The sequence below is a fragment of the Bidens hawaiensis genome, unplaced genomic scaffold (genome assembly GCF_021521415.1).
Source record: "Bidens hawaiensis isolate Kalapana, Puna unplaced genomic scaffold, B.hawaiensis_p1.1 tig00013374_1, whole genome shotgun sequence".
Classification (NCBI taxonomy): domain Eukaryota; kingdom Viridiplantae; phylum Streptophyta; class Magnoliopsida; order Asterales; family Asteraceae; genus Bidens; species Bidens hawaiensis.
In genome coordinates, this window is record NW_027504996.1 from 160 (window position 1) to 72,248 (window position 72,089).

At 39.0% G+C, this 72,089-nt stretch overlaps 5 protein-coding genes and 1 pseudogene across 6 annotated transcripts; 2 read left to right on the top strand and 4 right to left on the bottom strand.

Moving 5' to 3' along the window:
• Positions 1-5,825: 5,825 nt before the first annotated feature.
• On the bottom strand, positions 5,826-7,761 carry LOC143609758 (uncharacterized). The gene is made up of 2 exons (XM_077084424.1): positions 7,081-7,761; positions 5,826-6,330 (listed from the first exon to the last, which is right to left on the bottom strand). The coding sequence occupies exon 1, from the start codon at positions 7,632-7,634 to the stop codon at positions 7,101-7,103; it is 534 nt and encodes a 177-aa protein (XP_076940539.1). The 5' UTR covers positions 7,635-7,761; the 3' UTR covers positions 5,826-6,330; positions 7,081-7,100.
• Positions 7,762-11,811: 4,050 nt separating this feature from the next.
• LOC143609761 (uncharacterized) lies at positions 11,812-13,910 on the top strand. The gene is made up of 2 exons (XM_077084427.1): positions 11,812-12,703; positions 12,787-13,910. The coding sequence occupies exons 1-2, from the start codon at positions 11,812-11,814 to the stop codon at positions 13,908-13,910; spliced, it is 2,016 nt and encodes a 671-aa protein (XP_076940542.1).
• Positions 13,911-19,076: 5,166 nt separating this feature from the next.
• Positions 19,077-28,871, top strand: LOC143609759 (F-box protein At3g12350-like). Its single transcript, XM_077084425.1, has 2 exons — positions 19,077-19,978; positions 28,224-28,871. The coding sequence occupies exons 1-2, from the start codon at positions 19,118-19,120 to the stop codon at positions 28,671-28,673; spliced, it is 1,311 nt and encodes a 436-aa protein (XP_076940540.1). The 5' UTR covers positions 19,077-19,117; the 3' UTR covers positions 28,674-28,871.
• A 763-nt stretch (positions 28,872-29,634) lies between these two features.
• Positions 29,635-30,807, bottom strand: LOC143609760 (LIM domain-containing protein WLIM1-like). The gene is made up of 5 exons (XM_077084426.1): positions 30,571-30,807; positions 30,362-30,458; positions 30,218-30,258; positions 30,025-30,114; positions 29,635-29,937 (listed from the first exon to the last, which is right to left on the bottom strand). The coding sequence occupies exons 1-5, from the start codon at positions 30,703-30,705 to the stop codon at positions 29,737-29,739; spliced, it is 564 nt and encodes a 187-aa protein (XP_076940541.1). The 5' UTR covers positions 30,706-30,807; the 3' UTR covers positions 29,635-29,736.
• A 2,781-nt stretch (positions 30,808-33,588) lies between these two features.
• LOC143609756 (SCY1-like protein 2 A) lies at positions 33,589-39,157 on the bottom strand. Its single transcript, XM_077084423.1, has 14 exons — positions 38,655-39,157; positions 37,968-38,068; positions 37,764-37,878; positions 37,500-37,682; positions 37,285-37,411; positions 37,131-37,192; positions 36,950-37,036; positions 36,769-36,855; positions 36,511-36,624; positions 35,153-35,281; positions 34,989-35,051; positions 34,744-34,905; positions 34,533-34,651; positions 33,589-34,460 (listed from the first exon to the last, which is right to left on the bottom strand). Exons 1-14 carry the CDS (start codon positions 39,138-39,140, stop codon positions 33,773-33,775), a joined length of 2,523 nt encoding a protein of 840 aa, XP_076940538.1. The 5' UTR covers positions 39,141-39,157; the 3' UTR covers positions 33,589-33,772.
• A 2,219-nt stretch (positions 39,158-41,376) lies between these two features.
• On the bottom strand, positions 41,377-49,282 carry LOC143609757 (uncharacterized; annotated as a pseudogene). Its single transcript, XR_013149474.1, has 7 exons — positions 49,165-49,282; positions 48,229-48,476; positions 47,959-48,138; positions 47,719-47,866; positions 47,501-47,640; positions 47,161-47,196; positions 41,377-42,292 (listed from the first exon to the last, which is right to left on the bottom strand). The product of XR_013149474.1 is annotated as an uncharacterized LOC143609757 (transcript).
• Between the last annotated feature and the right edge of the window lie 22,807 nt (positions 49,283-72,089).

The window sequence follows — 72,089 nt, forward strand, 5'->3', positions numbered from 1 at the left end:
ACCTCCCCTTGGTTGATTTATGTAGGTTATAATTACACATTCCATTAACATATGATTTCTTTAACTAATTTGATATCATAAGCAAAGCCATTTTCGGATTACCAAGGTTTAGAAAAATACATCATAACTTATATCTCATCATTTCTAAGTACAATATAAGGATCCATGTTTCGATAATGTATCAAAGTATTTCTATCTTTCAAGAACATGAATCGATCATGAACGATTGCCAATTGAATTGACAACCACCAATTTTGAATTAGTGATTTAAGATGGTGAAACATTTCTCATCAAAAGATAATTGTAATATAACCATGTACTTTACTAGACTACACCACATGTTTTATATAATTATCAAGTAAAACAAAGCTTCTTCATAGATTTTAGATGGTAAAAGGAGTTTAGCTCATAATGAGCATGATGATAAACATTAAGATGAATGATAATAACAAATACATTATTAAACTTGGAATAATCTAACCAAATGTAGATGAATCTTCCTTCTTAATGATGATGATGATGGATGATGGTGATGACCTCCAAGCCTTTAAACTCTTCACTAGATCTTCAAAGTGAGTGTTAGTGTGTGTTTTTATAAGAGAGAACCGAATAGATTTCTTTTCAAGGCACACCCTTCAAATGGCACAAGAGCCACTATTTATAGGCAATCTGGAGTGTGAAGCACGGCCCCGTGCTTGATGAGCACGGCCCCGTACATTTTTATGACATGTGCCAGATTTGTTTTGTCTTTTCTGTGACGTGGCCACGGCCCCGTGCTTGATGAGCACGACCTCGTGCTTTTTAATGACATGTGCTAATTCTTTTTGTCGTTTTTGGAAGGTAAGCACGGCCCCGTGCTTCCTGAGGCACGCCCCCGTGCTTTTTACTGACATGTGCTAATTCTTTTTGTCGTTTCTGAAAGGTAAGCACAGCCCCGTGCTTCCTGAGGCACGCCCCGTGTTTCCCAAAAGCACAGCCCCGTGTTTCCAAAAGCACAGCCCCATGTTTCCTGAAAGCACAGCCCCATGTTTCCTGAAGCACAGCCCCATGTTTTGCTGTTTTCTTTGGTTTTTCTTTGGCTTTTCATTCGTTTCTTCATTTGAGGCTTGGATTCACCTGAAAATACATTTTAACATGATAAGTAGTTATTTTAACTATATTATACGATAGAAGTTGCAGTTTTTAGGGATTATTTGATGCTAAAAAGATGTATATTTTTATATACATCATAGCATCCTAAATATTCTTATATTAAATAAAGAGAGTTGCGTTAAATTGTCATGTGTTAAATAATTAATTAGTGTAATATAAAGAAGAATCTTGGATTTGGATTAAAGGGTAATGGGCCTTAGGTCCATGGGCTTTAAGGGATATAAATATCCCCTTAAACCATCCCACAACCCTAATCCTCATTCCATCTTCCATATTTCTCTACACACTCAAAAACACACACATCCTACACCCCGTATACGGCCGAGAGAGAGACGAGCGAGATCCGAGAGCGAGTAACGTCGGTTGTGATTAGATCTTTGTTATTCGAGTATTATACAAGATCTAGAGTTCCTAAACAAGCTAATCAAGATCAAACGAACACGTAAAGGTATGTCTTTCACCATAAAGTTTACGTTTTCATAAACGTTTAACCTTGAAACTTAGAACGAGAATAGATCGAGTATAAAGGAAACGTAAAGTTGTAAACTTGATGCTAAAACGAACCTAATAAATCCGCAAACCTAGTTGGAACGTTTTAGCTTAAAAGATCGGACTTTACAAATCGTTTGGGTCAAGCTTGGGCCATAATCAGTCTAGGGAACGGGTGGAATTAAGGCCGAACCATAATAAGCGAACAAGGGTTGCAAAACGCGTGTTTCGGATTGGTAAAACGAACTCCGGCAACATCAGCTCGCTGCAGTGAGCTTGCTGTATAACTTCGCCGAAAGTATAAGTTCGCTTGTGGTATAACTTCGCTTGCGGTGTAAGTTCGCAACTAAGTAACTTCGCTAGAATCCAAGTTCGCTTTTGATTAACTACACTGAACATTAAGTTCGCCAATGTTAACTTCGCTGAACATTAAGTTCGCCAATGTTAACTTCGCTGAACATTAAGTTCGCATGTATACAAGTTCGCCCAGCTTAACCCCAGCCAGGGGCTCTGCCCCTTGGACCTCGCTAGGGGCTGCAGCCCCTAGAACCCCGCTGCCAGGGGCGCTGCCCCCGGACCCCCGTTCGTTGAGGGTTATAATTGAACTTGGAAAAACAATATAGATAGCGATAGATGATTGATACGTGTAATTATTATACAGTTAGTCGTGCGCAGCTCAAGAAAGGGGTTACGATTAACGGTGAACGTAACCGCATTCAGGTGAGTTTCTAGCCCCATTTCCTTGTTATGTTTTCGGGGCTGTGTGCATACTCGATGTGATAGTTAATACGCTTACCTTAAATGATAAGTGTATGCCATGTATGATTTATGTGATAGATATTATGTTATGATTGTGAATGAAAGCTTGTCAATACGTGAACGATCTTCGGATATTGCACGTGTTGACAAGGGAGGTATGTACATTGTGAATGAAAGCTTGTCAAGATGTGAACGATCTTCGAATATTGCACGTGTGGACAAGGGAGGTATGTATATGAAAGATGAATGTGTATGATATAAATATATGAACGATATATGAGTATGTAATAATGATTAAAGAAAGTATATGTATGAGTATGTAAAGATAGTATGAACGAAGAAGAAGAAAGAGCGATCAAACCTTAATAATATCTGAGATAGAGAAGACGGGATCAGACCCTTATAATATCTGAGATAGAGAAGTAAAAAGGGATCAGACCCTAATAATATCTGAGACAGACAAGAAAGGGATCAGACCCTAAATAATATCTGAGATAGACAAAGAAAAGAGGGATCAGACCTTAATAATATCTGAGATAGAAAATGAAGGGATCAGACCCTAATAATATATGAGATAGAATGGACAGTAAATATAAAGTATGAACTTAATAAAGTATGTACGTATGTATGAAAGTATGAAATAAAAGTAAATTAGTAAAGTAATTATTATGTATCTTTGGATGCATGGTTGAAGGTAAGTGAATGTATTGTATGATGTATGATTAACTAGAACTCACTCAGCGTAACTGACTTTTAGTATGCACGCAGGTGAGTAGGATGCGACAGCTGGCGTGAGTGGAACACATGGCAGAAGAATAAAAGCCTGACATCTGAAGACCCTTTTATGTTTTATAAGTTATGTTTTAATTTCGAAAGACAAGAAGAATGTTTTAATACATGTTTATGATTTGATATGTAATGTTTTATGAAAGTTTTATATTCCGTGTAAAGTTTTTAATTAACTCTGATTTTAGAACTGCGTTTATGAGTAAATCCAACACCAAAGTAGGGCTACCGGCAACGGGACCTTACATAATATTATTTAGTCTTGTTTAAGTTACACATTTTTAATTTCAATAATTAGGTTGTGTAAAGTTTAGATGTATTTACAGTAAAAAAAAATAACAAAGAAATCATTTGGTTGAAAAAGAATATGCAATGAAAAAGATGTGAGGAATTGGATAGGCAAGCGATATTTCTACACCAGGGTGGTTAGCTGGACATCATTTGAAAACTATACGACTTATATAGGGTTTGCTTTACTTAGTTTGTGTTAGTATGTGTGTATGTGCCTCACATAGGCTAGAGATGAGCTTGGTACCAGCTTGGTATCAGTACCAGTATCATAGACAAAAATTCAGTAAATACATGTATCAAATTGTACCGATCCCGAAATATCAAATAATTGATAGTGAATCGATACCCGGTGGTACCCTTTCAATATGCTACAGTATCGGTACCATTTTCTCATCCCTAGTATAGGCACATTTTCCTTTTTGTTTATTTTTCTATTAAATTGTTTACTTAATAAAAAATTGTAAATAAAAAAACCCATATTTAAGAAATAACATCTCATATATTATAAAATAAAAACACGCCTATTTAAAAGTACATATTTTGCTTCATATTAATTGAACATACGAACAACAGAAACTTTTCGAGGCACCAGTTTTAAAGAGTGACTTTTACAAGTACTCAATACACTCATGTTGTCTGTAGGTTGTTCAGTTATTATAACTACGTATGATGTACCTCTTAAATTTTGTGTTTTTTTAATTAATAGTTTAATTAGTTAAACATAAGATCTTATAAAAAATTAAAACAAAAATCAAAAGAAAATTATGCTTATATAGATATGTGTTCCGTTTAAGCCATACGAGGCGTATCGACCTAACGAGGTATATTGTTTCTATACGATTTGTATAAGACCTATAAAACTGGTATATGCTTATACAAGTAGTATGGCATGCAAAAAAAAGTTATGACTTTAATTTCTCCGTATATACGTCAGACACACATTATATTTAGTATTTGTATAGGTTTTACCAGGGTCGGCCCTTGAGGGTGGCAGAGTGGTCGACGACCACAAATTCGACACCTCGCTAGACCCAAAATTTTATTTTTTTAAATGATGTATTTTTATTAAATACAATATGTATATTTAATGTTTAAATTGAATTATATAATCACTAGCTTGGTCTAGGGACAAAGTGATATTACTTTCAACCAAAAAGTTATGGGTTTTAGTCTCATATGAGACATGTTTAATCCAATTTTTATACAAAAGTTTTTTACACAACTCAACCATGTAAACCCATATAAAAATTAAATTGTTTAAACCTAACAACATACTTTTTTTACTTAAAGTAAAAAAAAATTCGTCTTTGACCCAAAATATTTTTTGCTTTTTCGGAGCCGGCCATGGGTTTTACTCACATCATAGGGTTTTGTCTGTATTTAACATCTGATACAAAAGCAACAAAAAAATTTGACAAGAGATAAACCCCTTTAAGGTAATGACATAAGTAACCAACATCTGATATACCAATTAATCGTACGAGGGGGGAACGACAAAAGAGCCTTGGTTTGAAAATAAAATTAGAAAGTGTATATATTTTATATAAAAAAGAAAAAAAAAAGGATGGTTAAAAAGCTGTTTATTTTACAGATATGAATGAAACCAATTTCAAATGAAAAAGTATGCTCTTAATCCACCCATCATATTATATGTATGAGGTTTTATAGTATAAAGAATGGTTTATGATGTTTTGAGTGGATTTTTTTTTAAAATTTTTTAGTAAATTTGAAAAGTTTATGTAGCATCTTATAAGTTTTTACATACTTTTTAAAAGTAACTTTGAGTAGATAAAAGAGAAAAGTTATTTAATTAGTCAAAGTGAATTTTGATGTAATTTTGAATTTTAAAATAAGAAAAGAGATAAAAATGCTCTTACAGGTAAAACTAAGAAAAGAACCTCTTTACAAAAATAATAACAATAATAATAATAATTGAAAACTAAGAAAAGAAACTCTTTTATCAAAATAATACTTAACAATAATAATAATAACTGAAAACTAAGAAAATAATCTCTTTAAATAATAACAATAATAATAATTGGCATGCATCGAGTATATATACCTGTTAAGGTGTTAAAACTACACAGTTGAGATTTTCAAATACATCTTTTATTATTTCAAATATTCTTTAATATATTTTTATTACCTAACAAAAATAATAAAAAATATATATTCAAAAACAAGAAAAACAGTGAGCTAGTACCATTAATGTTTACAGGCGTGGTTCACATAAATAGGTATCATGTTTCTGGTAGTCAGGTCGGTTATCACCTAATACTATGCCATCCCAATCCACGTAATAATTAAAGCCAATCTTATAATCGAAAACCAATGTGATTACCCACCCAGAATGTTTTGGGTTTGGCCGTCAAGTTTTGGCCACATAGCCTCACTGGGCATGGAACAGCGTTATATCGGCTAAGCCGAAAGGCGTGAAAGGGGCAAGGGTGAGAGTGCTCACATGCACTAGGGGATTGTTTGGTTTGTTTTCAATTTTTTTTAATAATAATTATATGTAACCAATCATTTCATTGTACCTCATCTCAAGCCATATTTCATATTCTACCTCACCATAACACATCTAATTTGGTATGAAATGTGTCTACTAGACAAATTGATATCTCACACTTGACACATTCCAGCTGAACTCAAAAGATTTGACATGTGTTTAGATCCATCACATTACATGAGGCGTGATTACATGACACTCTCATTCATTCATTCATAAAAAACTAAAGATAAGAGTTGATTTCCTATTCAATTTGTTCAAATATTAATAATTCTCCTGCAATACCAAAATCAGTATCTTCTAGAATTCAAAATCTTCTACTCCCCCCTGCACAAGAAGCATACCTGAATACAATTCAAATATAAAATGACACTAACTTTATGAATGCAATTACACTTTGTGTGTAACATTGACCGGAACCTTTATAAGAATAAAGAGATACACATGCCAATTATGATATCATGATCATGCCAATTATGATAGCCCTGCTTGCGGTGCGCACATATGATGTATATATGTGTGAACCCTCGGGTGGGCAAAAGTGAAATTGCACTAATTTTGACGTTATTTTACTAATCTCGTGAAAATAACGTTAAAAGTGACGGACGGTTAATCATGCATCATGTAGTGGCGTTGATAGCTGAAAGATAAGGGTACATGCACCGATCAGCCGGTGTCCCGATGATTGAGTGCTATGTGCCTTATGTCCAAGGCTTGATGCAAAACCACTATCGAGCCGGGGGTCTCACCGGAAGCAGCCTCTCTATCCCTATGGGGTAGAGGTAAGGCTGCCTACATCTTACCCTCCTCAGACCCTACCATAGCTTTGCTATTGGTGGGATATACTGAGTACGATGATGATGATGATGATGATCATGTTAGAAACAAAACAAACAGCCTTATTCAATTTACAAAAAAACTTATTTCCTGAAGCCAAAACAATTAGAGTTTTATATCCGCACATGTTTATGGATGATAAATCAATTGGAATTTTGTGCAGGTTGTCAATGTATAATTGTATATACTATATACAAACAACCATAGAAGATCAATTTAACAATAGGACCAAATATGCATATAGTTTCAAGATTTACCAGATAGTTATTCAGTGATATCAATTTGGTGCAGACGCGCCCTTTTTAACCCACACAGCGGTCACTTGCGGCCTCTTTACCGGAAACGGAGGCCGCGCAGGTCGGTTTTTATTGTATCCTCCAGAACCATATCTTCCATTGGTACTCCGACTCACATTACTGACATTTACTTCTTTCTCAACAGCAGCAGCAACACCATCACCACCGGAACCATCATTGCCCACATTCTGAGCCAACGGTGCCGTTTTGCCTTTCGGTTCCGATACCTCCTGCTTCCGACTCCAGTGTCCGTGTTGTTTTTTCTCTGGCACCGGCTCTGGTGAGCTACCTCCAGTTTGTTTTTGATCAGTGTTGAGCCTAGGGTTTCGATTCCGGTGTCCGCCGTTGTCACGGTGCTGTTTCTTCTCTGGTACCGGTTCCGGTTTCAGTTCTGGTTCCGACTCCGGTGTGCTGCCAACTGATTGATTCTGTACGGTAGCAGACCTAGGGTTCCGATTCCGCCTTCCGCCGTTGTCACGGTGTTGTTGTTGTTTCTTCTCCGGCAACGGTTCCATTTCCGGCTCCGGTGTGCTATCTACGGTGACAAACCTAGGGTTCCGATTCCCGCCGTTGTGACGATGCTGTTTCTTCTCCGGCACCGGTTCCGGCGAGCCACCTCTGGTTTCCTCTTGTTCATCGACAAACCTATTTAGTCCTCCGGTTACACTTTTTTACTTTACTTTAATTTAAATAATTAATATATTAAATATAATCTTTCTTTTTTGCTTTCATTGACTTCATTAAACATATTTAGTCCTTATGTCATATCATATATTTTGTCATTTTATTAACCCTGTTCATTTTTAGGTTCAACTTGTGTTAAATCATCAATTCATCATAGCCAGGGCATTAGTAACCTCTTCTTCTTCATTCTTATTTTTATAATTACACTAATTTTAATATTATAATTATTTCTTTTATTTAATTAAATAATATACTTTTATACTTTTATCATTAAAGTTTTATCTTTACTATACTCACAACCAATTCAACAAATATTAAAAAATAAATATTGACAAACTTTGTTTCCATAAATTTACAAAAATTACTACATTTTCTCTCTCCACCATATAATTTACGCTCACAACTACTCAAAACCTCACTTAATAATTTATAAACTTCACTCACTTAATTTTGAGGGATTGTATGAGAATGCTCTTACACTATCTAACGTCAATTATCGCACGAGACGTATAACTTTGTTACTAACGAACATTTGTTAGCCGTAATTTGGTTTGGGCTGGTCCATCAAGCCTATGGTGGATCGATAACTTGGGGACCAAGTCGAGTACATTACTTAATTAATTGTTTAAATATGTTTTTACTAATTAGTATTTGAGAATGATAAAGAGTTTGTATTCTAGTTTAATTTGGTTTTCATGTTTAAATTAGTATATATACCCGAGCTCATGGGTTATATCATGGTATTGTAAACTTTCAAGCTAATGAGAATTACAAGAATCGACCTTAGGATCTAAAATATTGTTTGGGTTTTCGGTTCTGGTTACCATACTTCAAAATTGTCGCCTCAATTAGTCTCTACGTTATACATGATCCAACCTGTATGATATTGGGTATGTTGTTAGGCAGGCTATGTTGAAGACAGAATCAGTAAAAATTGCTAAGCATGAAAAAACTTATGCCGAGAATCAACACGCCTTCATTCCTTTTGCTTTTGATACATTTGGGTCCCCTGCCCCGTAGTTTTGACTATTTGTCCCTCTGTTAGAGGTGTTCCAGAAATGTTTGCGATCGAGTAAATAGCTCTACGAACGAATGGATTGGATCGAGTTGGAAAATGGAAAGATTTGTACAAGTTATACGTTTCGTCACCACAAAGCAAATCTATAAAAAAAAATTAAAAAGGTACCAAAGTTGAAGTATTCAGTTGCAACAAATTTAATAACGATACTAAAGTTGTGTAATTGTACAAATCACATGTATGGAAATGACAACTCTAAATATTTGCTATCAGAATTTTACATATGAATGTCTAAATGGATTAAATTTCCTCTTCTTGTTAGTTATCGTTTTCTTCTAGTGTTTTGCTAGCTTTCACTTTAGAAGCTGTTAATAAAAAAACTAACATATGATAAACAATAAGTTTACATATCTCAACCAGGGATGGATTAACCTCAAACTAACCCCTGGTGGGCTTAGCTTAACGTTTCCAGATGGTGTGCTACTGCAACGATAGGGAACTCCGATAACCTTAATCCTGCAAAACCGAACACCGTGAGCTCGTTACGAGAAGGGGAGTAAGGGAAGTCTTCTCGTAATCACCCTCCGGCGTGAGAATCAGTACCTTAAGTATTAGGAATTCTTAGAGAGAATCAGAGGGAAATGGGGATCCTTTTACCGTTGGTTCTCGTCTAGTATTTATAGCCGAATGATAAGAGAAGGATTGGGTCAGATATCCTACTCAACAGAACCTGTTGTACTCATGATTGTGCATGATGGTGGCTCTTGATTGGTTGGACAGTCTGGCGCATATGGATCCTTGTCGTGTGCAGGTTTCGCGTTGGCCTTTTCCCATTGGTCCATCGTGCTATCGTGGATATTATAGGAATTCTAAACTGTGATTGGTTAGGTTGTGCTTTATCACGACAAGTCTTCCGCCATGCTTCTTTGGTCACAAATGATCAAGTGTTTCTTCTGCTAAGGGTTTACACCTTACTCTGCGGCAAGTATTTGCGGGGGAAATCTGGGACATCGCGGAAGATCTACTTCATGTGTGATCGGTTGCCTAGTACCTTACCTCCACATCATACTTGTGTTGTATTAAAAATGTTATACGTATGTCAAGTATGAAAATTGATGTCGTATTGTTCAGAAAATTCTATTAAAAAATACAAGTATGTTTTGTAGGTTTTACCAATTCAAAAAGTTCTCATTAAGATTAAACTATTCTCAAAGCAAATCTATAATTTTTTTTTTTAAAAAGTTGAAAATATAATAATGAGGAATATAGCTTGTTTCTTAGTGCATAGTTATTCTTAATACCTTTCTTGTAACCAAATATATTCTTACTAATCCCTATATATGGTGCATTTCTATTGTATGCCAAAACATCAATTATTTTAATTTTATATCCAATATTTTTGTTGAGGAAGAAGTTTCATTTGCATTCATCACGTAAGTCCAATTTTCTTCCATATTTTAGGATCTTATATATGCTTAAAATATAAGATAGAAATTGTCATAAATATATGTTTTCGAACTCTATGTTAGGTGATTAAAGTGATATGTGCGTATATTCTGGTAGTGAATTAGTGATTATCATACGGTGTTCAAGATACAATTCCATATTGTTTCAGTTTTTGCATTTTGTTTTAAAAAATTAAAGCCATTTCCTAGATTATTTTATTTCTAGCTATGATAATTCAAAAATTATGCCTCACTTAAGATGAACAAAAATGTTTATATATCATTTCCTGTGTTATCTTTTCTTCTCATTGGAAGTGACTGTGTATAATTGCACTACTAAAAACTCTCCTATTACATAGCTTGACTAATTGAATAATAAAATTTCAAATAGTTAGTAATAAGATTTAAAAATAACAAAGTGATCATGTATTGAGATAATATACGATTGAAATTACATATAACTTTCAAACTAATAATTTAATATATCGAAGTCAAATAGCTGATATTGTATTTAATATATTACACCGTTAACAATGCAAGGCGTTAAAAGCAACTACAAACATGCCTCGTCAACATTTGTTGCTTTCTTTGCCATGTCATCAAATGCATGGAGCAAATGCCTTCCTTCGGATATAGTATTATGTTTTCTTACTGTAGTTACAAAATGGTGACATAAGAGAATTGAGAAAAAGAATATTCGGCTCACAGAATTACGGCATGTGAAGCGATAGGGCCGTCCAAACCGCTCCCTACTTGAACTCGCTTGAAAAATGCTAACTCGTTTTTTGCTCGATTGTAAACGAGCCGTTCTCCTCGTTTCAGCTTATAAACGAGCCAAGCAAACATCAAAGGTCTGCTCGGTTTGGTGCAACTCGAATACGTTTAATTTATTTTATGAATAGCTATATATATATGAACAAATATATAAATACATAGACTACACACATAAAATATAAGTATACAAGTTTTAAACCCTTATAAAATTTTTCTATTTCGTTAATTTTATAGAACATTACATGTTCATTATATCTCACTTTAAACTTCTTTCTCCTAAAAAAATTACAACCTATTACACGTTTGTTTAAGAACTACTGATTTGTTTACAAAATATATTATTTAGAACATTCAAACATGCTTCTTATTGAAAATTTTAGAGTGAAAAAAGAAATAAATAATGCTCGATATCGCTCGATGTTCGATCGAAAAATGCTCGATTTGATTTTGGCTCGGTTCGAATTTCAGCCGTTAGGTTCGTCTGTAAACGAGCCAAGCAACGAGCAAGCTTTCGCTAGGTTCGGCTCGGCTCGTGAATAGCCCTATGACGCGACCACTTCCTTATTTATTAGGTATAGAAGTGAAAATTTTAAGTCTTTCGACGATTAAATGATGAAGATGGCAAATAAATGTGCCTTATAATACTGTTGATGACATTGCTTAAATTGAGATTCTAACAAGTAGCTACAATGCCTTTTGAAATCTTATTGCAAAACAAAAATTGTGGTTAAATGACTTTCTTTAACATGTATTTTGTTGAATGTAGTTGCAATGGAGCAACTCCAACATTTTAGTCATGAGCATCTCCTTAGCCTTGTCGAATTACAGTCTGTCCATAATAATGAAGAGTGTCTCCTTAGCCTTGTCGAATTGCAACCTGACCATATTAGTGAAATCTCTAACAACGAAGATGAAGACGGTGATGAAGATGACTTTGTTGTGGAAAATCGTCATGTTGGCACATGCAAAATGTGCAAGGAAGAAATTTATTCATTTCATCTATGCTACTACTCCTGTAAAGTGTGTGACTACTCACTGCACAAATTTTGTGCACAGCTGCCCATAATCCAACAAAATCATCCATTACATCCCGGCCACAATCTTACGTTGTCCGAGGGATTTCAGTATCACGTTCACGTTCCCACATTTAGTGATGATGCTGGATGGACATGCGTCATTTGCAAACGTAGAAGCAGGCTCTATAATTACTATTGCTTTGTATGCGATTTCAAAGTGGACATAATATGCGCCACTATGTCCGAACAAAAGATGAACCACCCAAGTCACCCTCACCAATTGCAGCGAACTTTCAGCCGGGCGATGTCTCTCTGTTGTGCTTGTGGTAAGGAACATAGTGGAACCTTCTATAATTGTACCACTTGTTCTTGGTTCGGGATCCAATTGGATTGTGCTTTGCTTCCATCCAAGTTATCTATTCAAAAATATACAAACGATAGTTTCAGTCATACTCACTTACTTAACATTGCTTATTCGTTTCCTTTAATTGAGAAAAAGGCTAAGTTCTATCCCCGTTGTAGAGTTTGTGAAGATGGTTTCAGTACCTACCAGTGGCACTACAGATGCAATAAATGTCGATATTACGTCCATTTTGATTGTGCAACTTCAAGGAGAGAGGCATTTATGTCTATTTTGATGCGTGCAAGTGAGTAATACAACTTTCCTTTCTTTTAATACTATATATTATGCTTGACAGTTTAGCTTTAACTTTAATGTGTCATTGATTAGGCCTTGGTAAAACTTCAAAAAACTTTAAAGACGATGATTATCCTAATCTAATCCATTGTCCACTTCCTGATGAAAGTTTCAACCTTTTGAAGCACCTATTTTTCAATAAAGATGAATTTATTACTAAAGGAAAGATTGACGATACCGAAACGTTCATACATTCCTGTCACCAGCATCCGCTAATTCTTACTGACACACTCCTTCATGAATCAGTTTCTGTTCATGATCCCATGAAAAGAGTGGAACTGTTGTGTGATGGATGTGTGAGACCAATTACAGATTTGCCATTTTACAAGTGTTCCGAACATCATTGTGGTTTTGTGCTTCATGAGTGGTGCAGCAGACTACCCTCTGAAATACTAGATCACCATGACCATCCAGAGCATAAGCTTGTTCTCTTGCCAAAGATCCCTAAAAACTCCTTAGGTGTGTTTACTTGTAAAATTTGTTTGTTAGGTTGCAATGGTTTCTCGTATGGGTGTGTGCAATGTGATTATTATCTGCACATCAACTGTGGGTTCATACCTGATGTAATCACACATGAAGCTCACCCTAACCACCTTTTGCTAAGATTTAAAGCTTCAGCTGATTCAAGGAGGTTTTGTAAGGCGTGTAGGTATTCGATGAGAAAAGAATTGGGGTTTTATTGTCCCACTTGTAATTTCTATATACATACATATTGTGCTTTGTTATTACCTAGAACGATTCAGCACAAGCACGATAAACATCCATTGATTCTAAGATATTATCCAGCTGAGAATTATAGTGGCGAATACTTTTGTGAAATTTGTGAGGAAGAATTTGACCCAGAAAGATGGTTCTATCATTGCAACATGTGCGCCTCGTCTATGCACACTGCTTGTGCTCCCCTAAAACTTCACTTTGAGCATTCAACATATACCAGGTATGCTTATTCTCTCTTTGTACATCTCAATGTCAAGTTTGGAGGAACATTCGAGATCGATGATCGTCCACATCCTGTCACCTTTGCACAAGGGGTTAATGGCCAATACATTGTGTGTGATAAACAATTGCGGTATTGTCAGATCTATAAGTGCTTCAGCTGCAAGTTTGCACGTCATATTTTTTGCGTGAGAGCGAATCCTGTCATCCGTAATGTTTAATTCCCCCAATCTGATCGCATTACCATAGTTATTCCAAGTGTTGTGTTTCTAGTCTACTTGTACTTTACATGTACGTTTTAGTGTGTGTTTTTAATGAAATTCTCTATATTTTTTCTAATATTCACAAATTGAATTTACATGGAAATTAAAGATGTTATAATTAGAAACAGAAACCAAAACATTGGCAGAATGCACACCAGATAAGCCAAATGAATACTTTATCACTATCGATGAATTAATAATTTTCTTGTGAAGTTATGGTATATGAATAAATATCCTAAAAATGTTACTCAGACATCACGTGTCAACACCTTAAATCACCAACGTTTTCAAAGATAATATCTTTTGTTTGGTTTATTTCATACATAACTAATCTATTTGTCTGCATAACAAGAATAACTTACTAACTAGGATGCAAGCGAGCCAAGCCACTCGAGATTCACACGGAAAGTTTGAATATAAGCTTGTCGAGAGATACACTTATAGAGCTCGAACCATTCCTTTCCTTCAATTCCAAAACTTTAGCGGTTTGCCATGGATTTCTTCTCCATACAATATCCCACACAAAAGAACCATTAATTAATACAGCTTCTATTATTTTGGTGCAAATCCTCTATTACCAATCTCCATAATTTACTTGCTTCCAATTAGGTAACATAGACATATTAGCCACTGGGTGTTCTTCGGGTTCGTTTTTCAGATTTCGGGTTTTTTGGGTCGGGTTCTTCGGGTTTCAAAGTTTTAAATCTTGACTCGAAACCCAACCCAAATCTCTCACAGGTTTTTCAGGTTCGAGTTTTTTCGAGTTGGGTTAATCGGGTTTCAAGTATCCTAGAAAACAAAACAAAAAAAACTAAAAACTACAATACTAAAATTAAAACAACATATTATTCTTTGCTCGTAAGTTAATAATCATATAATAAACCAACATAACTTGATAAAACAATCCAAAAGAAAAGTAAAACTAACTCGAACCATAATCGTCTTCAATCGGGCGTGATTTGGTTTTTCGATTACTGTTGCTATTAGTAATAAACGGAAAACATAAATTAACAATAAACAATCGATCTTTAATAGTTGTAATGACAACAATCGACTAGGATCATATTCTGATAACATTAATGACTAAAACTAAGCCTATTATACCTAAAAATATATTTAATTTCAAAATTAAAAAAGTTTAATCGGGTTGACCCGAAACTTATAAATCAAACCTGAGAACCAACCCGAATACTTTGATTCGGGTTCGGGTACGTGTTTTTTCGGATAAAAGTGACAGCCATAACCACTCTTAACGAGGCCACTCCATTCCAGCCCAATTATTTTGCTATAATGACTTTTTTCAACGCCACCCATGTATTTTTGACTTTTCTTCATTTTAAACCCCATAAAAATCTTTTTCTGAACCGCTTACTCGAATCGAAACCGGTCAAAACCCAAACTAAAACCGATAATAACCTGGTTAAAAAACCGGTTTCAACCCGAACCGAAACCAATCATAAACCATTTTAACTTTTATTGATAAAACCAAACCGGTTTCAACCCGAACCTATTTTAAGTTTTAAACCAGCTTGTGCATCTCTACATACAACACCATTTCACATTTCACATCCAACATGATCCAATCCATGTAATTAAGTGAATATTTTTAATGCATAAACTAAACCTTAAACGTAAGTACATTACCAAATATCCTGAGAATTTAGTCTAGTGGTAAAAGGCATGCTCTCCTTGAGTAGAGATGCATGTTCGATTGCTACTTGGGTGTAAGGCCTCGAACACGGTGACCCTACTTTAACGTCGGATTTACTCATAAACACAGTTCTTCAAATCAGAGTTTATTAAAACTTTTCGCGGAATATAAAACATCAATCATTTGTTACAAAACATTAAATCTTTTCTTTGATACCATGACGCAAAAAACTTTATATTTAAAACATCTTTACTTCTTTCTTCAGATGCCAGCCGTTCAATCCATGCCGTGTGTCATCCTCATGCTAACTCTGTAATCAGCTCACCTGCGTGCATACTAAAAGTCAGCTACGCTGAGTGAGTTCTAGTTAATCAAGCAACTTATCATACAACCACTACATGCATCATATACGTATCCGCAGACACGTAGTCCACTATCTAACCTGCTTACATTACCACTTAGCCTCTTATTTACGCCTACCACTTTGCCACCTTGCCACTTTAATAACGTATAACGTTATGCCACTTTGCCACTTTAATAACGTATATCGTTATGCCACTTTGCCACTTTAATAACGTAAAACGTTATGCCACTTTGCCACTTTAATAACGAAGGCACGTATAGGCTTACCCTACCACGTACTGTCGTTATGCCACTAACACTCTTACTAGACTCTTGCCACTTCTAACACGCTCTACCTCTACTTGTCTACAACACGCTTCATATCATTTACATAACAAGCAGTTCACATCTACAATCATACACACATAATAACGATGGCACGTACAGGCTTTCCCTATCACGCGCTCACGTTATGCCACTAACACCCTTACATGACTCTTGCCACTTCTAACACACTCTACCTCTACCTGCCTATATCACACTTCATATCAGTTCGGTATTTACGTAATAAACAAGTTACATCATAACATTCATACACACTATCAACCACTTGGAATTTACTATCCCTGGCGATACGTGCAATATCCGAAGATCGTTCACGTACCGACAAGCATTATAAAATATATACCTCGTATAACATCTATAGCATACACTTACCACTTAAGGTAAGTGTATTCACACTTCACATCGAGTATGCACACAGCCCCGAAAACATAACAAGGAATGGGGCTATAAACTCACCTGAACACGGTTACGTTCTCCGTTGATCGTAATCCCTTTCTTCAGTTGTGCACGGCTGACTGTATAACATGTATACATATCAATTTAACTATCACTACTTATAACATCTTTCTAGTCTTAATTACTACCCACAACGAACGGGGGTCCGGGGGCAGCGCCCCTGGCAGCGGGGTCTAGGGGCGGCAGCCCCTAGCAGGGTCCAAGGGGCAGAGCCCCTGGCTGGGTTCGAGCTGCCAGGTCAGCTTGGAAAAATTTTATTTCCAATAACTGTCTTAACACATTTTCCATTAGGTTTTTAATTTATTTTCTAAACGAACTTCACTTTAGGCGAAGTTAAACCTCCGGCGAACTTAGCTTTAGGCGAAGTTAAACCCCATGCGAACTTAGCTTTAGGCGAAGTTAAACCTCAGGCGAACTTGGCTTCAGGCGAAGTTAAACCTCAGGCGAACTTGGCTTCAGGCGAAGTTAAACCTCAGGCGAACTTGGCTTCAGGCGAAGTTATCCTTAGGCGAAGTTACGCTTGAAGGCGAAGTTACGCTTGAAGGCGAAGTTCATCAGGCGAACTTAATTTTGCAGGCGAAGTTATCGCGCTGCAGATCTGTTTGCCCATAAATCCTTCGTTTCTTAGCCAAATAACTCGATTTTGGTACCCACGGAATCGTATGATCGGCGCCTACAAATCCCAACCATCAAATTGGCCTAAAATCGACGTTTTAGGGGTCCGATTTGGGCAGTTTGGGTTTCGGGTCCGGTTAACCCATCCAATCCTAACCATTTTCAGTAATATTAGCTTTGTTGGATTTGTTCTTACCTTACCAACTCAGATCTATCAACAAAATCTCGGGTCTCGGCTTCGAATCTTGATCGGTTAGAATGTGTGTGTTTTGAGTGTGTGAAGAAATAGATGTAAATGAAGATATTTTTGGGATTTTGGGGGTATTTATATCCCTGAAATCCCATTCTTATTTAACCCATCTCAATTAATCCACGTCCAAGACCCGCTCCCTACCCGATACTAATTAATTACGCGAAATCACTAAACATAACTTCCTTTATTCATCATTAAAATTTTTAGGATGTTACATTGGGCTGGTTTAAAGGATATCTAGGTGAATGGACAAATAAGAGATTTAATACCGTGTTTGAACCCAACATGGGGCGAGGGTTTACGGATTCTATCATAGTTCCCGCACATCATGGGGTACGGTCTCACAATGATCGAGGACTTGATCTTGAACATAATCCCGAAAGAATAGGTTCACACATGTAGGGTTGTTCACGAGCCGAGTCGAACCGTGCGAAGGCTTGCTTCTTGCTTGGCTAGTTTACAACCGAACCGAACGCCTGAAATTCGAACCGAGCGAAAAACAAACTAGCCAAAATCGAACCGAACATTTTTCAATCGAACATTGAGCATTATTTATTTCCTTTTCACTTTAAAAGTTTTAATAAGAAACAAATTTGAAGGCTATAAATAATATATTTTGTAAACAAATTATTACTTTTTAAACAAACATATAATATGTTGTCATTTTTCATGAGAAGTAAGTTTAAAGTGAGATATAATGAACATTTAAATAAACTTTTAGTATTCTGAAAACTTGAATCAAACTAATAAAATTATAAAATTGACGGAATTGGAAAAAACTAAAAGGGTTTAAAAAGTTTTATACTTCTATTTTACGTGTGTTGTCTATACATTTATATATTTGTCATATCTATACTCTCTAATAAAAGACTACAAGTTTTGCCACTTGTCACCTCTATATTAAACCTCACATTTTTTAACAAATATATAATAGTAAAATAATAATTACCATTTTTAGAATTTGTTAATTTAATATTTATTTCTTATTTTTTTCAAACATTTTATATTTATAATTGTCTCTTAGTTCAAAATTGTTTTAATGAGTATTGTATAACAACTGTATTAATAGTGATTAACGGGTTTATTATTTTCTTGTATACTGATTATTTATTAAATATTGTATTTTCAAGAACTACTCGTGTAATACACGGGCCTCAAACTAGTATAATTATATATAAGATAAATTAAAAATATTCGAGCTGAACCGAACCGAACCGAGCAGGCCTTTGCTCGTTGCTTGGCTCGTTTACAAACTGAACCGAGCAGAGCGGCTCATTTACAATCGAGCAAAAAACAAACGAGCATTTTTCCAAACAAACAAACGACGAGCGAGTTCGAACAACGAGTGATTCAGAAGAACTTGAGATCCTATGTCTAAAAACAAAACAAGTAAACCAAATTTTAAGGATCCGTACATCTGTATAGAATATCCTGTCTCGAACAACATCTTCTTCAATCTTCAAACCACATCTCCCAAATCACCACCACCACCACCATCACAAAATGTCAACCACCACCACCGTTAACCCCGACGACACCACAATCCCATTCTCCGACTTCCCGGAAGACGTCCAGCTCTGCATATTATCCTTCCTGACACCACCCCAGATCTCCTCATTCGCCTGCACATCCAAACGCTTCTCCACCCTCTGCCGCCAGGACTCCAAGCTCTGGTTCTCCTTATGCCACCGCCGCTGGGGCTCCAAAACCCACATCCACAAATGGGGCTCCGGATCCATCACCTTCAAACGCCTCTACAACACCCTCCAAGATTACCAAAACCTCATCGGATTCTGGCGATTAAGCAAAACCCAATCACAACCCAGATCCCCTAATTCAATACCCAACAACCCTCCGCCTTTGGTCTTGTTTGAATGGGGCCCGTTTTTCATATCCGGGTCTCGGGTTTTGCCTTCCGGTAACGGTAGCTACGACGTTGTAAAGTCGCCGTTTTTATTAATGGGGATTTCGGCTAAAGGCGAGATTGTTAACTATCTGCAACCGAATTCGGAGATTCGGTTGGATTCGGAAGCGGTTTTGATGGGTTCGGGTTTGGGAAATGAATTGGTTTCGGTGGATGTGAATCATTTGGGGATAATTGAGGAGAGGGTTGGTTTTGGTGGGATGAGGAATTCGAATGTGATGAATGAGGATTTGATTGGGGTGGAAAGTGGATCGCCACCGAATCGGGTGACGTCGGAGATTTATCAGTATTTTGCGAACCGGACGAGCCCGGTGGGAGAGAGGAGACAGAGGAGAAGAGAGAAAGAGAAGAATGGGAATAAGAAGTGGGAGTCTGAGCATTTTATTAAGATTGTGAATCACTCGCCCACGTCTTCGAGGCCGTTGCAGGGTCTTTGGAAGGTAATTATTCGTTTACGGTGGAGTTTGATAACTATGTACATGGATTTGTTAAAAATTTAGAGGTGTCAATCGTATCGGGTTGATTTGTTCAACCTGAACACGGCCCTTATATTTATGTGCGTAGTTCTATCCCGGATGCACTTTAAATTTTGTAACCCGAACACAACCTGTTTAAACGAGTTAAACAGGTTGGCATGTAATAATAAAGTTCTAAACTTGTTAATTGGGTTGGTGGTGTAAGAAAGCGGGTTAAATGGGTCATAAGCAGGTTAAACTGGCCAACCCGACCATGACACATATATTTATTTGTGTCAAGAACATAAACCCTAACCCACTCACACTTAAAATTGTGTAACTTGAACACAATCATTTAACCCATTTATTTAAACGGGTTGGCGGTAGGGGTGTGCAGGATACGCGTCTGGTCCGTGAAACCCTGTGAACCCGGAAAACAGTTCCGGTTTAATGGAACCGGAATTTGAAAGCATGTACGGTTCTAGTTCTGGGCCATATCAAGCAGAACAATGCTGGAACCGCGAACCCCGTGAAAATCAATGGCCCGTTGAATTTCTTAGGGGTGTGCATGATATAGAATGAATGTCATGCAAGAATGAATATGAAAATAGTATACATTGTTTTGTATATAGTTGCACGATCAAGATTGTTTTGATGATTTTGAAATAGACAGGTCAACATGTTTAAAGTTTTTGACTTTTTGGTCAAAAGATGATTATGCTAATATCTTATTTATAACTTTATGTTGCATAATATAAGGTTTAATTGTTCAATGTCTACTGTTTTATGTGGCATAATATTATATCAACATGTACACACATCACTAAGAGTCGAAGTTCCTGCGACTGATCATATGTGTTTGTATTGATGAATGATCAGGTTATATGTGCCTAAAGCCCCTGCATGCTGAATCTTGTTAACAAACCCGTGAAACCTACCAACCCATTCCTGCATAACCGGTTTAAATACCCGGACCAACCCATTATTTGTAATAGGTCTGGTTCCAGTTTTTTAAAAAATCATGCAAACCGGTTTCGGTTCCAACCCAAGCGGAACAAAATGCCTGATTTTTGCATTTACATTTATAGTTGATGAATCATACTTTAGTTTGCAAATTATTAATGTTAGTCCAACTCATAAAGAAGAACAAACATTAATATTAAAGTTGCCAGTAGAGAATGACAACTAATTGATCTGGTAACTCCAGTAGAATGTTGGCCAGTTAGCTGTCATTCTCTACAGGTCATTCTAATATTAACGTTTCTTCTTCTTTATGAGCTGGTAAGTAATTAATTCACATTAAATAGCGAATTAATTAATAACATTAATATTTTGCAAACTAAAGTATGATTCATCACTGTAAATGTACACACATTTACATGTACACACATCACTAAGAGTCGAAGTTCCTGCGACTGATCATATGTGTTTGTATTGATGAATGATCAGGTTATATGTGCCTAAAGCCCCTGCATGCTGAATCTTGTTAACAAACCCGTGAAACCTACCAACCCATTCCTGCATAACCGGTTTAAATACCCGGACCAACCCATTATTTGTAATAGGTCTGGTTCCAGGTTTTTAAAAAATCATGCAAACCGGTTTCGGTTCCAACGCAAGCGGAACAAAATGCCTGATTTTTGCATTTACATTTATAGTTGATGAATCATACTTTAGTTTGCAAATTATTAATGTTAGTCCAACTCATAAGGAAGAACAAACATTAATATTAAAGTTGCCAGTAGAGAATGACAACTAATTGATCTGGTAACTCCAGTAGAATGTTGGCCAGTTAGCTGTCATTCTCTACAGGTCATTCTAATATTAACGTTTCTTCTTCTTTATGAGCTGGTAAGTAATTAATTCACATTAAATAGCGAATTAATTAATAACATTAATATTTTGCAAACTAAAGTATGATTCATCACTGTAAATGGATATGTGAAAATCAGACATCTTGTTTCGTTGGAATTAAGGCTGTGCAACAGGTATGGCCCGGATCGGAATCGGTATGCATGATTTTTTAAACCTATAAATGGACTTGCTACAATTGGGTTGGTCCCGGTTTTTAAACCGGTTATGTGGGAGCGGGTTTTTTAACAAGATTCAGTATTTAGGAGCTTTAAGCACACATAACCTGATAATTCATCAATACAAACACACATGTTCAGTTGCAGCAACTTAGACTCTTAGTTATGTGTGTAACTGTTGATATAATACACTGCCACATAATACAGTCGACATTGAACATGAAAACATTGTTATGTTGTGGTCTCCGATCCATCATGGGTCGGGTCCGGTTTAGACGAATAGACATAATTAGGAGATTAAGCTGTTTGAGTTTTGGCCAAGCCCAAAAGCTCTAATCAGGCCCAGTTTAGTTAAAGGGTTAAACCCTAATTGTCTAGTCTATATATTCTCTCCTGTACTTGTAAGTTTGTATCACTCAATAATAAGAAAACCCTAGTTATCGACAGTGGACGTAGGTCATACACCGTGACCGAATCACTTAAATCCTTGTGTCTCTTTCGTTTATTCTTTCGGTTTTACTATTGTATTCGTGTTTGTGTGTGACTCCGAACCTAACAATTGGCATTAGAGCCAGGTTCTCGATTATACACACAGTTCCGCCGCCGCTGCTCCGCTGCTACAGTTCCACCGCCGCTGCTACAGTTCCACCGCCGCCGCTACAGTTCCGCTGCCGCTGCTACAGTACCGCCGCCGCCGCTACAGTACCGCGCCGCCGCTACAGTACCGCGCCGCCGCTACAGTCCCGCCGCCGCTGATTAGGGTTCCGCAGCTGCTGGTTCGTTTTTCTGATCAGTTTCCAATCCTTTTATTCCTTGGGTAGTTTGGTTGTTTGCTGTAATCAAAACTCAGTTTGGATAATGGCTGAGGACGGAAAGATCAAGATTGAGAAGTTTGATGGTCAGGATTTTGGATGGTGGAAAATGCAAATTGAGGATTTGCTATGTCAGAAAGACTTAATGGAAGCACTAGAAGAGAGGAAACCGGAAAGTATGAAAGATGATGAGTGGAAGGTACTTGACAGAAAAGCCATAGCTGTTATTGGACTCTCACTAGCTAAGAATGTGGCATTCAATATTGTAAATGAAACTACCACGTATGGTCTTATGAAAGCCTTGTCAAATATGTATGAAAAGCCTTCTGCATCAAACAAGGTATTTCTGATTAGACAGCTAGTTAACACCAGAATGAAGGAAGGGGCATCTGTTACCTCTCATGTTAATGACTTCAACACTATTATTTCTCGTTTGTCTTCTGTTGATATCAAGTTTGATGATGAAGTTCAAGCGTTACTCTTGTTATCCTCGTTACCCGAAAGTTGGTCAGGGACTGTTACTGCAGTTAGTAGTTCTTCTGGGAATACTAAGCTTACTTTTGAAGGAGTCCGGGATTTGATTTTAGGGGAGGACATAAGAAGAAGGAATTCTGGTGAGACATCTAGTTCTATATTGAGCACCGAAGGGAGAGGTAGGAGAAGAGAGAAAGGTAATGGCAGGGGTAGGTCAAAGTCTAGAAGAAGAAGTCAGTCAAAGCCCAGAAAAGACATTGAGTGTTGGAATTGCAAAGAAATGGGGCATTTCAGAAACCAATGCCCTAACCCCTCAATTTCAAAAGAAAAGAAAGAATCTAAGAAGGAAGTTAATCTGGCCACCGGTTCAGATGATTCAGAAGGTTCAGAAGAGACTCTTATCTGCTGTGTTGAAGAATCAACAGATTCATGGATTATGGATTCTGGTGCATCTTTTCATGCCACTTATAGCACGAAGAAGATGAAGAATCTCCGAACAGGTAATTTTGGTAAAGTTCGTTTGGCTAATAATCATGCTGTTGATATCACGGGGATGGGGGATATTGAACTAAAAACTTCATTGGGCACCTCATGGACTCTAAAGGATGTTCGGGTCGTTCCTAGCCTTAGAAGAAAGCTAATTTCTGTTGGGCAGTTAGATGACCAAGGATATGATGTTATGTTTGGTGGCGGTCAATGGAAAGTTGTGAAAGGGAATCTTGTGATCGCCAGAGGTAAAAAGAAGGGCACTTTATACATGGTTGAAATTCCAGCTGATGGGGTAAATGCAGTGACCAGTGGACCGAGTCAGTCTAGTTTGTAGCACCAACGACTAGGCCACATGAGTGAAAAAGGGATGAAAATGCTCGTTGCTAGAGGAAAAATTCCAGAACTGAAGAAGGTTGAATCTGAATTTTGTGAACCATGTGTTTTCGGTAAAAAGAAGAAAGTATCTTTTGTGAAGACCGGAAAACAACCGAAAGCTCAGAAATTGGAGCTTATTCACTCTGATGTCTATGGACCAACTTCAGTCTCTTCTTTGGGAGGATCGCACTATTATGTCACCTTCATTGATGATTCGACACGCAAGGTATGGGTTTACTTTCTTAAAAATAAATCTGATGTTTTTGATACTTTTAAGAAATGGAAAACTGCTGTTGAATTGGAAACTGATTTGAAGGTGAAATGCTTGAAGTCGGATAACGGTGGTGAATACGTTAGCAAAGAATTCCGTGATTATTGTGAAGAGTACGGTATTCGGATGATCTTTACAGTCCCTGGCACTCCTCAACAAAATGGAGTGGCAGAACGAATGAACAGGACGTTAAATGAAAGGGCAAGAAGTATGAGACTTAATGCCGGGCTTCCAAAGACGTTCTGGGCAGATGCAGTTAACACTGCAGCTTATTTAATTAACCGGGGATTGTCAGTACCGTTGGGTTTCAAGACACCAGAAGAAGAGTGGAAAGGTAAAGCTGCAGATTATAAGCATTTGAAAGTCTTTGGGTGTAGCGCTTATGATCTAGTGAAAAATGACAAGCTTGATGCTAAAGCTAAAAAATATGTTTTCATTGGATATGGGTCAAACGAAATGGGCTACAGGCTTTGGGATTTAGAAAGCAGAAAAGTAGTCAGAAGCAAGCATGCAACTTTTAATGAGGCTGAGTTATACAAAGATGGAAACACTTCAAAATCAAGGGTTCAGAAAGAGCAGGTTGAATATGAAATTGATGCTCAGAAAAAGACAGTTGAGTCAGCTACCGAACCCGAGACAGAAACTGAAGAAACCACAGTTCCTGAATTTGAAGATGATGATATTGGTGGAAATGAAGAGTCAGAGGGAGTCTCTGACAGTGGGAGTTCAGAGTCTGAGGATGAACAGTCTCCACAAGAACCTGACCCGCCTCAGCACTGGGTTAGGAGGTCCACCAGAGTTTCTAAACAGCCGGTACGTTACAAACCTTCAGTTAATTATCTCCTTTTAACTGAAAATGGTGAGCCAGAGAGTTATTATGAAGCATTTAAGTTGAAAGATTCGCTCCAGTGGGAGCATGCTATGAAGGAGGAGATGAACTCTTTGAGTAAAAACCAGACATGGGTTTTAACCAAGTTTCCACCAGATAAAAGAGTTCTACAGAATAAATGGGTCTATAGAGTCAAGGAAAAACATGATGGGTCTAAACGATACAAAGCTCGTTTAGTGGTCAAGGGTTTCCAGCAAAAGAAGGGAATTGATTATAATGAAATATTCTCTCCAGTTGTGAAGATGACCACCATCAGATTGATCTTAAGTATTGTTGCTGCAGAAAATTTACATCTAGAGCAATTAGATGTTAAGACAGCATTTTTACATGGTGATCTTGACGAGGAGATCTATATGGCACAACCTGAGGGATTTCAGGTTGCCGGGAAAGAAAAATGGGTCTGCAAATTGAAGAAAAGCTTGTATGGTCTGAAGCAGGAACCTAGGCAATGGTACCTAAAGTTTGATGATTTTATGGTGAGAACTGGGTACAAGAAATGCGAGGCCGACCATTGCTGCTACTTAAAGAAGTTTAAAGGTTCATATATCATTCTACTTCTTTATGTAGATGATATGTTAATTGCAGGATCTGATATGAAGGAGATTCGCAAGTTGAAGAAACAGTTGTCTGATGAATTTGAGATGAAAGATCTTGGTCCAGCCAAACAGATTTTGGGGATGAGTATATCCAGAAAGAAAGATGGCTCCATAACACTATCCCAAGAGAAATACATAGGGAAAGTGTTAGAAAGATTCAGGATGAATGATGAGAAGACTAAACCGAGAAACACACCTTTGGGAAGTCATTTCAAACTTACCAAAGACCAGTCTCCCAGAACAGAGGAAGAAAGAACAGAGATGGCTAAAGTTCCGTATGCATCTGCTGTTGGCAGTCTCATGTACGCCATGGTTTGTACACGGCCAGACATTGCTCATGCTGTCGGGGTAGTTAGTCGTTTTATGTCGGATCCGGGAAAGGAACATTGGGAAGCGGTGAAATGGTTACTCAGATACTTAAAGGGTACTTCCAGTTTGGGGTTATGTTTTAAGGGGAAGGATACAATTCTCAGGGGTTATTCAGATGCTGATCTGGGTGGATGTAAGAAGACGTTTAAAAGCACTACTGGTTATGTTTTCACAGTTGGGGGAACAGCAGTATGTTGGATGTCCAGACTTCAGAAAAGTGTTGCTTTATCAACCACTGAGGCAGAATATATGGCAGCAGCCGAAGCAAGTAAAGAATTAGTATGGTTGAGAACTTTTCTTGAAGAGTTGGGAAAGAAACAGGCAGAGTTCTTATATTGTGACAATGAGAGTGCAGTGAAACTTGCGAAGAATCCAGTCTATCATTCGAAGACTAAGCACATCGGGAGGAGATATCACTTTGTCAGAGATTTGATCAGTGATGGTGTTTTCAGTTTGAAAAATATCTCAGGTGCTAAGAATCCAGCAGATATGTTCACCAAGCCGGTGATACTGGATAAGCTGAAGCTGTGCAGAGCTTCAGCAGGCCTTCGGGAATAATGTTGAGAAGGCGAAGGGTAACTAGGAGGTGCAAAACCAGATGGGTTTTATTTTACATGTACAAGGCAATGCAGGTGAAGACATTTTACGTCTCCAAATGGGAGCAGGTTGAAATGTTTGACGCATCCAAGTGGTGGTTTAGAGAAGATGTCTCGAAGCCCAAGTGGGAGATTGTTATGTTGTGGTCTCCGATCCATCATGGGTCGGGTCCGGTTTAGACGAATAGACAGAATTAGGAGATTAAGCTGTTTGAGTTTTGGCCAAGCCCAAAAGCTCTAATCAGGCCCAGTTTAGTTAAAGGGTTAAACCCTAATTGTCTAGTCTATATATTCTCTCCTGTACTTGTAAGTTTGTATCACTCAATAATAAGAAAACCCTAGTTATCGACAGTGGACGTAGGTCATACACCGTGACCGAACCACTTAAATCCTTGTGTCTCTTTCGTTTATTCTTTCGGTTTTACTATTGTATTCGTGTTTGTGTGTGACTCCGAACCTAACAAACATTATGTTATGCAACAAAAAGTAAAAAAATTTAAACATACTGCAACATGTATACTTCAAAAGCATCTTGATCTTGAAACTATATACAAAACAGTGGCATAAAATAGAATATTTTCATTCTTGCATGACATTCGTTCTATATCCTGCACACCCCTAAGTTATTCATCGGACTTTTGATCTTCATGGGTTTGCGGTTCCATCATTGTTGTTCCACCGAGTAAGACCCGAATCGTTTCCCGTTTAGGGTTGATATACTGGAACCGTACATGCTTTCAAATACCAGTTCCATTTAACCGGAACTGGTTTCACGGGTCAGATCCGTATCCTGCACCTCCCTAGTTGGCGGGTAGTAATGCATTTGTAAACTTGTTGATCAAGTTGGTGGACTGTAAAAATATGGGTCATAAACCGGTTAGCGGACCTGTATAACTAAACGGGTTAGCGGATCGACCAATTTAACTGAACGTGTCAGCAGGTGGACCTGTAAACATGACCTGGTATAATGAAGCTGTAAACTTGATAATCAGGTTAGTGGGTTGTAAAAATGGGTAAGTCATAAACAGATTTAGTTAGTCGACGGCTATCTGACTAAACAGGTTGCCGGTTCAATCACTAAACATGTCAGCCCAAACGCGTCCCGCCAACCTGTTTTGATAAACATGTCAAATGGGTTGGCGAGTAATAATAAAGTTGTAAATACTGGGTTGGTAGGTTGTGTAAAAAGGGTTATACGCGTCATAAATCGTAAACTGGTTTGTGGGTCACCCTATTTAACTGCACAGGTTGGCGTTTCGACCTGTTTAACTAACCGGGATAAACAGGTCAACCCGAGCACAACCCGTTTTTTAAAGTTTCTTGATGCAGGGTATTTGTGAAGATGCAAAGCTGGACTTTTATCTTGTGGCATATGATGACATTGGTGGTATAGCATGTAGAAAAATTGGAGATTCTTGCAAACCTTTTTCCAGTTGTGCCCCCGTGTTTTGGACTTCCAACACTACATTTCTTGAATCCCCATTTTCTTCCGAGGAAGAACACATATACGAAACCCGTGAACATCTTCTTCCACCTGGAGATATACCATCCTCACAAATGGAATCTGTATCGCGCATGCTTTATATAAATTCAAGCTATGATCTTGTGCTACCGGGACTAGCGGGGCCCACTTCTGTGAATCCTCACCATGTGGAAGGAAGGATTTGGGAGTATGGTGATGGAACATTTGGGTTCGGGTTTCTTCGTGATAATCATATTGTTGATCTGAAGCATATTGCGGTTGATGGATGTCTGTTAGACGCGGTGCAACCGTTGTGATGTCTGGTAATTCTTGGTTAGAGTAATAGTTTACAGATTAAAGTCAACCTGGGTTACCCTGTGTTAGGGTTGATGATTGATAGTTTGGATTAATAAGTTTAAACTTAATTGATCTGCTTAGTTTCAGATCTTTGCAAAATCTGTGTTTTTTTTTTCATTGGATGCTGATATACATGTGTATCCGTACTTTGTAAATGTTACTAGATTATATTCTTGTTTTCTAAGCACAATGTACTGAAATATTGCAAATTTGTTATATCTTTTTAGCCGCATTATATATTATCTAATTATTAGACTGTATGATTGGTTTCGATATACAAAGTGGGGCTTTTGTAGGCGATTGCCATGATGACTAATTGGTTGTGATATACGCATCCTTATTACAAGAGGTTGTCTCCACGACTTAAACCCGTGAGCTCTATCGCAACCTTATTGCTGCTCTAAGGTTCAGCCCTGGAGGTTGAAAGTTGGAAGTTTCACTTTAGGGTTGTGATGTAGGTGTATACGTGTCAAGTCGACCTCAAAGTTGACAAAGCTTGAACTTAGATTGTTCAAATTAGGAGAGGGTGAGGCTTGTTCAGACCCTATTGTGTAAAGCTCATTAGGTGAGTCATACTTGAGCTTGTTAGGTGACACATTTTGCCCGAGTTGTGTTAGACCTAAACGCCTCATAGTGTCTCACACTTTTTTAACTCAACCTCGCTAAAGCTTTGCAAGCTAGAGCCTATTTAAATTGTAATATATATTTATGCAAACGAATTGAGATTTATAGGTTGAACTCCACTTGAGCTTGTTCAAGTAGAACTACATCAAGTCAATCGAGAATGGTATATTTTAGAGCTTATGAATCAAATCGAGATCGAGCTTGCATCAAACCTGTATTAATATTTCATAATTTTCAACAGGAAGCAGAACACTCTTAAATTCGAATATCCCATTCAAAGTGTCACAAGCAAAAGAAAACAGACTCCATATCTTTATCAAGCATACAAATCTCCCAACACCAACAACAAAACACAGGTTGTAAGATCATCATAACTCATAAAAGGTAATCAATCAATAATCAAGGTGCCGCTTCTGCAACCCTAGCAGATCGCTCACCCTCGAGCTGACTCAGGTTACCCTTCTCTTTAATGAGCTGAGTGTGGTGGTGTCTGCAGTACAGATGACCTTCATGTGCAACATAATTCGACGGGCTAATTGTACAACCTCCATGGCTACACTTAAAGCAACTCTTATGGTATGCAGTCCCATTTACAGAAACCTAATTCAATTTGTTACATATTTAGCATACTAAACAACTTACCACTTTACCAGTCTGTTTTAAGCTTCAACAATGAAAAGATCTTACCTTTTCGGTTGGATAGACCGTTTTCTGACAGCCCAAACACTTATCTCGCGTCCCCACAAACATACTCGAGACTTTATTTGCCAAAGGCCTCTGTTAAAAAATTCAAGATTCATCAGTTTCAGTTTCAACTTCAAAACAAAACAGATCAGATCTAGATTCAGTTTATGGTCATTGTGTTCGATTAAAATCATACCTCGCCATCGGTTTTCTGCGGTTTCACAATCTTTGGTGTGCCTGAAAAATAATAAAAAACAATGAATTTGATCATATCATCATATTGGTAATGAATTATTAATTATAAATTGTTAATTGTAATCCATTAATGATGATGGTTTACCTTCAAAGCTCTTATCTAAACTCCCAGTTTTCTTGAACAACTGATCAAAGTGTGGCCTGCAATACAGCACACCCTCAAAGGAGTTATAGTTACTGAGCTGCAAATAACAAGAATTTAGTGAATATCATAAACCCATCTTCACTGAGGCATTAGGTCGAACACCTTATGTGCAGATCTAAAAAAAGAAAATATATAACCAACCAACCAACCTTAAGTGTGCCATTGCAATGGTGGCATCTGAAGCATGCCTTGTGGAAGACCCTATTGTCAGCAGTGAGTTTGTCAACAAGGTAGACAGTCTTGTCACATGCCATACATTTCTGGGTTGTGCCTGCAAAAGCCATAGTTGGTTTGAGTTGCAGAGGATGATGTTGGGATGTGTGGAGTGGATGGAAGATAATGTTGGGTTGTAACTAACTAACACATGGTATGATATGATAAGGGGATCCATGACAATGATTTTGTCTGGATTCATAAGTAAGCAATTACCTGTAACCCATGTAACCACTCATTTGAGTTCCAACTAAGCAACTATCTGTCAACCCTCTTTAATTACTATAATATGGAGCCCCATTTATTATTATTATTATTATTATTATGTTATTATGAGTTTTTAACATTGACGAAGCTTTGACGAAAACGTCAAGGAACATAGGGGCGGAATCAAAATGCATAAAATAAAAAAACTTATTAACGGAGGGGGCCGAGCTCAAAATTTCAGTCGAAAACGAGTAAATTTACACTACATAAAATAGTTTTCGGGAAAAAAACAGGTAAAGTTACACCATTGTGCAAAAAAACAGGGAGCTTGCGTGTAAAGCATGGTGGGTTAGTTTTAAGCGTTGAATGTTAAGAAAATAAAAGTACTGAAAGTCGTTCGAGAAAAATCATGTAAAGATAAATTGTAATTTTAAACAAAGCAGCAGAGATAAAAGATTAGTTGGTATGGAGGCCCATTTTGTTAATTAAGATGTTATTTTATTTTTATGGTCAGAATGTTATTATATGTGTGTTGTTAAAATGTCAATTCTTGCTAAAAACTTGCATGCAAAATGAAAGTGATATTTTCCATTTAATAACATAATGTAGTGGTTAGTTTTAAACACTTAAATAGTGAAATGACAAGAAATGAAAGTAGGTGAGTGTAGTAGCTAGTAAGAAAAAAAGCGCGGATGAAATTTTAAACCGTGAAAGATTACAATAATTTACTCTGAAAAAATAATACGTTAAGAAAAGATAGTTTGAGTCCCTTTTGTTTGTCGAAAATCTTGATATAATATACTAAATTCTTTTTATTTTTTTTACCCATGACATCAAGTGGTTGTGGGCATTGTTTATCTAAATAGTAACCAATAATTTTTATGAAATTAACATATTACTGCATAAGTGAACATTCATGAATATTTGTATCATAGACTAACCAATAATCACTTTTATAAGGTGACATTTCACAAATGGTTAAGGCTATATGAATGTAAAGCATATGTCATGAGTGTGTGGAATTATTATTGAAAAAGTTAGATTTACATGTTTGGTGGATCCATTTAAATAATAATTAGGTTGCGTTGTATTTTTATGAATAATGTATATGCATATTATTTAATTTGACTATTTTAAATGATTCACAACAAACATTTATTTTTTTAATGAACCATATAACATAAAAATATCCCATCCTTGGTCTAAAGTCTAAACATATAAATTTTAAAATTAAGATCTGGTAGTAGAAGTCAAGAAACCAAGGGGAAACGAAGTTGATGATATTGGCATCGTACAATTAGACAAATAAACAAACGATGGCCACACAACACAACCACTTGATGTTTATGTTTATGTTTATGTTTATGTTTATGGATTCAACTACCTATCTATTCTAAATGGTTACCATTTATATCCAACCAAATACATGATTTAATGGTTGGATGGTTGTCCATAAGAGTGATAAGACTACCGCCTCGAAACCTTATAAATATTGCAGTTCATCTCTTGATTGTACGTTTTGCGATTTTCAATTTGATATCTTAGACAACTTTTCGAATCGTGTGATTATTTTTAGATTAAAGTATTTCGCTTCAGATAAGATAGAAAATTTCAATCAAAAAAATGAGATGTTCTCCTTCGTACAATTTGAAGTGTTGAAATTAGACGAGATGATTTATTTTATATCGATGCCGAACCGTTACAATGGTTGTGCAAAAACGTCATAACATTTTGTATACAAGTATGGCAATTGGGGTGTAACCACGATAGTTACATTCCACTCGGTAGCAAATTTGTTGCTATCAAAATTCTAAGATCCAACTGCAATACAAGATGCTAGAACATCTTATTTGCTACTTGCCTACTTAGCTCATTGGTTACTGATAAACACAATTGCTACCGCTTGAACTAAGTAGCTACCGATCAGTAGCAATTTCCAACTTATTTCCATTAACCTTTTAAGATCATATTTCATGACCAGTAACTAAGTTGCTACCGAGCAGTAGTAACTTCCTAAGTAAGTTTTAGTTTCATTAGTATAAATTTCAACAAACACGATAAGTGAGTTTTAGCTTCATTTGCATAAATCTCAACAAAACCACACGATATCGTAAGTTTTAAGCGTCATTCGTATAAATTTTCAATGTAGAGGGAAGGAAGGTAGAAGCAGACCATTGTTCTATGATATTGTATATGTCGTTTCCTTTACTTTTACTAGACATTTTTCGTTACTAGCACACTAGCATTCAAACTGGCATGTTCATTTTCAAACTTAAAACACTAGTCTGCGTTTTACCAACTCACTCCAATATACTTTTACATTATGAATAAAGAACAGTTTTGAGCAACTAAACCAGTTGAATCAGAGTATATAATAAATGATGTAGTACTAATACAAACAACACAAATCAAATATAACATAATATGAAATGCTATATTAATAACAGAAGCAAACTACTTATTTTTAGAAGAACCCTCCCATATGTATATATATAGGGGAAGGTTATTTTAAAAACCCTTCTCACTTGTGAAAACCCACGAAACCTCATATTAACCCTTGAAACTACTTATTTTTAGAAGAACCCTTATTAACACGACCACGCCAACCACCATGCAATGTCTTTTGTTTGATTGAGGTATGCATGCGTTGACCTCGTTTTTTTAAATCCTTAAATTAATGTAACAAGTCTTCTAGATATTGTCTGAATTATTATTATTTAGAATGTGTATATCAAACTATTAAAAGAAAACAAAACTTGAAAACGTGACAATATATGAACACGCATGCATATTCATGCCCCACCGTAAGGTTCAAAATTAGAGCAAATCCAATAACGGAGGCTGCTCAGATGACGGTTTTGAATTGGTGGAACGCGATTGACGATTTTGCCCCTGGCCTCTACCACCACCTCTCCCTCTACCAACAGCACTCTAAGGCGGTGGGGCCAGTCTCGGTGCCGCCTGCGAGCCCTTGGTTGATGCAAATATGGAACTAAGATCCGGAGGCTTAGCCCCGGTTGATGTACCATGGTCATTTCTCATGAACCCAATTGAGTTATGGCTAGAACTTCCACCAGTCAGACTACTAACACCAGGAAAGTCAAGGTTGTTGACCCAGTCGGTATTGGTATTACTATTTAGTTGACTTTCTGCACGTGTGGCGGTTCGGTTTACAGATGGGTGTGGGTTTGATAACCCGTTTGAAGCTTGTGGTGCTGCCGGAGGCCAGTTTGCAAACGGGTCTAAATCATCAAAGCTTGCGTTTGAAGCGTTTGAAGACCCGCCTTTTATACTCTCACCACCTTGATTGAAGGGTAACGGCGGGGGCCACTCAAAATCGGCTGCTAGGCACGATGTTGGTGTTTGTTGCATGGATGTAGACATAGACATGATCGGGACATTTTGTGGTGCGTTTATTGATGATGATTTGGGTTGTGTGGAAGATGTTTTTGGTTGGGTCCAATCTTCGTCCCATGTGGAGTTAGATTTTATGGCGGGTGAAACAGTTGGAACGGTTTTAACAGAAGGTGGTTGTGATAAACTTGCATTTGGTAAAGGGAATGACTTTGTTTCAACTGATGTATCGTTCATTGTTACTCCCTTTTTCTCTTCAACTTTCCTGCAATTAAAACAAGAAAATTGTGTGAATTATTCAACTAAATAATTGCATTCTGCTAGAAAACGGGCATACCTAAGGACACCTTTAACAAACGACATGTATTTAGCGAACTGCTGCACATTTAATTGTTGTGCAAGAAGAAGGGGGATAAGTAATGGAACAACATGTTCAACTGCAAAGTCAACTCCATGCTACATAACAGAATACCAGAAAAAGGGAAATGTGAGTTGTCCATAACAGAATATATAAATAAAAAGAGAGAAAATATAAATAAATGTGAGACCTTTTTCAAAATGGAATTTGCAACACCGAGGGTGCACATAAGAGTAGGGGCAGAGCGGTCAACAGCAGTGCAACGTTGAATTGTTTGTAGGATTTCCAAAATTGCTGGCTTACCGAGTACATTAACCATATCACCTAAACATAACAAGGCATTCACTCTCACCTGCCAGATTAGTAGATCAGATAAGGACTTTAAATTTAAGTTTATTGCATCTTTAAATATTTATACGAAGAAAGATTACATACCGCAGCAACTGTTGTCTTGAGGGCCAAGCCATGAACACGAGGCAAAATTGATTGTTTTACTAGCTGGATTTTAGTCAAAACACCTGATGTCAGCATAATCTTAAACTAACAATCTAACATTTTCCTTTATAAAAAATTTATCAATTAACATAAAACAAACTTACATGAGGATCAAGTTTTGTAGCGAGAGTTACGGTTTTTTTCAACACTTCTTCTTGCATGCGAGCATCAGTGTCATCATAGGCTCGCACAAGCATCGGTAAAACATGAGAAATCAAGTGCTCTTGACTAGCCTGCCATTATAAACATCACTAGATGCAGTTACAGAAATAATCTATCAAAACATTAATTCTAATATTTAACTTTTCATATATTATATGGTCCACATATTTCCCGACTGTTATAACTATTTGGTTGTGCTACATTTGTTCCACAATCCATATTTTATTCACGAGAAATATAAATCTGTACTTTTCTTAGGCTTGTAAACGAACTGAACCAACACAAACAGAGCATGTTCATGTCCGTTTGTTTAACTTAAACAGAACAAACAATCAAACACAAACTAATAAAGAACCCACATTTTCTTGTCCGAGTTCGTTCATTAACAATATAAATGAACGGTTCACAAACGCAAACGAACATAACTGAACATAGATGAACAGACATAACTTACCGAACACCAGTTAAAGGTAAACATGAACATCAATCGGTTAGGCTAAAATGTAAAACTGCTAGACTAAAGTAATGGGTGATAATGTGATATATGTTATGTGTACGGGCCCATGAAGAAAGGACCCGACAAAGATCCCAAGCCCATGAAACATGAGCCCATGCACGAAGAGTAGGCTGTGCATTTATCTTTCATTTGTTTATTTTCTAATTATCAGTAGGTTAGGGTTTGAGTTAAATAAAGGGAATTAGGTTCCCATGTTTCAGTTTTTTAGGCTAATAGTGTGTTATGTGTGTCCGTGGTTCTTGTCTCTCTTTAAAACGGGAAAACCTATGTTAAGAAGGATTATGAATGAAAATTTAGTCTATGTTCTCTCTATTATTCTAATCTGGAATCTTTCTATTTTCTTTTGGCTAACGATTAAACATTGGAACTACATCAATATATTGCATAAAACTAGACTAAATTGTAATGGAACTAAAAGTTTTAAATAAATATACAAACGAACAAACTTAAACAAATGTAAACTAACAAACATAAATGAATGTAAATGAACATTCATAAACACTCGCTCACGAACAATGAACGAGACATGTGTTCATGTTTATCTGTTTGTTTAACTAAATGAACAAACAATGTTCGTGTTTGTTCGTTTATTACATAAACAAACATCCAGATTGACGATTAACACAATGGTAAGGTGACCCTGCTACTTGTTTGATGAAACTTTTATAATGGCATGTTACTAATTTGTCCATACAAAAAGAAAAATGCAAGTTTCAACTTTCACCACTAGAATGTACAAAATAGGCATCATAAAGAAGAAGGGTAATAATGTCAATTACTTACCTTATTGACAATTAACTCCGCATGCTTCACAAGAAGCAGTAGGGTCTCACCAGCAGCAGTGGTTAAGACAGGAACAAGAGCAGGTAGTGTTGAAGTCTCAAAATCAACTTTATCCTGCAATACGTCAACACAAATTAGCGTTTTTCAAAAGAAATAGATAAACATAATGCAAGTGATTAAACACATTTCATATACAAACAAATCTACCAACCACCCATTATTTAAATATCTTTTTGCATTAACTTTAAAACAAGATACCTGAGAATCGGCTATCTTTAAAACCATGGGCAGAATCATTGGTTGCATAACCATATTCCTAAGCTCTGCACATAGAGGCGGAAGAACCTACACAGACAGAAACAAAGTTAAACTTGTGAAATTAAACAAACTGTGTTATGAATATTATTTGATAGCCCACAGTTTTAAACAAAGTAATAACCTTGTATCGTAATATGCGAGCATCAAAATCTTTCCACATGTCCAACAGTGCTTTTAAAAACTCAGACTTCTGCATGTTATCCCTTTCCTAAAGCAAATAAAAATTAACATAAATGTATCTTATAAACACATCATACTAATTCAGAATATTACTATAAATAACTTAAATCCCACGCACGTACAAGCATGTGGTCCAGGAAGCGAAGCGCTCGCAACCTAGTGTCATCACGAAAAAAGGGAGAACCTGAAAAGTAAGAAAATCATAATTAACCATAAACCACAAAGTGAAAAGTCAAAACTGCCCTTCACACTGAGCACATGCAAGTCACACTTTACCTGTAAAATCTAAAGCGGATGGTCTCAAAGCCTCGTTTGGTGAAAGCATTCGCTTCAAATCAGAAACTAGTTCAGGGGGGATAGATGAAAACGCCTCGCTGGATAAATATGTCAATTTATTCATGTACTGCATCAAAGTACACAAAGTTACCAATAAACAAAAAGAAAAACTTGTGTTACGGATTATAAAAAAATTATCCTTTTAAATATAATACCATTTTCACGTTGTTGCGACAGTCAAACAAGGACTTTTTAGCAATTAAGTGATATGCGAGACACGCAAAGCTAAAAATATCAGACGAGCATCCAAATGAAGGAGCCTTGGCCCTGACTAGCTCTGGTGCAGTGTAGTTCAGTGATGGCTGAAGTGGCAACAGTAAATCTTCAACATCATATTCCTAATATAACATATTCATATAAGTCTAGAGAATGGATATTTACATTATTGTTATATAATTTCCACCAATGTTACCACTCACAGAATAATGAAAGGGCGGAACAGTAGACGGATCCGCAGATGATTGGTCTGCAGATATTGCAAAACCGAATCCGCCAAGCTTCCAAGCTCCACTTGAATTAATTAGCACAGCCTCAAATAACCAATGAAGAAAATGATCAAATGAAATGCTAATATTGACTATAACAATCAATAAGTAAGATCAAATAAGCTTGTGTATATCTCGGGTGACAGACCGCGATGAACAAGGTGAGCATTATTATGTAGAAAGTCCAAAGATTCTGCTACCTGAAGCAAACCATGTTTTACCTCCAACAATCCCATTTCCTACAAAAGGAGTGAACATTTTAGGGGATATGAAGCAGAGTTATTATTCACAGTCTAAGGATGAGCAATAACCGAACAGTTAACCAAAACCAAACTAATAGCTGACGAAACCGAACCGAAACTAACCAAAAACCAAATTGCCGAAAATCGGTTAACGATTTTTTTGTGTGCCCACGGTTAACGAAAACTAACCAAACTAAACCATTCATATTTTCATATACTTCTAGCTTTTATACCTCCATTTCATGTACTTTTAAGCAAAAAAAAATTCCTAAGTTCGGTTTTGCTAACTAACTAAACCAACTTGAAAACCGACAAACTAAGCGAATTAAGCAAACCGATTTCGGTTATCAGTTTTGGTGGATATTTTGCAAAAACCGAATTCAGGTTTCCGGTGTCAATGTAGTGGTATAACCAAACAAAACTAAACCAAACCGATATACGCTCAGCCCTAATCACACTCTAAGCTCATAACAATCACTAATTAACACCACAGTTCCCAACACACATACACACATTAGTTAAATCAATCAATGCACAATAATCATAACCTCAAATTCCACAAATAACAAAACAAACAACCTACCATTCCTTGCAGCTCACGCGGCACTTTGGCAATATTATCCAGCATCCCAACCGCATTCGCCACGGACGCAAACAACGGCTCCGTCACCATGGCCATGGCATTCTTATTCTCATCCAACGCCTGAACCACACGCACCACTCCAGGATGCCTCAGCCTCACCAGCCTCGTAGCATCCGCCCTAACAATCTCAAAAAACGAGTCCTCAGCCGCCTTAGAGAGGCCGGCGCGTGCCCTAGCCTCCGACAACGCGCGCTTATCAAGCACCCAAACACAAACCGTAGGGTACTGCTGCGAGATAATGGTGGAACCGCCACGTGGCTTGGCGGAGTATAGCTTCCAGACGAGGCCTGGACCGGCGGATCCGATCTGGTCGAGAAGGTCGTAGTCCTGAAGAGGCTTGGGGCCGGTGACGTCTTGTACGTTCTTTTCGATTACGGCAGCGGTTTTTGCGAAGGCTTGGGTTAGGGTTTTCATATTTAGAGACATGATTGGATTGATTGAGGATTTGGCTGGTCCGAAAGGATCTAGGTGGATTTGAAGCGGTTAGGTTATCGGATTTTGGTGCTCCGATCGGATCTCCGTCGTTCCTCCGGCCAAGTATTGACCGATGAAGAAGATGACACCTAATTTTTTTCTTTCTTTCTTTCTTTCTTTCTTTCACCTCTTTATTTTGTTTTTATTAAAATTTTATATAATATTATTATAATTAAAAAAAAAATGTGGCTTCAAAGAGATCATGCTAATAATTGGGTAATAATTGATTTTAGTAGTTAATAGTTTAGCAACAAAGGATTCGTGTGTTGGCCTTAAATGAGGGTTTTCTTCTGTTCAAAGGCGAGTGTGTCCTGATATGGTGAATTTCGCCAATAGCCTATTTAAAAGATTCGTTGACCATTTAGAAAAAAAGGCTCGTTAAAAGGATTTGTTACTCTCGCAACTTTTTCTTACAAAATATATATGCTAATAAATGTCATTTTGAAGTTTCATTTCAAATACCGAAATACGAAAAGAAAGTGTTGTGCTTGAATTGATATCGAAACAACAATCGATTTGATTAACATATTGAGTTTAAACAGTAGAATAACATATCAAATCAATTGATTAACTGATTCAAACACAAATATTAAATCAGCGTAGAAATCATCACATATTTACTTAATTGCAAAACGAATTACAACCGGCTCCTCGACCAATGTAGTCGATAATACGATGATACCTCAAATGCATGCTTCACGTGTGTAGTTTCACAATGACTCAATTGTTACAAACCTCAAATGCATGCAAAACACGTGTTTAATTCAACTACAATGTATTGTGCTACAAATATGTTTTCATGTTTACAATTAATTGTGTATATGTGTAAGTCACTGTGGCCCCTTGAAAACATTCTTGAACCCATTGTACCTAACTAGAAGAATAAGCATTGCTCATGAACGCCACAAAATAACCCAAAATAGAATGCAAACCCAGATTAAGTCGAAGTGTTTTGAGAACCGGCTGAAAAATCAGCACACATCGTGTTGAATGACTAAGTCAAATTGTCAGGCTAAAAATAACTTGTTTATTTTATTATATATATCATGATATAATCTCATCTAACAACATTTTTTCGCTTCCTTACACTTTCTCTCACATATATTTGGGTAGCCGCTACATGGTCTACTACCGCAACAACAAAATCCATCAAATTCCTCATACATATGACATATAGGCTTAGTGTATGGTGGTGCTCGTAAAATTGCAGTTGTTTCAATGTTATTGGTTTTGTTTGTGTTGTTGCCTATATATACCCAAAGATGTCAAATATTTTATTTAAAATCCACGACTTGAAAGATAAATAGACGAATGAAATGGAACTTACAGCGATGACAAACAAGAAACATGAGAACACTTATGAGGAAGATGAAACATGAGAACACTTATGAGGAAGATGATCATATGTGATTCAAGAAGCTTGTCTCTAAAGAAAAGTTTAGTTCATTTAAGACGTAAAAATCCATCAATTATAGTTTTGTTTTTCATTTGTATTGTAATTTATTTTACATATGAATGAACAATATCCCACACAATAAACATGTCGGAATCTTGCAAATGAGAGTTTCTTGAAGAAGTCTTGAACATGTCAAAGTGACTAACAACACAATTTTCATGATTTCGAAGTGAGGTTCACAACTAATGGAGTTCGTGATCACGAGAATTTGATGCACAACATAATGAGTTTACCACAATGTTTAATGTTATTTAACATTTCAGTTTCATGTATGTATGAATCTTGTAAATTATATTTGGTGGTTGCTTATAAACCACCAATGGCTTCTTCACTCACCTGTGAGATACTCACTTGCAAGTTTTATACCAAACTCACTACTTTGAGCATTAACATCCAATCAATTTAGCTTCATTTTCAACATAGTTTAGCACTTTAGCTCATTGTGAAGCGCTCAACTAGGAGAATACAAAAAAATAAAGTCATTGTATATTGAAAAGTGATTGCGACAAACCCAACGCACTTTTATGACGTTTCAAAAGCAATAAGTTAAGTTTTGGTTATCGTCTTCAGTTCACCTTTACCATAATTTAGAACCCTGAATACCAAAATACTTTTATTACGTCTTAAGGATCTTTGTAACCAAGAGTGTTCCAATCCACAAACTCAGGGTGAGAATTGTCTTGCCACTTGTGTTACATGACCAAACAAACATTTGGTTATAAAACAATAAGCTGAAAGTAATAAGAAATTTATAAAAAAAAAAAGGTAAAGACATAGTTTGACTTGTTTAACTTGCAGTTATACCCACCTAGAATGCAACAGTACATCGTACAATACAAGCATAGGCAAGTCAAAATATAATCAACCACGAGTGTTTTAAGGCTAGCGCATATTCCTATTAATATACAAAACAACAAACCACCTCACTGCCTTTGCAAGGGCGGTGGTGGTGTAGGCTGATTGCTTTGCCCGTAAAACCCAATACCTGGCGGCCGGTAGTAGCCGCTACCACTCTGAGACGACTGCTGCTGCTGCTGCTGCTGCTGAGGCGGCGGCTGGTGGTTGGGCCTCATCATCCCCATTGCAATATGTGACGGCAGAGGCGGCGGTTGGTGGTAGGGGGCTACCACTGAATGCATATGGCATTCCACCCATCATTAATCCAGAAGAAGCCTGAACAAACTGATTAGTGGGAGAGCTTGTGCCACCAACGGAGGGTGGTGGCGGTGGTGGCTGTGGATATGATGTTTGGATATTGGTGAAGTAACCTGAAGTGACAGGGTCGGGATTGGTTAGTTCTGGGACCGACATTGGTTTTTCTAGTTTGGGTCTCTTTTCTGGGGGAAATATGGAGTTGAATCCGGGTGGTGCGCTAAAGCCGTTGGTGATCGAGGCGGCTTCTTCGGCAACTAGAGATGAAAGAACAGATGTGAGCATTTGTGCAGAGGAAGCTGAAGCTGCAAGTTTTGCAGCAACTGCAGCAGCAGCTGCCTTTTTGTTTTCTTCTTCGGTGGCTTTTGTGGTGGTTCCAAAAGGCGTTGATTGTGGGAGGTTATCAACAGGAACTGTCACTTCACCAGCAGGACGAGAAGGGGAGATAAGTTTCTTTCTTAAAACTAGCAGCATCGTCAATTTGGCGTCGAGCAACCTGAAAATTCATTAGCAACTTTTAGGGTTTTGGTTGAATAGAAAACAGAAATGGTGTGTGCAATTCTAAACCATAAAAATGATGTCGTCTTTCAAATCAAGACATAATTTTCAAAAGCATCAGGTGATTGTTAACTTTTCACCCTTCAGCTTTCATTAAGCTCTTTCTGTATATGAAAAGAAGTTAATTGTCATTTTATTTGCTGTAAAATACTGGCATCACTAATTGTCAATGGATCATTTAATCTAGACACATCAAAATGGCTTAAAGCACCTTTTGGATCAAAAGGTAACAACACCACTACAACATGTTTAGCTTTCTAACATGTTATGGTATGACTATAAAAAATGTGCAACAAGGAGATAGAAAACTAGGTAGTGGAAGCTCTTACACGGGTGCAAGGTTCTAGTGTTCTAACTTGTTCACCATGACTACGTCAAGTTTTGATCCTCTACTTTTGATCAAATTAAAGCAACCTGGAACGCTAGTCATCATATATAAGCAGGATGGTCATGTTCTAACTAAGAACAGGAAGGTAATGGTAGGAAAAGGCAGTACAGAAGGATATTATCAAAATGTGTCATACTTCAGCAATGGGAGGACACTCCGGACTCCATGCTACTCAACAAAGGATTAAAAGTTGCTTTACATGGAAGTGCGATGTGTTCTCTAGCCTATAGACTAGACCTGGTACAACACACGTTCCACGTCTCACTTCTTAAGTGAGCTAACAGTCCTCCTTCACAGAAGATGCATTTACCTTTATATCACCCATCCTCCAGCTACAACCATTGGCAATTACTGACCGGAAGCTTACTAAGAAAGGTCACTGTATTGTTAGTTTGTTATGATGATGTTAGTTCAGTGGCATAACTTGCCCATTATTGAGGCGATTGTGGAGACTTGGAAGACTTGGTCTCAGCATGATTCTTGAGATTAATATCCTTTAAGGAGTAAATTACGTAGTAATAAATAAAAGACAATATGGGGTTCATTTTCTAATTGTCGTCATGTTAGGGTTCTTCCTCATAACTCTCTCTTCTTACTATAGCAGTATAGCAATGAAGTAAGTAGCAATGTTGCAATTTTTATAACAAATATAGTTTTAGATAAATGGAAGAAGAAAGTGATGAAGAGAAGAACAGTATTGAGACGCCAAGAACCTTTATCCCCATAAATATTCATGGGGGTCAAGGAGAAACTGATAGGAATTAGAATGTTGTGATTGTGATTTAAAGAATAAACCGGGAAAAGAAGATAGAAATATTTAATAGCAGAAACTTGAAGGAAAAGTTACAAGGATAATCCAGGGCTATGCCCTCTCTCCATACATCATGCAGGAGCCTAAACAATCATACAAGGATAATCCAGGGCTATGCCCTCTCTCCATACATCATGCAGGAGCCTAAACAATCATACAAGGATAATCCAGGGCTATGCCCTCTCTCCATACATCATGCAGGAGCCTAAACAATCTAACAAACTCATGCCTAACACATCATACCTTATTCTCTCCTCTAACAAATTCCTAGTCACTATTATGAAAGTCACTTTTGCCCCTTCTAGAATAAACATGTAACAAATTAGTTTTAGAAATGGTCTTGTCTCTATCAGAAACCACGACTCAATATTATGAGCACATCCTATTCCTCAAAGTAATACACACCAACTCCTAGTTGATATTCAATGTTCAAACTTAAAAGAAATAGAGAACTTTTAAGATATATCTCCTAACGAGGATATACATTATACAGGCTGAGGAATCATGAATCACATCAAATAACTTGACATTGAGCAACTTATAGTAGATCATTGATCATTGATGCAACAACTTATGAAGCTAAGGAAGGAGTTGCTCAAATCAAGACGCTAAAGACAGCTTCAAGGAATTGATGATATGAACCAGCAAAAGTAGGCCATCATTAAAGAAACTGAAATGGGCAAAGTAAGAGAAAAAAAAAAGTAAAGAAATGATGGTGTTGCCAGTGATTGAGAGAAGTGAAGAAACTACAATGGAAACACTAGATATTCACAAACGGAGGAACAGAACAAACCTTATAACTTCATTTATGATTTTATGTATTTTAAACTTTTTACTAACAAATGTGTGGGATATACTCAAAGGACCTACTGAGCTCCAACCTTAAAAGGGAACATGCAGACGGTTGTAGCCTTCTATATGTATCATGAAGCTTTTACAGCCTTTACAAGATGATCATAGTATACCTAAAAACTGCATCAGTTAAGTAGTCCTTAAAAACATTGTATTGGCCAACTGCCTTGACAAATAGGTATCAACATTACACTATATAGCGTACTCAGAGTCTGGAGCCACCTTGACACCATTGCCATGATATGCATCCCACACATTGTTTCTTACTCAAGCTTATCACAACCACAAGTTTCTCCTAGTATGTGGCCATATTCCCTAACAAATTGCATCATGTCCATGCATGCCATCTCTTCATTCTCCCTGTTCTTTTCCATACGACCATACCTTCTAACTTCAATAAATAGGCTTAATTTATGCAACTTACTTCATTAGTTCTGAACACAACTATTTTCTGTATAGACTTATTGCTGACGTAAGCACGCAAATGGTTATTATCTCCCTAGGCAACACATTGCACAAGGTGTTATAAATGTCATGAGAATTGAGCTCTACACATTTACTGCATGGCCTCCTATTCTTTGGTGTTTCTTTAACAGATGCTAACAACATGAGATTTTTCTCATTGCCTTGCCCTTTAGAAAACAAAGCATAAAAAAAGCCATTTAAAGTGCATTGTACACAGATTATATTAGAAAAACGGGTCGTGAACAGGCAAATTGCAATCGCATATTACTCATTACCTGGGAAAGAATTCTCCCATTTCCATGAACTTAAACACAAAATCCAATGGATACAGAATGTGAGTTAACATGAGTTGTTTAAAAAGATCAACATCCTGAAGACTTGAGTAATTAAAGTATGACTCTAGTTAAACCTAAATAAATAAAGAAAAACTTATGTATATATACTAAATAATATATATATATATATATATATATATATTTCCTAATTTAAGAGAAACTATTAGAACCTGGGAACCGAATTGATGAAATATAGTATAACTGGCCTGATTTGAGATAGGCTAGATCTCCAAAACAAAATACGAATATGATAGATAATACTTAAATAAAAATAATAAAATAGAAGAAACAAAGCAATTAATACTAATGCCGCTAGCTAGAATCTAATAAAACCACCCCTACTTTTCCTCCTACAAATTAATTTTAATCAAGAGTGTTTATTTTCAGTCAAGGATGTTTAATTTCAGTCAAACAGTGTTTAGGCGGGAACAACCAGCATCTCTTGAATTTGCCCCTAAATGCATCAAACCTGACCCCTTTCCCCTTTGCGGGTAACCGGGTTCGTATCAATACTTCCGCCCCGGAGGAACAACTTGTCCTCGAGTCGGAAAGAAGGGAATTGTTGTGCCAGGCAATAAGACATTCAATTGTAGCCCGTGCGGGTTTCAGCATGAATACAAGGAAGACCAGGTGATCTGGGAGTTCGATGGTAATTCAAGTTCATAAGCAACTGCCTCCGCTTTACGAATGATGCAATAATGACCAAAAGGCCTAAGTAGCAATCTTTCAAAACGTTTTTTAGCCAGGTTCTTCCGGCGATAAGGTTAAATTCGCTGAAAGACCGCATCTACAACCTCAAAATTCAGTTCACAACACTTTAGATCAACCTGGGTTTTTATGTGATCTTGGGTTTTTTGCAAATTAGTAGGCATCAATTTTACATCTTGTCTCTGGTGACTAGTCACTAGTTTTCCCTAGAGTGATCACGTGGATCCAAATCACTGATCTTCAATTGAATACCCAAGAGTCCAAGACATACTCAGACTGTTCTTCATCATTACCAGGACTGTTGTCGAGGGTTTCTTCTTCAACCAGATCTGGCAATGGGTTGTGGAACGCTTTCAAGGCGTGAGGCAATGGCTGCCAACTGGCAACAATGGAATCAATATAGGAACCGCCATCTTCGGTGGTGGTCAGGGTGGAAGGCGCCATAGGTTCCCGGCAAGGGAACCAATGTTAGAACCTGGGAATCGAATTGGTGAAATACAGGATAACTCACCTGATTCGAGATAGGCTATATCTCCAAATCAAAATACGATTTTGATAGATGATACTTGAACGAGATTACAAAGAAAAACAAAGCAACTAGTACTAATGCTACTGGTTAGAAACTAATAAAACTACCCCTACTTTTCCTCCTATGAATAAATTCCAATCAAGGGTGTTTAATTTCAAACATCTCTTGAAACTGCCCTGGATGCATCAGATCTGACCCCTTTCCCTTTTGTGGGTAACCGCGTTCGTATCAAAAACCAAAGTCACCAAATACGTTCCTAAATCACCTTTGATCCTATGTAGTCAAAGGCGCCTTGAGTGCGCCTAGTGCCTTCGACTACTATGATGTGATCATATTTTGAGATTTGTGACAGTCTAAGGTCCACCATCAATTAGGTAGTCTACACTAAAACAAGAGAAATAAAAAGTTCACAGTGACCGGCCTCCTAATACTTGATGTTCTATTCAACCATTAGAACATGACACTAAGACAACTAGTACCTCCATGACATGCCTCTATCATATAAAAGCCAACACTCTGCACAAGCCGGAGAAGATAGAAGTCGCATATTTAACAATTAACAGGCGCAATAACATTAGCAAATCCCATTGTTACAATAACATATTAACTGATGTTCATGTTAATAAGCTTTAAGTAACCATCGCTTTTATGCTGTAAATAGTTTGGAGCATGTAGAGAAAGAGAGAGGAAGAAAGACAGGGAGAGAGAGAGAGAGTACTTGCAACTGACTGTGAATAACATCCAGCTTTAATTCCTGAAAAAAAAAATTGACAAAAAATTTAGTCGTAAGTAATACTCCTTCCAAACCAAAAATAAATGTAGAACTTTGAGTCTGGTAATTCCAACATTAAGCTTTTCTATATTGTCTTCAAAGTTTTAAGTTTCTAAATTATAATTTGTTCTTCCATTGTAATGCCCTATGACTTTTTAATGTAGCAATTCTCAAAACTAAGATAAAAACAAGTCTTAACAAATTTACTTGGCAAAGTAAGCCATTCGACACAGAAAGAAAATTAACACTCGGTTTTTAGAAGCAAGGAAGTAATATGCAATCATACTTGATCCTGAAGAGCTTCTTTAAGCTGGGAAATCAATGAAGTCCTAGTCCTTTCTGCAGCTTCAAGTTGGTTGACACAATCTTGAAGCACACTTTCTTGCTCCTGGATTTCATCTAGCAATGAAGATCCTGGTACAACTCCTGAACAGCACAAAACATTAATAAGTTCCTTAAAAATCCATATTTAATATGGATGATGAATAGGTATGCATCCTTTACCCTGACTTTCGATCTCTCTTTCCAAATCTCCAAACCTGCGTATTGCACCTTCACAGTTGTTTAAGGCGGTATCTTCAGTAGCAGTCTCATCATGTACCAAATGGAAAGCAGTCATTATCTTTTCTGGAGTACCCCCAACAGCCAACTTCTGAAAGCCGAAAACATGAATCAAATTTTGATATCAATTGAAGCTAAAAGATATCCAAACAATTCAGAAATGAAGCAAGATATAGTACTCACAAGCCTCAATGAGTTGGCATCCCTTTTCACTATTTTGATAGGAATAGTGTTAGTGTTAGGATTAGAGTTGGAGGTCTTTCCATTGCTGGTCAACTGAGTGGGTGGACTTTTACCAAGCATTTCATCTTTCAAATTCTGACCCCTAGATCCAAACACCCTCCTTTCATCCCATATTCCAACCTTTTTACAGTAATAGAAGCAACATTGCTCAAAATGCATAACAGTGGTCAAAATTAATGACTTGGGTATAGAAAATAAAACATAAACTACCAGTCTTGATGCTGCTTTCTTTCCATTATCATCACCATGTTCATTAACATATTTGAGGGCTGAAGTCATGACCTTCCAAAATTCATTCACAAACTCACTGCCCTTACGCCTACTATTTTGCAAGATGTCATTGGCCAAATACAGAAAAGAAACTTGTTGCTCACGCTGAGCGGATTTAAATGATTTATGCCATATCTCAACAATTTGTTTGGCTTTCTTCCTCTGTGAAATACACGAACGGGATAATGCTGATTTAGCACTAAGGAAAACCATAGCGGCAAAAGATACAATACATTATATCATGAATTCAATGTTAAACACAATGAAAACTTATCTATCAAATCAAAACGCTTAATACTTACATACATAAAACATATAAAGACACGTGATGTAAACAAGCAGTTACACAATAGGATGATTTTACTGCAACGCATTCTTGTTTGTATAGTAATGTAGGACAAAGCAAATGTAAGGACCTAACAGCCCAATTGCCAAAGGGAGTCAGTGCTGAATAACAAAACTCAACTTCAAGACCAAAAAGCTCAAGTCTAGAAGATATTGGAAAAGCATTAACACCAGATGCTGATATTAAATAATTTTTTTAACAGCAAAATATTATATAAATAAAAAAATGATGGTTATAAAAAGCTAACCAATCATCACAGAAACAAAGTTACATGAAAATAAGTGTGTTTTGAATCCACTTGGTCCAAGAGAGATTAATTTTTTATTTCTAGTAACAATTCATAAAACGGGAAGTGTAAAATAGACATCCAAAGATAATATTTGAGCTAAATGTGTAAACTATAGTCTGAAGGAAACATCAACTTGACGTCCAAAAATAATATTTGAGCTAAATGTATTAAGTCCAGATGCCTTATCCTGATTTGCTAACTAAACACCACTTATGATGGGCTTAAACTGGCAAAAGGATACACTCTATACTTTGTTGAGAGCTGTTGAGTTTATGCAGCTTGTCTGATAACGCTTGTCCATCAAAAACATCATCACTCATCCTGCTAGCTACGTAACTAGATTCAAAAGTCCTGCAAATCATGAATACAAATAATGATTAATATCATAAAGCAACTCAACTTTACTGTAGGGATAGCAGTGAACCCGAACCCGATGTAGAAACCCGAAACCCGACATAAATGAGACGGGTAATACCCGACCCATTAGGGTTTGGGATTAATTTTGAAATTTTTGGTGGGTTTGGAACGGGTTTGGGATTTTTAATATACCCGATTACCCGATAACATTGACCCAATTACCCGATAATATACCCGATGTACCCTACATAACTTTTTTTATAAATTTATTTATATCAAATATGCATTTAAATGTAACACAAATATATAAACTTTTAATAAATCAATAAAAATATAAATTTAACAAATTATAAAGGCATATATGGTCATATTGCAAGAAATCCAAATTACCACACAAAATGATCTTTATTATTTTCAAGTTCTTGCACTTTTCTTTTAATCTATTTGTAAAATTCTGGCATAACATTTTTTTTAATATATTTATGATACTAAATGTATTATAATCAGTTATCTAATAATTGAAAATGTATACCTATGTAACTTTATAAATCTATTATTTTATAACTTATTAACTATTCTATACTTGACTTTTAGCTTCCTTAGTTAACACCTTATAATTTTAGTATTCTAAGAATTACAAATCCCACCCAGACGCACAGTTGTTTAGAACCCGATAGGAAACCCGAAACCCGAAGGGAAACCCCGAAACCCGATGGGTAATTACCCGATAGAAACCCGACAGGTTTTGGACGGGTTTGGGATGAGACTGTATAACCGGGTATGGTTTCGGATTACCTAAACCCGTCCCAAACCCGACCCATTGCCATCCCTACTTGAAGAGGTAGGTCCCAGCAGAGCCCAGTTGGACCCGCAAGACTCACCTTAAACAGGAACGTCTGCGCAGAGACCAACTGGATCCGCAGGACCAACCATGCTCAGAGACGTGACGTCCTTACGCGCAGTACGCAAGCTGGTCCCGCAGGAAATGCCTCCCAATGGTGAAGGACTCCGCCTGTCCCCGCAGCCTCGGATACAAGCCATTAGGGAAGGCCACCCGCGCAGCATGGCTACACGCACAAGGCACTTAGCTCTCGATCAGTGTCACCTGAAGGAATGAGCCAAGCCGGGAGCAATCCCGCACAGAGGCGGGAGGGGGAATACTCCCGCCCAAATAAGCCAGTCCGTATACTGAAGGATCTTTTACTGTACCTGACGAGGTATGGGCGAAAGATCTGATCAGAGATACGACAGCTCACTGATACAGTATGGCGAGCAGCATGCTCCTGTACTGTATCACTATTAGCCGCTGCCTACTCACCAACTACTGCCATACCACGTGCGTAGCCGTCAGTTGGTGGAACAGGAATAGTATACAGCAGGCCTGGTCACTATCAGCCGCTACCTACCCACCAACTACCAGCAGGGCACGTGCGTAGGCTACTGTTGGTGGAACAGGAATACTGTTGCAGCCGGCCATACCTCTTTGGAAACCTACCTTCGGCTATAAATACCACAAATGGTATGACCATCTCATCTTATCATATCTTATCATAATATACCTGATATCTGCTCTAGCAATCTCTTAATATACTTTTATATTTAAAGAGCACTCTAGTCTGATTCTCACGCCGGAGGGTGGTCATAAGGAGGAACCCCCCCCTTCTCAGTGACGAGCTCACGGTGTCTGTTTTGCAGGTTATCAGAAGAACCATCTTCCAAGGGTCTAACCCCTCGTGGGAAACATCTCTCCAACCCCCAGGTTACCAGTAACCTGCCCGGGGTTCGGTTAGTGTTTCTTCATTGGCGCCATCCGTGCATAAAGCTAGAACTACAATTTTCTCCAGTTTTTTCAAAACTTTATACAAAAGATGGTTAGAGAAATTCCGGTAACCACAACCCCAGCTATTGGGGGGAATACGGCAACACAGTTTTTACAAACACTACTCCGGCTACCGAAGCCGGAGCAAGTGAAGTAAATTTTACGAACACTACCCCACTTACTAAAGCAGGGGCAAGTGCAGTAAATGACCGCCTACTGGGATCCACCGATACCCAGTTTGAAAAACGAAGACTCCCCCGCCAGACTCTCGACGAAGTCAAGGCATGGGCGGAGGCACGACAAAAGGAATTCCAGGCTGAGTTGAACGAACGCTTGCGTTCCGTGCAACAGGCCGACGAATTCGAATACTGGGAGGATGACTCGGAGGAATCCGACTCCGACGCGAACCCTCGTCATAAGGCAAAAGGGAAGCGTAAAGAAACGAAAACCCAACCAAAAAGGCATTTTGGACAAGCCTTCAAACCAAAAAGCATAGATGGAAGTCCACGAGACTTCTCTAAAACGTTCAGACCAAACGTTACAAATGCAGGAACGTCCAAATTTGCAAGGGACATTGCTGAAGCAATTGCCCCGAAAAGTGCTAAACAAATGCCTAACATAGGCACATATGACGGCCTATCTGATCCAGACGATCATTTGAACAGGTTCATAGCGGGGGCAACCGTTAGCAATTGGACGGAACCCACGTGGTGTTACATGTTCCAAATGACGCTGGTGGGGGCTGCTAGGGCTTGGTTTGATCGTTTACCGGTTAACCACATTTACGACTGGGCAGACTTCCAGCAGAAGTTTAGCCAACACTTCAGCCAGCAGCGAAAGTATACCGAGGAGCAATGGACAATCCTCAAATGCACACGGGAAGAAGATGAATCTCTGCCAAACTTCATCACTCGCTTCAACTCAAAGAAGTTAAGTTTGGGCAATATCAGCGAGGATCTTGTTCGCGCAGCCTTCATCCAGGGTGCGCAAGACCCAGAGCTTATCCGCACCCTAACGGGTAAAGACGGAATGCCATCCACATGGGATGGCATCATGACAGCAGCCAAACGCTATGCGGAAACGGAGAAGCAACTGGGTAGAGACCTTCCGCAGAACACAAACCTTTACACCCAGAGGACGAGAGAGGACAACGTCCTCACCGCCCGATTGAACAAAAAACGGAAGCAAGGCATTTGGCAGTCAAGGGTAAACTTTGACACCTCATCCGGCTTACAACACCGATTGGGTGAAAGGGATAATGTAAAGCCGCACCGGAACCCCAGATGGACGCCACTTACCAAAAGCGTCACTGACATATTTGCTAATGAAGAGCTCCCATGGCCAAAGCCTCCAGAAATCCGACATCGTCACGATGCCGATCGGAGCAAGTACTGTGACTATCACAGAACAAAAGGCCACAACACTGAAGAATGCATAGACGTAAAAGACATGGTCGAAACATTCGTCAGAGATGGGACGCTCGCGCACCTCGTGGCGAAATAAAATCTAAGCAGGCAGGCAGGTGCGTGTGGAACCACGGCTGGGGTAAACACGAATAAAAAATCAGCTTCAATAGACTACATGCTGCGTAAAGAACGAGATCCCGAAACAGGTGCGTGTCGGCTCGATGGCGCTCCCATCCCAACAACATGGAAGGGAGCTCATTTACACAGTTTGCATGTAAATCAATTCCAATTTGTAAAGAAAAGGCCAAGAGCCACTTCTAATGGAAATGATTCTCTCTAGAACATCGAAGATGATGATTTTACATTTATACTTTTCTGGACACTATTATGCCGGTTTTCACCGCATAATTACGTAAAGTCATTGCATGGGAAGGCGGTCCTACCCGCACGAACCCAATAACGTAACAAACCTTCACGCAGGTCAGTTGAAGGGGAAAAAATTCAGCACCCAAAAATGAAAGTGCCGGTCTATCCGCATGAATCATTAAGGAAACTGAATAACCTGTCAACAACCGCGCGTCGAATGGTTAAAACTATCCAACACTGGACGACATTCATATTACGTGAAGTCGTTGCGTGGGAAGGCGGTCTTACCCGCACGAACCCAACAACGTGGCAAACCTTCACGCAGGTTAGTTGAAGGAGTTCATCCCATTAAATGAAAGTGCCGGTCTATCCCGCATGAATCATTCGAGGGAACTGCACCAACAACCGCGCGTCGAACGGTTCAAAACAAAATTCTTAAAAAGATGAGAAAAACCTACACGCAGGTCAGATAAGGGTAAAGTTCTGCCATCCTTCTAAGTGCAAGTGACGGTTCTACCCGCACAATCACGAAAGAGGAAGCAAAACTTCACACCTATCATCAACCACGTTCAAAGGTTAACTTATCCTCAAAAGATGAGAAACCTACACGCAGGTCAGATAAGGGTAAAGTTCTGCCATCCTACTAAGTGCAAGTGACGGTTCTACCCGCACAATCACGAAAGAGGAAGCAAAACTTCACACCTATTATCAACCACGTTCAAAGGTTAACTTATCCTCAAAAGATGAGAAACCTACACGCAGGTCAGATAAGGGTAAAGTTCTGCCATCCTTCTAAGTGCAAGTGACGGTTCTACCCGCACAATCACGAAAGAGGAAGCAAAACTTCACACCTATCATCAACCACGTTCAAAGGTTAACTTATCCTCAAAAGATGAGAAACCTACACGCAGGTCAGATAAGGGTAAAGTTCTGCCATCCTTCTAAGTGCAAGTGACGGTTCTACCCGCACAATTACGAAGGAGGAAGCGAAACTTTAACCCACTATCAACCACGTTCAAAGGTTCTTATTCTGAACACTTGGAAAATTGCTAATTTAAACTAAGTATGCAAGTCATAAAGTTTATAAAGCAAGGAACCCAAAGAAGGAAATAACAGTCTTATACGCAAAAAGATTAATATTTCAATGATGTATTACAACAGTGGCCGGGTAACTACCCGCCTAAAAGAAATCTATACAAAGCTGTCTATCCTAACGGTGGGAAGAGATCTTCAGGATCAGGCTTCAGGGCCACCTCCGCTTGGACCAGCACCGTCTGAGCGTGGCTGCCCAAGGAAAGCCTTAAGGATGTTTAGCCCATCATCAGCAGCAGCAGCTTCATTCACCTTCTCCACCACTGGATGCGGGAAGGCAGCATACTGGTTCACAGCTTGGTCATAAGCAACTTCAGTATTAACATTGAATAAAGGGAAGTTGGAGGGCGGAAAGCCTCTCTCAGCAAACCCTAGACCAAGCAGGAAACCAGTCTTCTCCCCATCCTCATGAGAAGCGTTGAGGGCTGCGCTCATTGCATCGTCGTAAGAGGTCTCTGAAAGGACCCGACGCACAACCTACAAAAGAAAATTACAAGTTAGAACATTTTCTAATTACAAGTAGAAAAGAGAAAAAAAAAAGAGGATACCTGAGGCAACGCTTCTCGAAGTAGCCATTGGAGGGTAGCTTGCACTTCGTCACGGGCGCGTTCGGCTTCGCTTTGGTTCAGATTGGCAAGTAATACTTCCTTTGCGGCAGCCTCTTCGACGCCCTTAAGCTTCCGCTCGGTTTGGTCAAGCACCCCCCTCTGGTCAAGAATCTCTTGCAGCTTCTTGGCGTCTTCCATTGCCAAGGCATCATGAGCATGCTGAAGAGCCTTTAATTTGCATTTAAGCTGCTCATTCTCTTCGCGAAGTGGCTCAGCAACAGCTTCAGCCTTGGCAGCCCTCTCAGTTGAGTTTCGCGCAGTCTCCTTGGCCAGCCGAAGCTGTTCATTCACAGCTTGGGCAGCCTTGGAGCGGGCCTCGAGTCGCGCCTGGACTTCAACCTCGAGGGCCTTGAATGCCTTCTCCTTCTCGGCTGCGGCAGCGGCCAACTGCCGGTTCTCCTCCCGAAGAGCCCGCGCTTCAGATATATCTTTGGTGCGAGCTGCTTTTAACTTGTCGTTTTCACGACAAAGCAGCTCGACGCGGGGCTGCGTCCGGGCCTGGAGAACCCGAAGCTCATTGGTTAGCCTACCCTCTTGGTAGCTAGCCATGGCTTCCCCCAACGCACCAGGAGGAGCAGCGTGGCGAGCCCAGTCCACGCACTCCACAGGGGTGCGAAGGGTTGTTCCTCGGCGTATGTTCCATCTTGGAACATACACTTCATTGGAATCCGACACTGCAAAAAAAAAAAAAAAAAAAAAAAAAAAACAAAGGCAGTTAGGAAAAGATGATAAAAATATATAAGGGAAAAAAAGAACCCTACGTACCTGTAGGGTCAATAACAGGCCGATAGCCGCCAAACCCATCACCTGAACCTAAAGGAAATCCATCCAACAGGTCAGGCAGACGGGAAGGTGGCATAGATCGGCGGAAAGCCCGGCGTGTACCTGATGGTCCGGCCGTCGGTGCCGGTGGCGCAGGTATAGTGGCAGCCGCTGTGGTAGCCGTTGTTGGCACCGCCTCCTCAGCAACAGTAACCGCCGGCTCCGTGAAAGATGCTGTAAAAATTGCACTCACGGCCGGCGGAGACACCTTCTCAGCTGGAACAGCCTCAGGAAGGCTGGAACCAGCGGAAGCAGACGCCTGGGTCGACGCCTCGGGAAGGCTGACCAAGCCTACCGTCATTGGCGGGGGAACACTTGCTCCAACTCCACCCTGGAATGCGTCAACATCCACACCTGCACAAGCAAAAGTGTTAGAAAAATTTATTTGAAACAACAAATCTAGACAAGAATTATGGGGGTACTCACGGGGTTTCTTGAGCTTGAACGCACGGACGAGCGGGGGCGAACCCGATGGAGCCGGCCTCTTGACACCGGTAACCGTCGTCGTCGCTGCCTCCCCGGAGGTAACACCTGCAGCCTCCGGAGCGGTGGTCTCCTCACCACCGGGCTTCCCCGCTACCTCTGCATTATCTGACTCCGAGTCAGATAGGACTACCGGGTCGGCCGTAGAGGCCACCTTCTCCTTGCCCTTCCCGACGGCAGCCTTTTTCTTCCGCACCAATGGAGGACCTTCTGCGGATTCCTCAGAAGAAGAAATGTCATGAACTCCAGCAGCAGGCACAGCATTGAGAGGTTCAGGGTAGAAGATAGGCTTACCTGGCCGTCGGTGGCTCAGGATCTCTTGGCCTGGCGGGTAAACCTCCACGAACCGACCCGCGGTCTGCTCTAAGATGGGCAACTCGTTCTCGTCCAGAGCACGAGTACCCATCCGCGCAGGACCATCTTCCTCCCGCGGATTCAGGAGCGACTGAAGATCGTTCCCCTCTGAAATCAAGAAAGTTAGTAAAAATCGAAGTCAGCAAAATGAAACAAGACGTACCATAAGGGACAGAGTTCGAACCATATTCAAGGACGATCGGAACCTTATCCGCATTCGCCGCCTTCCACACCCGGCTCATCCCCAGCATCACCATCGCCGACTCCGGAAAACGGAAAACCGGGGACTGTACCCGGGAAATCTTCGAGAACCATTCCGCCTCCTCGTAGTTGAGGGCGGGAAGGTTCGGAAGCGCCTGGCCATTCTTGAACTTCATGGCAATGGGGATGGCGCGAGCGGATATGAAGAAGAACTCTCTTCTCCAGGAGCGAAGACTCCGCTCGGTGGTACAAATCTTTAAACCCTTGATACGGGTTGTAAGAGTGTACCACCCTTGGATGCACCTCCATGTATAGAAGGTCATCAGGCGATCAACGAGGGGCTCAAGGCCCAGTATCCGGCACACCCACTCAAAGTGCCGGACCTTGGCAATGGCCATGGGGTGCACCTCTGTCAGGTGCACACCGTGCCTCTCTAGGACACGGTACACAAACTTTGTCAACGGAAACCTAAGGTTCCCGTAGACAAAGAATGCAGCATAAACCCCGATCTTGCCACTAGGGGCATCGTACACAGTATGGTGGGGTTCAGGAAACTCAGGCTCGAGAGACTCGAGCATGAACTTCCTGATGATATACTGGTACAGATCGACAGGAAGAGAGCACTGGCATTCGCCAGCAGTCTTCTGGTCATCAGCATCATGAGAAGACATGGTGGAAGAAAGACGAGAAGAGATTTCAGGGTAATGCTTTACTAAACAGAAAAATTCGCCGGAAATTACTTGAGAAGAAGAGATGAAAGTGGAAAGTGTGAATTGCAAATAACCCTCTCCCCCTTTATATAGTAATCGCAATTAATGCGGTGAATTTAATGCGGAGGAGAGAGAAATCAAATGTGCAATGAAACTATGACACGTGGCAAAAAGCAAGCTGGCAACAGCTATTGAAAGGACGTGTGCCAGTAATTTCGCGGCCACGCGCCCGAAAAATCGCTCCCACGCGCCTGAAAAAGCGACTGGAATGACCATGTTCTGTCACGTCACCATAACTTCCTGCACGTCCTGACACAGTCAGAAGAAACCGTCGCACGACGTTTCAGAGGTTTATCTTTTCACCAACTCTTCGAATTTCAAAATTCAAAATTCGAGTATTAAAAAGTAAGCGGGAAAATACCCCTTTACCCCTTGGCAAGCAAGTAACCGTAAGACGGACGCGGGTACAGTGTAAAGGCAAAACCCTTCACATACCTAGCACCCGCAGGGAATTGAAGCCAAGAAAACCTTGGCGAACAAGTAACCGTAAGACGGATGCGGGTACAGTGTAAAGGCAAAACCCTTCACATACCTAGCACCCGCAGGGAATTGAAGCCAAGTACCTCGGCAAACAAGTAACCGTAAGACAGATGCGGGTACAGTGTTAAGGCAAAACCCTTCACATACCTAGCACCCGCAGGGAATTGACGCCAGGAATACCTTGACAGTAAAGTAACCGTAAGACGAGCGCAGGTACAGTGTTAAGGCAAAACCCTTCACATACCTAGCGCTCCGCTGGGAATTGAAACCAAGAAGGATCTTCTGGGCAATGCTTGCGGAAACGGAAATGGCATCCCCGCATAGCGGGAACATCGAGAACTACGTTGTTTGAAGCTCCAGGGTGGAATTGGTGGTCTTAACATAATTGATCACTATGTTCAAAACTACCAAAACCTCATGGAAAATACATACAACTGGGACTCAATGCTCCTGACTTGCGAGGAGGTTACAGACCTACCCGCATCATACCCAAAGACCAAGCAGGAAACTCGGGCATTTCTGCAAGTGACAAGGACTTCCGCGGAAAGAATCCCCATGGAAAACCTTACAAAACCCTTTTCAAAAACCCTTTGCTCAAGTCCAAAAGTTCACCTTACTTCATTAAACACTCATGAGAAGAACATTGGACTGGGGGGACTTGAAGAGGTAGGTCCCAGCAGAGCCCAGTTGGACCCGCAAGACTCACCTTAAACAGGAACGTCTGCGCAGAGACCAACTGGATCCGCAGGACCAACCATGCTCAGAGACGTGACGTCCTTACGCGCAGTACGCAAGCTGGTCCCGCAGGAAATGCCTCCCAATGGTGAAGGACTCCGCCTGTCCCCGCAGCCTCGGATACAAGCCATTAGGGAAGGCCACCCGCGCAGCATGGCTACACGCACAAGGCACTTAGCTCTCGATCAGTGTCACCTGAAGGAATGAGCCAAGCCGGGAGCAATCCCGCACAGAGGCGGGAGGGGGAATACTCCCGCCCAAATAAGCCAGTCCGTATACTGAAGGATCTTTTACTGTACCTGACGAGGTATGGGCGAAAGATCTGATCAGAGATACGACAGCTCACTGATACAGTATGGCGAGCAGCATGCTCCTGTACTGTATCACTATTAGCCGCTGCCTACTCACCAACTACTGCCATACCACGTGCGTAGCCGTCAGTTGGTGGAACAGGAATAGTATACAGCAGGCCTGGTCACTATCAGCCGCTACCTACCCACCAACTACCAGCAGGGCACGTGCGTAGGCTACTGTTGGTGGAACAGGAATACTGTTGCAGCCGGCCATACCTCTTTGGAAACCTACCTTCGGCTATAAATACCACAAATGGTATGACCATCTCATCTTATCATATCTTATCATAATATACCTGATATCTGCTCTAGCAATCTCTTAATATACTTTTATATTTAAAGAGCACTCTAGTCTGATTCTCACGCCGGAGGGTGGTCATAAGGAGGAACCCCCCCCTTCTCAGTGACGAGCTCACGGTGTCTGTTTTGCAGGTTATCAGAAGAACCATCTTCCAAGGGTCTAACCCCTCGTGGGAAACATCTCTCCAACCCCCAGGTTACCAGTAACCTGCCCGGGGTTCGGTTAGTGTTTCTTCAGAAGGTCTACTCTCCGACCAGCGGACATTCTTGTGTTTGGATGAGGGGGGGGCATGCTTGTGTGGACCTTACTGGGTTGTCCCCTCTTGTCGGGCTTAGGGACACCGGGTTTGTTGCTAGGCAAGCGGTGCTAAAGGCAGAAACAGGAAAAATTACTAAGCACGAGAAGGCATGTGTTGAGAATCAACATGCATTTATCCCTTTTGCTTTTGATACATTTGGGTCTCTCCCCCCCGATGCTGCTACGTTTCTAAAAAGAGTTCAGCGGGTCGTGCACAGTAACTCAACGACGCCGAAGAACGATAACTTTGTTTTTAGTAGGATCGGTTTTGCCATTCAAAAGGGGGGTGGCGGCGCAGCTTGTTGCCCGCTTACATGCCTCTATGTTGTAATTGGATTTTTTTTAAAGTTAATTAACGAAAATATTCGACATACTATCAATGTGGGTAAAAGGAGATGGGTAATTTGATAGGTATCATCTAACAACATACTATTTTATAAAACTAATCTTATATAGAGTTTCATACCAAAATATTCGTTTCAAATATTTCAAGTTTCAACTTTCTTTTCATCGGGTTCGATTTCTATTCCATCCTTAGGAATACCATGTTCACTTAATTACTAAAAATATATATTGTTTAAGCTTGTGTTATGTTATGGAGTATGGAACTTGCTTAAAACGTAGGTATTATAACAATCTGTAACATTTTTCATAGTTGAAAATAGGACATTTCAAGAAAAATATGGGTCGTATAGCCCCTATACAAGCCGTATAGGCTTCAAACACCTGGCACTCTCCATCACAAAACGACAAAATTTTCCACCTATATGGCTCGTATAGCCCCTACACAAGCCGTATAGGCGCATATGATGTCCAAATAACCTATATGGTGTGAGAATAACTTATATCTTAATTAAATAAGAAAACATTATTCTAAACTTTTTAAATATGTATTCAAAAATTTCCAAGCATTTTTTTTAATAAACACGACTACAAATAATCATATGATAATATCTAAAGGTCATAGCTATACAAACACACTATCTAGACACCACTGATGTGTTATAGAAGTCGTATGATAAGGTAAGGTGGTTATACGGTCGTATAAAAGATGAAAATAGTAAGGGGGGGGGGGGTATAATTCATATGAATTATGATATTTTAAATATAAATAAACTAGTAATGTAACTACTGACTAAATCATTTTTGCTTGATCAGACAAACCGTGTAACATGAAAGCCTTTGGCATGTATACTTGATTTAACCTTATAAAACCCGTATGATGTGATAAAGACATCGACGCATGTTTTTAAGGTGATGTTTATGTAGCATTACTATATCCGACTTATGAAATGAATATAAAAAGCTGACTTTTTTCATAGCAAACTATTCTCACGTTTTTCTTTTTTGTTTTTAGGTAAAGTGACATTTTAGTCATTGAGGTTTGGTTATTTTTACAAGTTTCATCCAAAAACTTTATTATTATTATTTGCATATGGACCATTGAGGTTTCATGATTCTCGTCAATATCGTCCAAATCACTAACTCCGTTTGTTTCTATTGTTAAGTCATGAGCATTTTCGTCTTTTTAACTATTTTTTTTTTAAATTTTATTATTTCAATTACCTATTTGTTGATTATATTATATTATCTATACTATATATAATACATGAGACATGAGCAAATTAAGACACTCATTTTTAAGTAATTTACAATTTTTAATAGCTAACGTACATCTTATATAACATGTAAGATATGGACAAACTTGTCCATTAAAAAATATGTCTTGAAATGGTTACAACATAACCCCTTCAACTTTACACAACTTTTGTAAATTTAATAAATAGTTACTATTTTGGACCCTTATCTTTAGCCATACATTCCTTAAAATTTTAATTGTAAATAACTTCCCACCAACGATTTTCTAACGAATAACTTTTTTATACGTTAATATTTTTTATAAAAAATTGCACCATAAAAATGAGCATTTTATTGTCTTTAATTTGGGTATGGTTTTGCTATAATTTTTTAAATAAAAAAACAACATATTACATATATGTATTAACAATTTGGTTTTAACGGTTTCTAAGTTATACCGTGAGCCAAACCGTCAGTTCAATTTTTTTTGTTATTGAGAACCGAAACTAAACCGTTAAAACTTTAAACTGAATCGTAACTAATGGTTTAATTTCACCCATTGAGCTTCAATAATAAGTTTACTGTCTGGTCCGGTTTTATATGACCAATTTTTTGTATAAACCATAAACCAAAACCGTTTGCTATGGTTTGAGCATTTGAAAACCGACTGACCAAAAGTGATGATTGGTTCAAACGCTTTCAAGGTTTCAAACGAACCTTGAACATCCACAATTGTTACATGATTACTATGACTTTTGTTTCTCGCCGCATCGCGCGGGCACCCTTCTAGTATTATATTATTTACTAGTTTGAGGCTCGTGTATTACACGGGTAATTGTTGAAAATTTTAAACTTTGACCATTAAGTGAAATACAGTCAACAAATTGATCATATATTGTTAATATAGTTAAAATTAAATTAAAATTATAAAAAATACATAACTAAGATTACACAAATATGTTACAAATAGGTAAAAACTTTCTTTACATTTGTGATTGTATTAGCATGTATACATTGTTTATCAAAAATCAAAATTTTTAGTTCATGTCTGCTTGTAACTCTTAATAAAGTAACATATAAGCCTGCTTATAACTCTTAATATAGCTATATATAGTTGTCCGTGTAACAAAAAAGGTTCTCCAAGTACATACCAACTTTAGATAAATGATAATATATCCATGATACTAATAAAAAAAATATTCATACACATAAAATATCATAGCTTTTAATCAATTAATATGATGTCATTTAAGAACATCTCCTCATGTTTATCCAAAAAAAAAAACATGATTATCTCAAAAACCATATACCTGAACTTTGATAATATAATTATCCTTAAAATCTTTACAAATTGAAATTGATTGATCATGATAAATTTGTTGTCATTAATATTCTGTGTATGACAAATTTTTAATTGACTTTATATTTTACAATTAAAAATTGTATAATCAAACAACATAAAAACCGAAAATTTAAATATAACAAAATGATTTGTTTATTTCATATGAATGTAATTGCCAGGAAAATGAAAAATACATACTAACATTAGTATCATGTTCAAATAATAGTGATTATTCTGAGTTAAAAGAATATTAGAGATTTAAAGTTGCATAAAATGAATGTAGTGATTCTATTTATAATCGTTGAAAGTATGCATGGCTGCCACTTTTACACGTAACATGAAACCCAACCCAAGAAAACCCGTACATGAACCGAAACTAACCTGACTCGAGAAACTCAAACCCAAGAAAATACTAACCCGAACCTGAACCGAAGTAATTTGGGTTGGTTCTTGGGTCCGAATTCTAGGTTTCGGGTCAACCCGAAAACTTTTAGTTTTAAAATCATATGTATTTTTAGGTATTAAAGGCTAAGCCCCTAGCCGCTGAAGTTATCAGGATTTAGTCTAAGTCGATTGTTCTCATTCCACATATTATGAATCGAATGTTTATTGTTTATTATTTTGCATATAAACCATAATAAACACTTTAATTAACATTTTAAAATTCATTAATCGTCTCTTGGCAATCCATATTGAGAATACTTATTATATGTAGCAATAGATTTAGTTGGAATAAACCTATAATTTTAATGTCATATATTGAAATGACTTAAAAGATAAAGATCATATATGAAAATTGGTTGAAAAAAAGGTGAAGGGGGCTATGGTATTGATAAGTGACAAAATTTGTGGGCTTTTATTAGAATAGATAGATTATAATTTTTTGTAATTATTTTAAAACAATCAAAAACGTTTTTTTCCCCTTTAAACCATTTTTTTCTTTTATTTTTTAAAAAAGTGTTTTAAAAAATAACTATTGAGATAGTTTACAATTAAGAAGTCATATTATATTTGAATAGAAAATATACATTAAATTGCACGCATCTTGATCGACAAGTTTGGCTTTGTTTTTAGGTGTCATTAATCTCATTCATATGATAAGAAAAATATAGTATATTTTTTTAAAAACTTTTATAAAGAAATTATTGTACCATTTTTTTAAAATATATTTTATAATTCATTTTATTATTTAATTTTAAAAACATTTTTGTTTTTTTAAATAAAAATAAAAGCTTTATAGCTTTTGATTTAATATTTTAAAGAAGACTATAAAATAAAGAAAATGTTAGAGGGGATATTATGTCAAATAAAATTGCTAAATGAATTGAAAGTATAAAAGATAGTTTCTTCTATTTCGCGAAGGTTATCTAGAAGGCGGATTTGGTATTTAGATATTGTTTGTATCAATGATTTGGCCAATCATGCGTTATGACATGTAGATATGCGGGCATGTTTAGCCTAACTTTATTGCAATTGCCCACCAAACCTCTTTTACCATATTGTCATATAGAAGAGAATAATATAGAAGATAATAATACAACAAGAAAATGCAAATGTACAAACAGTGACTACATTTAAAGCAAAATTAAAAGGACCCAAACAAACACCATATATATGAATCATCAACAGGTTATGGTGACGTGACAGTACATGGTCATTCCAGACGCTTTTTCAGGCGCGTGGGCGCGATTTTTCGGGCGCGTGGCCGCGAAATTAATGGTACGCGTCCTTTCAACAGCTGTTGCCAGCTTGCTTTTTGCCACGTGTCATAGTTTCATTGCACCTTCGATTTCTCTCTCCCCCGCATTAAATTCATCGCATTAATTGCGATTAGTATATAAAGGGGGAGAGGGTTCTTTGTAATTCACACTTTTCACTTTTCTCTTCATCTTCTAAATGATTTCCGGCGAATACTCACCTTTTCAGGCAAGCATTCTCTTGAAATCGTTTTCTTCTTTCATCTGTAAGATGTCTTCTCATGATCTCGAATCTACAGCCGATGACAAGAGTACTGCTGGCGAGTGCCAGTGTGCTCTGCCTGTCGATCTGTATCAGTACATCGTCAGGAAGTTCATGCTCGAGTCTCTCGAGCCTGAGTTTCCTGAACCCATCAGACGGTGTATGATGCCCCCAGAGGCAAGATCGGGGTTTATGCTGCATTCTTTGTTTATGGGAATCTTAGGTTCCTATTGACAAAGTTTGTGTACCGTGTTCTGGAGAGGCACGGTGTGCACCTGACCGAGGTGCATCCGATGGCGATTGCCAAGATTCGCCACTTCGAGTGGGTGTGCCGGATACTGGGCATTGAGCCCTTCGTTGACCGCCTGATGACCTTCTACTCCTGGAGGTGCATCCAGGGGTGGTATACTCTGATAACCCGGATTAAGGGTTTGAAGATTTGCGCAACCGAGCGCAGTCTTCGCTCGTGGAAGCGGGAGTTCTTCTACATCTCCGCTCGCGCCATCCCCCTTGCCATGAAATTCAAGAATGGGCAAGCACTTCCCAGCCTTCACGCCTCCAACTACCAGGAGGCGGAATGGTTTTCGAAGATATCCCGAGTCCAATCTCCGGTTTACCGGTTTGCGGAGTCCGGGATGGTGATGCTGGGGATGAGCCGGGTGTGGAAGGATGCGGATGCGCAAAAGATCCCAATCGTCCTTGAATACGGTTCGAACTCTGTTCCTTACGGTATGCTCTGTTTCTTTTTGTTGATTTAGAATTTCTTCTAACTTCTTTCCTGTTTATTTCAGAGGGGAACGACCTGCAGTCGCTCATGTACCCGCGGGAGGCTGACGGTCCCGCTCGGATGGGTACTCGCGCTCTAGACGAGAACGAGTTGCCCATCCTAGAACAAACGGCGGATCGGTTCGTGGAGGTCTACCCGCTAGGCCACGAGATCCTTAGCGCCAGGCGGCCAGGTAAGGCGCTATTCAACCCTCGACCCCTCAATGTTGAAACCTCTGCTGGAATTCCTCTAATCGTATGTTCTGATGAGGAATCCGCAGATGGTCCTCCGTTGGTGCGGAAGAAGAAGGCTGCCGGCGGGAAGGGGAAGGAGAAGGTGGCCTCCACTGCCGATCCAGTGCCTCGGTCTGACTCAGAGGCCGAGAGCAAGGAGATGGCGGGGAACCCCGGTGGTGATAAGACCACCGCTCCGGAGGCTGCGACTGTCACCTCCGGAGAGCCCCGGATGACAATGGTGAGCGGCATGAAGAGGCCGTCTCCATCGGGTTCATCCCCGCCTATCCGTACATTTAGGCTCAAGAAAACCCGTAAGTACAAACTTCCTTTATTTTTAACTTCATAGCTTAATATCATTAACACTTCTTTGTGCAGGCGTGGATGTTGACGCATTCCAGGGTGGAGCGCAGAGAAGTACCCCTCCGCCCATGACGGTAGGCTTGGTCAGCCTACCTGAGGCGACGACCCAGGCGGCTGCGCCTGCGCCTGCTTCCACTGGTTCAGTTGCTCACTCCGTTGAGCCGACTGTTCCAGCTGTGATGACGTCACCGCCGGCTGTGAGTGCCATTTTTACCGCATCTTTCACTGAGCCGACGGTTACTTTTGCTGCGGATTCCGCGGCGGCGACCGCGGCGGCTTCTACCATGCCTCCGTCATCGGCAACGACGGCCGATCCGTCAGGTATGCATGGGGCTTCTCGCCAACCTCTGCCTCCTTCCCATCTGCCTGACCTCTTGGATGGATTTCCCTTGGGTTCAGGTGATGGGTTTGGCGGCTATCGGCCTGTTATTGACCCTACAGGTGCGTAGGGTTCTTTTGGCCTATTTTATATATTTTTATCATTTTTTGCAGTGTCGGATTCCAATGAAGTGTATGTTCCACGATGGAACATCCGCCGAGGAACAACCCTTCGCACCCCTGTGGAGTGCGTGGAGTGGGCTCGTCACGCTGCTCCCAGTGGTGCGTTGGGGGAAGCCATGGCTAGCTACCAGGAGGGTAGGCTAACCAATGAGCTTCGGGTTCTCCTGGCCCGGATGCAGTCGCGCGTCGAGCTGCTTTGTCGTGAAAACGACAAGTTAAAAGCAGCTCGCATTAAAGAAGTAGCTCAGGCGCGGGCTGTCCGGGAAGAGAACCAAAGGCTTACCGCAGTGGCTGCGGAGAAGGAGAAGGCCTTCAAGGCCCTCGAGGTTGAAGTTCAGGCCCGGCTCGAGGCCCGTTCCAAGGCTGCCCAAGCTGTTAATGAACAGCTTCGGCTGGCTAAGGAAACTGCAAGGAACACAACCGAGAGGGCCACCAAGGCTGAAGCTGTTGCTGAGCCTCTACGCGTGGAGAATGAAGAGCTTAAAGCCAAATTAGAGGCTCTCCAGCAGGCTCATGATGCCTTGGCGATGGAAGAAGCCAAAAAGCTCCAGGAGATCTTGGACCAGAGGGGGGTGCTTGACCATACTGAGCGGAAGCTAAAGGGCGTCGAAGAGGCTGCGGCTAAAGAAGTGTTGCTTGCCAACCTCAACAAGAGTGAAGCCGAACGCGCCCGTAACGAAGCTCAAGCTGCCCTCCAAGAAGCTCTGGTTGCCAAGGAATGGCTTCTTCGAGAAGCGTTGTCTCAGGTATGCTTTTCATGTCTTTACGCTTTTCTTTGTAAATAGAAAAGGTTCTGATACTTGTATATTTTCTTGTAGGTTGTGCATCGGGTCTTTGCTGATACGTCTTATGACGATGCTATGAGCGCAGCCCTCAACGGTTCTCACGAGGATGGGGAAAAGGCCGGCTTCCTGCTTGGTCTAGGGTTCGTTGAGAAAGGCATCCCGCCTTCCAACTTCCCTTTGTATAATGTTGATACTGAAGCTGTTTACGACCAAGCAGTGAATCAGTATGCCGCCTTCCCGCATCCGGTGGTGGAGAAGGTAAATGAAGTTGCTGCTGCTGATGATGGGCTAACTATCCTTAAAGCTTTCCTTGAACTGCCACGATCTACAGATGGTGCTGGTCCAAGTGGAAGTGGCCCTGAAGCTTGATCCTGAAGATCCCTTCCCACTGCTAGGATAGATTTAGCTTGTATAGATTTATTTTCTTGTAGGCGGGTAGTTACCCGGCTATTCTTGTAACGAATATTATGAAATATAAATCTTTGTGCGGGTAAGACCGCTACTTTCACTGGATTCCTTGCTTTATAAACGTTATATGACTTGCATACTTTCGTTTAAATTAGCAATTTTCCAAGTGTTTAGAATAAGCTAACCTTTGAATGTGGTAGATAATAGGTTGAAGTTTTGCTTCCTCTTTCGTGATTGTGCGGGTAGGACCGTCACATGCACAGTAGGATGGCTAAACTTTACCTACATCTAACCTGCGTGTAGGTTTTCCTTATCTTTTTAGGAACTTTCTAAGTGTTTAGGATAAGTTAACCTTTGAACGTGGTAGATAATAGGTTGAAGTTTTGCTTCCTCTTTCGTGATTGTGCGGGTAGGACCGTCACTTGCACAGTAGGATGGCTAAACTTTACCTACATCTAACCTGCGTGTAGGTTTTCCTTATCTTTTTAGGAATTTTCTAAGTGTTTAGGATAAGTTAACCTTTGAACGTGGTAGATAATAGGTTGAAGTTTTGCTTCCTCTTTCGTGATTGTGCGGGTAGGACCGTCACTTGCACAGTAGGATGGCTAAACTTTACCAACATCTAACCTGCCTGTAGGTTTTCCTTATCTTTTTAGGAATTTTCTAAGTGTTTAGGATAAGTTAACCTTTGAACGTGGTAGATAATAGGTTGAAGTTTTGCTTCCTCTTTCGTGATTGTGCGGGTAGGACCGTCACTTGCACTTAGTAGGATGGCTAAACTTTACCTATATCTGACCTGCGTGTAGGTTTTCCTCATCCTTTTGTTAGAAATTCTCTGTTTTTGAATAAGTTAACCGTTCGACGCGCGGTTGTCAATAGGTTCGGTTTCCTCTCATGATTTGTGCGGTTAGGACCGTCACTTTCATTTGACCAAAGTTTACCTATGACTGACCTGCGTGAAGGTTTGCCGTTTTTTGGGTTTATGCGGGTTTTGCCGCCTTCCCCACGCAACGACTTTCCACGTAATTATGCGGTGAAAACCGGCATATCCGTGTTGAATAAATTAACCGTTCGACGCGCGGTTGTTAATAGGTTAGTGTTAGTTTCCTCTATCATGATTCATGCGGATAGACCGGCACTTTCATTTAGTGGGATGACTGAACTTTTCCCCTTCAACTGACCTGTGTGAAGGTTTGCCGTTTTTTTTTTGGGTTTATGCGGGTTTTGCCGCCTTCCCCATGCAACGACTTTCACACTTATGTATGCGGTGAAAACCGGCATCAGTGTTGATAGTTCATAAAGTATAAATGTAAAATCATCAGCGTCGATGTTCTAAGGAGAATCATTTCCATTAGAAGTGGCTCTGGGCCTTTTCTTTACAAATTTGGAATTGATCTACATGCAAACTGTGTAATTGAGCTCCCTTCCATGTTGTTGGGATGGGAGTGCCATCGAGCCGATACCTGGTTCGGGATCTCATTCTTTACGCAGCATGTAGTCTCCACATTGAAGCTGCAATTTTATTCGTGTTTTCCCCAGTTGGGATTCTACACGCATCAGCCTGCTCAGCGTTCATTGCGCCACGAGGTGCGCGAGCGTCCCATCTCTGACAAATGCTTCGACCATATCCTTTACGTCTGTGCATTCTTCAGTGTTGTGGCCTTTTGTCCTGTGAAAGTCACAGTATTTGCTCCGATCAGCGTTGGGACGATGTCGGATTATTGGAGCCTTTGGCAATGGGAGCTCCTCAGTGGCGAATATCTCGGTGACGCTTTTGGTGAGTGGCGTCCATCTGGAGTTCTGGTTCGACCGTACGTTATCCCTTCCGCCTAACCGATGTTGCAAGCCGGATGAGGTGTCAAAGTTTACCCTTGACTGCCAAATGCCTAGCTTCCGCTTTTTGTTTAATCGGGCGGTAAGGACGTTGTCTTCTCTTGTCTGTGTATGACAAATTTTTAATTGACTTTATATTTTACAATTAAAAATTGTATAATCAAACAACATAAAAACCGAAAATTTAAATATAACAAAATGATTTGTTTATTTCATATGAATGTAATTGCCAGGAAAATGAAAAATACATACTAACATTAGTATCATGTTCAAATAATAGTGATTATTCTGAGTTAAAAGAATATTAGAGATTTAAAGTTGCATAAAATGAATGTAGTGATTCTATTTATAATCGTTGAAAGTATGCATGGCTGCCACTTTTACACGTAACATGAAACCCAACCCAAGAAAACCCGTACATGAACCCAAACTAACCTGACTCGAGAAACTCAAACCCAAGAAAATACTAACCCGAACCTGAACCGAAGTAATTTGGGTTGGTTCTTGGGTCCGAATTCTAGGTTTCGGGTCAACCCGAAAACTTTTAGTTTTAAAATCATATGTATTTTTAGGTATTAAAGGCTAAGCCCCTAGCCGCTGAAGTTATCAGGATTTAGTCTAAGTCGATTGTTCTCATTCCACATATTATGAATCGAATGTTTATTGTTTATTATTTTGCATATAAACCATAATAAACACTTTAATTAACATTTTAAAATTCATTAATCGTCTCTTGGCAATCCATATTGAGAATACTTATTATAAGTAGCAATAGATTTAGTTGGAATAAACCTATAATTTTAATGTCATATATTGAAATGACTTAAAAGATAAAGATCATATATGAAAATTGGTTGAAAAAAAGGTGAAGGGGGCTATGGTATTGATAAGTGACAAAATTTGTGGGCTTTTATTAGAATAGATAGATTATAATTTTTTGTAATTATTTTAAAACAATCAAAAACGTTTTTTTCCCCTTTAAACCATTTTTTTCTTTTATTTTTTAAAAAAGTGTTTTAAAAAATAACTATTGAGATAGTTTACAATTAAGAAGTCATATTATATTTGAATAGAAAATATACATTAAATTGCACGCATCTTGATCGATAAGTTTGGCTTTGTTTTTAGGTGTCATTAATCTCATTCATATGATAAGAAAAATATAGTATATTTTTTTAAAAACTTTTATAAAGAAATTATTGTACCATTTTTTTAAAATATATTTTATAATTCATTTTATTATTTAATTTTAAAAACATTTTTGTTTTTTTAAATAAAAATAAAAGCTTTATAGCTTTTGATTTAATATTTTAAAGAAGACTATAAAATAAAGAAAATGTTAGAGGGGATATTATGTCAAATAAAATTGCTAAATGAATTGAAAGTATAAAAGATAGTTTCTTCTATTTCGCGAAGGTTATCTAGAAGGCGGATTTGGTATTTAGATATTGTTTGTATCAATGATTTGGCCAATCATGCGTTATGACATGTAGATATGCGGGCATGTTTAGCCTAACTTTATTGCAATTGCCCACCAAACCTCTTTTACCATATTGTCATATAGAAGAGAATAATATAGAAGATAATAATACAACAAGAAAATGCAAATGTACAAACAGTGACTACATTTAAAGCAAAATTAAAAGGACCCAAACAAACACCATATATATGAATCATCAACAGGTTATGGTGACGTGACAGTACATGGTCATTCCAGACGCTTTTTCAGGCGCGTGGGCGCGATTTTTCGGGCGCGTGGCCGCGAAATTAATGGTACGCGTCCTTTCAACAGCTGTTGCCAGCTTGCTTTTTGCCACGTGTCATAGTTTCATTGCACCTTCGATTTCTCTCTCCCCCGCATTAAATTCATCGCATTAATTGCGATTAGTATATAAAGGGGGAGAGGGTTCTTTGTAATTCACACTTTTCACTTTTCTCTTCATCTTCTAAATGATTTCCGGCGAATACTCACCTTTTCAGGCAAGCATTCTCTTGAAATCGTTTTCTTCTTTCATCTGTAAGATGTCTTCTCATGATCTCGAATCTACAGCCGATGACAAGAGTACTGCTGGCGAGTGCCAGTGTGCTCTGCCTGTCGATCTGTATCAGTACATCGTCAGGAAGTTCATGCTCGAGTCTCTCGAGCCTGAGTTTCCTGAACCCATCAGACGGTGTATGATGCCCCCAGAGGCAAGATCGGGGTTTATGCTGCATTCTTTGTTTATGGGAATCTTAGGTTCCTATTGACAAAGTTTGTGTACCGTGTTCTGGAGAGGCACGGTGTGCACCTGACCGAGGTGCATCCGATGGCGATTGCCAAGATTCGCCACTTCGAGTGGGTGTGCCGGATACTGGGCATTGAGCCCTTCGTTGACCGCCTGATGACCTTCTACTCCTGGAGGTGCATCCAGGGGTGGTATACTCTGATAACCCGGATTAAGGGTTTGAAGATTTGCGCAACCGAGCGCAGTCTTCGCTCGTGGAAGCGGGAGTTCTTCTACATCTCCGCTCGCGCCATCCCCCTTGCCATGAAATTCAAGAATGGGCAAGCACTTCCCAGCCTTCACGCCTCCAACTACCAGGAGGCGGAATGGTTTTCGAAGATATCCCGAGTCCAATCTCCGGTTTACCGGTTTGCGGAGTCCGGGATGGTGATGCTGGGGATGAGCCGGGTGTGGAAGGATGCGGATGCGCAAAAGATCCCAATCGTCCTTGAATACGGTTCTAACTCTGTTCCTTACGGTATGCTCTGTTTCTTTTTGTTGATTTAGAATTTCTTCTAACTTCTTTCCTGTTTATTTCAGAGGGGAACGACCTGCAGTCGCTCATGTACCCGCGGGAGGCTGACGGTCCCGCTCGGATGGGTACTCGCGCTCTAGACGAGAACGAGTTGCCCATCCTAGAACAAACGGCGGATCGGTTCGTGGAGGTCTACCCGCTAGGCCACGAGATCC

What these genes read in the sequence shown, in the direction of transcription:
- LOC143609761 (XM_077084427.1), top strand. Translation starts at nt 11,812, where the DNA reads ATGGAGCAACTCCAACATTTTAGTCATGAGCATCTCCTTAGCCTTGTC. An exon ending in GTCTATTTTGATGCGTGCAA is followed by an intron (nt 12,704 to 12,786) that starts GTGAGTAATACA and finishes GTCATTGATTAG; the next exon opens with GCCTTGGTAAAACTTCAAAA.
- LOC143609756 (XM_077084423.1), bottom strand. Translation starts at nt 39,140, where the DNA reads ATGTCTCTAAATATGAAAACCCTAACCCAAGCCTTCGCAAAAACCGCT. An exon ending in GTTCATCGCGGTCTGTCACC is followed by an intron (nt 37,879 to 37,967) that starts CGAGATATACAC and finishes TCATTGGTTATT; the next exon opens with TGAGGCTGTGCTAATTAATT. An exon ending in TCAAGACAACAGTTGCTGCG is followed by an intron (nt 34,906 to 34,988) that starts GTATGTAATCTT and finishes CTAATCTGGCAG; the next exon opens with GTGAGAGTGAATGCCTTGTT.
- LOC143609759 (XM_077084425.1), top strand. Translation starts at nt 19,118, where the DNA reads ATGTCAACCACCACCACCGTTAACCCCGACGACACCACAATCCCATTC. An exon ending in CGTTGCAGGGTCTTTGGAAG is followed by an intron (nt 19,979 to 28,223) that starts GTAATTATTCGT and finishes TTCTTGATGCAG; the next exon opens with GGTATTTGTGAAGATGCAAA.
- LOC143609760 (XM_077084426.1), bottom strand. Translation starts at nt 30,705, where the DNA reads ATGGCTTTTGCAGGCACAACCCAGAAATGTATGGCATGTGACAAGACT. An exon ending in TTTAGATAAGAGCTTTGAAG is followed by an intron (nt 30,259 to 30,361) that starts GTAAACCATCAT and finishes ATTATTTTTCAG; the next exon opens with GCACACCAAAGATTGTGAAA. An exon ending in CGGTCTATCCAACCGAAAAG is followed by an intron (nt 29,938 to 30,024) that starts GTAAGATCTTTT and finishes AAATTGAATTAG; the next exon opens with GTTTCTGTAAATGGGACTGC.
- LOC143609758 (XM_077084424.1), bottom strand. Translation starts at nt 7,634, where the DNA reads ATGGAACCGTTGCCGGAGAAGAAACAACAACAACACCGTGACAACGGC.